This window comes from Juglans microcarpa x Juglans regia, chromosome 1D (genome assembly GCF_004785595.1).
Source record: "Juglans microcarpa x Juglans regia isolate MS1-56 chromosome 1D, Jm3101_v1.0, whole genome shotgun sequence".
Lineage (NCBI taxonomy): Eukaryota > Viridiplantae > Streptophyta > Magnoliopsida > Fagales > Juglandaceae > Juglans > Juglans microcarpa x Juglans regia.
Window position 1 is genome coordinate 6,746,988 of NC_054594.1, and position 72,089 is coordinate 6,819,076.

At 32.9% G+C, this 72,089-nt stretch overlaps 4 protein-coding genes and 2 non-coding genes across 6 annotated transcripts; 2 read left to right on the top strand and 4 right to left on the bottom strand.

Moving 5' to 3' along the window:
* The first annotated feature begins 9,444 nt into the window (after positions 1-9,444).
* Positions 9,445-15,670, top strand: LOC121246521 (shaggy-related protein kinase epsilon-like). Its single transcript, XM_041144700.1, has 13 exons — positions 9,445-10,007; positions 11,484-11,747; positions 12,004-12,096; positions 12,529-12,588; positions 12,717-12,989; positions 13,113-13,187; positions 13,704-13,760; positions 13,855-13,995; positions 14,372-14,422; positions 14,523-14,618; positions 14,710-14,793; positions 15,030-15,132; positions 15,240-15,670. The coding sequence occupies exons 1-13, from the start codon at positions 9,945-9,947 to the stop codon at positions 15,299-15,301; spliced, it is 1,422 nt and encodes a 473-aa protein (XP_041000634.1). The 5' UTR covers positions 9,445-9,944; the 3' UTR covers positions 15,302-15,670.
* Positions 15,671-22,874: 7,204 nt separating this feature from the next.
* LOC121246528 (E3 ubiquitin-protein ligase At4g11680-like) lies at positions 22,875-29,139 on the top strand. The gene is made up of 5 exons (XM_041144707.1): positions 22,875-23,823; positions 25,691-25,810; positions 25,906-26,038; positions 28,201-28,365; positions 28,690-29,139. The coding sequence occupies exons 1-5, from the start codon at positions 23,252-23,254 to the stop codon at positions 28,864-28,866; spliced, it is 1,167 nt and encodes a 388-aa protein (XP_041000641.1). The 5' UTR covers positions 22,875-23,251; the 3' UTR covers positions 28,867-29,139.
* Positions 29,140-29,406: 267 nt separating this feature from the next.
* LOC121243554 lies at positions 29,407-29,494 on the bottom strand. The gene has a single exon (XR_005936178.1). It is a non-coding gene; the product is annotated as a small nucleolar RNA snoR114 (small nucleolar RNA).
* Positions 29,495-29,497: 3 nt separating this feature from the next.
* On the bottom strand, positions 29,498-29,568 carry TRNAG-GCC. The gene has a single exon. It is a non-coding gene; the product is annotated as a tRNA-Gly (tRNA).
* Positions 29,569-33,655: 4,087 nt separating this feature from the next.
* On the bottom strand, positions 33,656-34,375 carry LOC121246539 (BON1-associated protein 2-like). The gene has a single exon (XM_041144717.1). It carries the CDS (start codon positions 34,210-34,212, stop codon positions 33,682-33,684), a length of 531 nt encoding a protein of 176 aa, XP_041000651.1. The 5' UTR covers positions 34,213-34,375; the 3' UTR covers positions 33,656-33,681.
* Positions 34,376-64,342: 29,967 nt separating this feature from the next.
* On the bottom strand, positions 64,343-69,251 carry LOC121242679. Its single transcript, XM_041140605.1, has 8 exons — positions 68,763-69,251; positions 68,240-68,294; positions 67,959-68,016; positions 67,636-67,730; positions 67,444-67,547; positions 67,013-67,141; positions 64,806-66,220; positions 64,343-64,568 (listed from the first exon to the last, which is right to left on the bottom strand). Exons 1-7 carry the CDS (start codon positions 68,834-68,836, stop codon positions 64,942-64,944), a joined length of 1,794 nt encoding a protein of 597 aa, XP_040996539.1. The 5' UTR covers positions 68,837-69,251; the 3' UTR covers positions 64,343-64,568; positions 64,806-64,941.
* Between the last annotated feature and the right edge of the window lie 2,838 nt (positions 69,252-72,089).

Here is a 72,089-nt window from a genome sequence, read left to right on the forward strand (position 1 = left end):
TTCCACTATTTATGGTTTTGTCTGATAGATCTGATATTCTTGTCCTCCCAGAAGGGAGAGATTGTTTTAATAAATTCAATCTTGAAATTAGGTGTACATAATTTAATCAGTGTACAGAAATAATAGACACGAGACTCTTTTTTTTTGTCTCGATGTTTATACTATTTACGATTGTAAATATTATTTTATAAAAAAAAAAATCATGACTCTTCATTCATCAAATTAAACTACTCTAGATCATAATTTAAACGATTAATTAATGTATTCCAAGTTATAAAATCATAGCACACTAGCTAATTTGTTAAACGAGCTGAAGTTAAGCTGATTACCTTCTTTAGATTTTTTGCAGATGTGATGACATAATTTAGTTTTTAATTTGAGCAGAAGACTATGGTCCTGCTCCCAAATAATTAATAAAAGTATAATAAAATCAAGAGAATTTAGATGTTAGCTCTCTCTCTCTCTCAACCTTTATTGAAAACTAATCCAACTGGAGACATTCACAACCAATATACTTATATATCATAAGATATCTCATTTTTCCTCTCAAATTATTTGCTAATTCACTACAAAAAAATTATTTATTTACTGTCAATTATTTCTTATCAAAATGAATATTTCCTGTTAAAATGAATTTATTCTTATCATAAATAATCATTTTCACTATAAATAACTCTTCACAAATTAATATATATATATATATATATATTGGTAGTGATTTCTTTGATAAAAAGATGGCAAATTAATCACATCATGTTTGAGCTAGCTGGTACGTGTAAAACCTCCATATATGGTCCTAACTGGCAACAAGTCCCCCCATGCGGATGCGAAAATTAACTTACCCCAGTCTGGCTGCATGGAGGTGCTTCCAGTACTATATTTATATATTGTTCCAACTTCCAAATTATAGGCCTGCAGATAAGACATCTAACGTCGGCCACCATCATGCATGTTACAGCCCCGGCCCACATGTATAATATTATTATCATAATGCACCGTTTTTGGTCGCAAGCTGATCAAAATATGTCCAAATTTAGAGAGAGACAGTAACGAGAGACCTTTTTTCCAACGTTAATTTCAAGTATTAGTACTGTTAGTTAGGGGTTTTTTTTTTTTTTTTTTCCCTTATTATTTCGAGTTTTTGGAGCAAGTCTGCGCGCATGGGGTTGTTGCTGCATGCAGATCATTTTCTTTCAAGTATTAGTAGTACGTACGTTCATTTTCTTTTGCCGCTAACTACCAGAGCGGCCGGCCAGGGGTAGGGAGAGAGGTTCAGGTTGAAAGTGATATTGGAGCTTGCTAGGTTGGCGGGTGAGAAACATTAGTATGCGGAAAAAGAGTAGGCAGAGATCGATGGATCATTAGAAGTTACAACACTTTAGGGGTCATGAAATAAATGCGTATAAAGGACCCTTTGAATTGCCAAGCGAAGCCTTTTGGCAACAAATTAAATTAAAGCTGGCCTAAACCTATATATTTTCTTACGCAAAAGTGTGGGTAGTACTGATCATGACCTAATTCAGCAGCATGGTACAAAGAACTTATATATATATATATGTGTGTGTGTGAATGATGAATCCCATGCATATATATATATATATATTTAATTGCTTGCATGGGAATTACAAGCTGCATATATATATATATATATATATATATATATATATATACATGTATGTGGGAACTCATGATCATGATGACGTGTTTCTTCGATGCTATTTTCGAGAGATTCCTCTTCCTTTTAGGGGTTATTCATGGAGCCAATTAAGACTGAATAGGAGATATATCTAACCTTCGAAAAAGATCATCATGATCAGCAGTAAATACTTTCACAGAAATGCATGCATGTTCCAATTAAGAGGCGCTGCCAGCAGACGGAACTCATGAATCACGAGGATTTGATATCTCTGCATATATTAAAGCTTTAATGACTCACGTAAATTAGCTTTAATATTCTTTGGGAAGACGATCGAAGCTGGTTTATACAGGCCAGCCACCGGGATCAAGGCTGTATTGACCATTTGTAACTAATGCTAGCAGTTAATTACAGCTAGTATTCTCATTCCATTCATGTATTGACATGTCACTGTAAATGAAAGTGGATTAATGAGAATGTGTATATATATATATATATATATATATATATATATATATATATTGCTGTCGCAGTTAATTTGGATTTTGGCATCCAACAGCCAATTAATTCTTTGGCTTAGGTTTTGTCTGTGATATACCTGTATTGACACCATTTTTTCCTATTAATATTGATGCAGTACTCTTACTTTCATTAAAAGTTTTGTAGTAATTTTTTCTTTCAATTTCATTAAAAAAAAAAAAAAGAAAAAAGAAAACCACCGAAAAGCCCTAAATAATATGCATTCAGAAACCTGATCATAATATATATGCATGCTTCAATCACCATCACCAGATGCTAATGATCCACCGACTTTTGTGAAGTTTGCATAACTTTTTAGGACCAAGACTGCTCCATCTCCCCTTTATAAAAGCATACTTTGGAAAGTAAAATGAGACAACATGTGATTGTGGGCTATAGTTTCTGTACAAATACAGTGGATGGGCGCAGAAAATGTCATGCCTTTCTTCCTCAAATGTAATGCCAAAGTACTTGATCACGTGCATATGATTCATTTGCTCATCCAATCAGCCTCTAAAATCCAATTGATTCATGGGTTTGAAAGCCACCCTTAGAAACCCTTCCTGTCTAGGTTCAAATTCTATCCCATTCTCAAGTACTCGATTCAGATCATCTAAAGTACTCATATATTTTGCAAACTAGACAAAATTCTTTTTTATTTTAGCTAGCTTAACAATTTTTATTGTACATCATAATCAGTTTATCTATTCTTTCTCAATATTATTTAAATATTTTTTCATTTCTTTTTTTTCTTTTTTTCATTTTAAATATTCTTGCTCTAAAATATTGGTTTGCAAAGTTTTTATCATGAGCATTTTTCCTTTTATTAAAATAAAGTATTCTGATAGAATTATAATTTTTCTTGTTTTATAAATAAAAGTGTAAGTGTGAGAAATATAAAAGAAAAAATAAATAAACAAAAAATAAAATAATATGACACGTGGTTAGTCATTTTACAATTTACATACAAATGCAAAATAAGTAAGCTATTATGAGTACTGTTCTAAAGCTATTACATTCAGCCCGTGGTCAAACCTTCAACAATCAGACTCCTTTCTATTGCTGTGTCTCGGGGTTGGCCATTACGCCAATTAGATATTGAAAATGCTTTCTTGTATGGTACTCTCACTGATGATGTATTTATGCAGCAGTCTCAAGATTTTGTGGATTCAGCTCATCCCAACTATGTGTGCAAGGTTAACAAGACAATCTATGATCTTAAGCAAGCACCGAGAGCATGGTCCGATCAACTCAGCTCATGGTTACTTGAGTATGGATTTCTTGCCTCAAAAGTTGATCCTTCACTTTTTATATTGAGTAATGGTGATGTTAAAATTTTTCTGCTTATATATGTCGATGACATAGTGATAACTACCTCTCAACCCTCTATTATTGATACACTGATTCATGACATGAGTACTGTTTTTCCTGTTTGTGATCTTGGTGATATGTTGATTTCCCAAAGAAAGTATATAAAAAATCTTCTCACCTATAGCAACATGCTACATGCCAAACCCATGTCCTCACTGATGGCCTCATTACTCAAACTTTCAAAATATGTCTCACATGCCTTTGATGACCCTACCCTGTATCGAAGTTTGGTTGGAGGACTTCAATACCTCTCCTTAACTCGACCGGATATATCCTTTGCAGTGAATAAACTTTGTCGATTCATGCACTAACCAAAATCTTCTCATTCAAGTGCGCTCAAGAGAGTGCTTAGATATCTCAAAGGTTCTATTAATATCTTGGCAAGCATCTTATATCATGAAGTTCCAAGAAGCAGAAAACAGTGGCAAGGTCATTAACTGAAACTGAATATAAACCCTTGGCATCCTCGACAACTGAACTAATATGGCTTCAAACACTCCTTCGAGAACTTGGACTATTTCTGCATCGAGCACCCACACTTTGGTGTGACAATCATGGTGCATCATATCTTTGTGCCAATCATGTCTATCACTCCAAGACCAAACACATGGATATAGACTATCATTTTGTCTGGGATCGTGTTGCTGCCAATACTCTCCGAATTTCCCTTTGCAATTCTAAGGACCAACTTGCTGATGTACTTACAAAACCATTAGTTGCAGAAAAATTCAATCACTTCAGATCAAGTCTCAATGTGGTTGACACCCCCTTGGACTCGAGAGAGCGTATTAGCATATGTGCTCCTAGTGACAAATCTGTTACACAGTAGACCACCAACACACGTAGCACAACACTACTATATTCTAGAATAGGTACTGCAAAGTATATTGTGGTTGTTATTCTCTATTGTGATTTGTAACCAACAAATATTCCTTGATTCTTCTGTAATGTCTATATATAGACACAATTTTCTATAATGCAAAATAGTTAAGTTTTATGCAAATTCTTCTTCTCAACAAACAGTACGGTAATGATTTATAACGATTCAAGCAATAATAAAGTTACATTTGAGTTTATATTCCAAAATTGAGTAGTTAGTGTTATAGTTGGAGCACATTTCATGAATTATTACAAAGCTCAATGTCACCTTATAATTAGGAGCTAGTGAAGGAGTTAACACAGTGTTATTTATTAACCCAAGTTTGATACTACAAAGCGGACCCTACTTAAAAAAGTCTAAAAAAATTATTTTTTATTAGTTGGACCCATTTTTTTACAAATGGCTTGTATGAGACTTGTCTATTTAAAACTTATACCTAGCATTACTCTGTTTGTAATGATCTAAGAAAAATCCAAATCATATATAAATAAATGTACGAAAAGGGCTAATTAAAACTATAATTACAACTTATCATAATTATTATAAATCCCAAGGGTTGAGATAAACTTACAACCACCTCTCTTCTTTTTCTTCTAATTTCTCAATTATATTAAGAGTCTTACTAGGTACAAGCGGTTTGGTGTATCAAAGGGCACACCAACACTCACGTAACTTTTTTTATTGAAAAAAATTAAAAGAAAAAAATTTTTGAGAGAAGAAGAAGGTCATTTGTCTCACAAAAATCATTTTCGTCTTCAATTTGCACTATTTCATTAAACGAATGCCTTACATTTAACATCGGTGCACAGTTTAGTGCGCGAAATCTCTTGCAAAAGACTTTTCCTTATATTAATAAAGGATGTAGATTTTCCAAAACTAATATTATGACTGTTTCATTTGAAGAAGGTGCACGTACAAACTAGAAGAATATTTTAAGTTATTTTTTATAACATGAAAAAGAACTATATGTTTTCAATAACATTATCTTATTATTTAAGGGGGTGGGAGGGCCCTAAACTCTGAGTTTGGCATGATTATGGGCTTTTGAAGTCCATCTTCTTCCTGATCTGTTGTCATACGTAGCTTTGAAGTCTGAGGTGTACATGGTTTCTCCATGAAGACCTTTGAGCCCATTTAGCATAGCATTGGACTTTGATGCATCACTTTCACCGCCACTAACTCAGAAACGGGCTGAGTTTATATCCCAGAAGGATAGACCACTTTCAGCTCAATTAGCATAACATAAGAATCGAAATATTCATTCTAATACTAGAATGAGTAGTCACTGAATTAGAAAAAATTAAAGAAAATGATCAGTTTTTTTTTTTTAGCATTTGTGTTTGTTTAATTTTTAGTATTATGTTTTTTATTTTTTTTCAAATACACAAAAAAATGGTTTAAAAAATTAAAAAAAAAAAATGCTTTAACACCGTGTGTACAAAGTCTCGATGGTGGCTGCAGCACCGTCCAAAGATTAATCCATGCATTCACGATCTTGCTAAAATTATCTAGTCTTTTGCTTACTTTTTTTTTTTTTGAATCGAGTGTTTATATGGTTAGTATTCACCCTCCATTGATTAATTTATATTAATTTATCTCTCATTTTGTTGTAAATAATAGTTGCACTACTAATTATTATATATATATATATAGATGCTTGGGTTCATATAATTTATAATGACTTTGAATTGCAAAATATGATAAAAATAAATTAGATAAAAAAATATTAAATTAATAATATTTTATTATTATTTTGACTAATAGAAGGATAATCTAATGTAAGAATCTCTCTTGAATGGAATAGGTAAAAGGTAAAATATGTGATTTTAACTTTGTCTTTATCTATGTCAATGAGAATGCTTAATTTTGGGCTAAAATTTGAAATCTCGCAAGATGTACTTTTATATTTTTCTTTTTTAGTAAAACATATGTTGTTATCTATGCGTTATTTCATTATTGAGTAAGACTAAATACAATCACGAGCTATGCAAGCGCCACGTACTCTTTTTAAAAAAGAATAGAGTCTATCATTAAAAAAATAAATTTTTTATGAAAATATCATATTTACTTCCTTTTTTTAAAAAAAATATGCGACGTTTACTAATTCTTCAACTGTAAATATCATTTCTCTTACTAAAAATAAGACTTGTCATGACCGTTTATTAGAGGGTGTAAATCGAGCATTTTTACGATGTCCAATTCCTAGCGTTTCCCTTTGAGAAAGGAAATGATAATTGGAAGGTTTATAATTGATGTGGATGGTGGTCTTGTTTAGTGACCTTCACAAGTCCAAGGTGGTAGCTATTTACGAGATGAAAAAGGAAGTGTGATATGCCAATGCGCAATAATGACATGAATTAAAAATAGTAGAGTATAAAGATTTTTTTTAATTGTTTGCTCAAAATAAATGATCCAATCTTGTAAAATAAATAACTCAACACGTGGATCCTACAATATTTACTTTGGTATGAATAAACTCCGCACGAATCTTTAATATTGTGTGTTTATCTCTCTATATTAGACTATACAATTTATTTAAATAATTGAATAAAACCTTAATTAACTATGATGATGCATTCAATTTATTTCAATTCTAACTATACAAATTGACGTGGTTTTATGGAATCGGTTAGATCTAGTTTATAATAACAGTAAATTTATAATCTGACGTACCATTTTAAATCACATTAGTTTGTATGTTTATTTTTATGTAATCATTTGACAGCTAAAATATTTTTCATGTAGTAGTAATAAGAATGCTAATAACAACTAGTTTTTCTTATTGTTCGTGAAGATATTTGCAAGGGTGATTCTTTGAGGACGATAGAGTTGATCCATTACTTTATCCAATATTTTTTCAATACCAATAATGTAGTATGTGAGATTCTTTTGTTGAAAAATTTTAGCACTAAATTCTGATAATTTTAGAGTTTAGACTCTAGCGAAAAAAAAGATAGATACATAAGTAACTCATGTAATATCTAAAAGACGATTATGAATTTCTCCATATAAGGTAATAAGGGCAATGAAGCATGTTACTAGCTAACTCGTTAGACGTGGAAAGTGGCGAATGACATGTTATTGTGGTGGAACTCTTATCCAAATTGAATTAGGAAGAATTTGGTTATTGATTCTACGATGGAATCCTTATAAATTAGGATGTAAATTAAGAAGATGAGAGGTTCGACAAGAATATTCCATACAACAATACAATTCTCTACTGATTTTATAACACTTTTTTTTCCCTTCTTCTTTAAAAAAAAAAAAAAAAGAAATCTTAAAAATATAATTTAAAATTGAGGCTGCAAATATACTTTTTGTGTTTTTTTTTTCAAGAAGAAATCTCTACATTTCCATGAATTGATTGCAAATAAATTGAATTGCATGCGTAGTAATGGAATTATGGAAGAGTGATGCGGGAAAGTTGTTACCATTTGCATGCATGTGAGATTCGCACCCGATGAATGATAAAAGCAATATTCTTATCTTTCAAAACTTTTAAGAATAAGATCTCGTTTCGATATAAAAACAGTTTTATCTCATCTTATCTTATAATTATAATTTTTTTAAATTTTTATATAAAATATAAAATAAATAATTCAATCTTTTTAAATTATAAAACAAAAATGATATTAAAAAATAATATTATAATAATATTTTATTCAACTTTCAACTTTCATATAAAAGTATTACATCACATCTAATTTTACTATCTAAAGGATGCCTAAGATACAAAAGTTACTTATAATTTAAAATTAATTTCTATTTCATTTTTAAATATATCTTTCAAAAATATACAATAATATATGTTTGAAAAATATTGAATATTTGAAAGATTTTATCTGAAGAAAAATGTTTTTTACTTTTTCCGGAAATTGGGTATTTTTGGTTTATTCTATATTTCAACTTTTTTTTTTTTTTTAACAAAAAAGACTCAATTTCAAACCAAATGTATTTCAATTTTAAAAATTCCAATTTTAAAATTAATCAGATCAATTTTTATTTTTATTTTTTTAGATTCTAGTGAAAAGTAAAAAATATAAAAATTAAAACAATTTAAAAAATAACCAAAACCAAAAAATTATTTAAAACTCAAATAATTTTTCAACTTTTCCCATCAACTCTCAGAGATCTAAACACAAAGCGAGTTTCTAAAGATTCTCACTTTTACATTTTCTTATCTATACTCACAAAACCCAATAACAAACACATATAATATATTTTTAACCAAACATATCCTAAAATTTCTTAAAGCTTTTTCACAAGTTTTTTAGGTTTCTCTAAGATAGACACACAAGACTTTCCAAATACTTCTTTTTTTATCTTAGAAAAATTACATCTTACATCACAAATTGTCATTGTGTTTTCAATTTGTACCATAAATTTTTTGATAGAATTATTCTTTTTGATATCCTAAGCAATATATGAACTCATTTAAGATCAAGTCATATAGTTTTAATGGTGAAAAATTATTTTGTCTATAAGAAATTTTACAAAAGTGATTTTATAAGTTGCAATCATTTTTATCTTATAGTTAACTTTTTGTGGAATCAAGATTTATGAAGTTAGTGTGTAACTTATTTATCGTAAAATGTTTGTGTAAACGCAATGAGGAATGTTATGTATGCCTACGCTACATATTATTGATGTGTTAAATTTTTTTATTCTCGTTAAATTAATTGAGTTATTCTACTCTATACTACATATTTGTTAAGAAAAAAATAAAAAAAATAAAAAATAAAAGTAAATATATTATATAAAAATGATGAATAAAATTATTCAAAGTCAATAGTTCCATAAAAATAATCTTGATAATTTAAATTAAAAATATGATTATTAAATAAATGTAAAACGTGATTTGTTTTTTTTTTACTGCAGGTAAAAATAAAAAATAAAAAGAGGACAGAAATCCAACGCATCCTGGTTGGAAAAGGGTGTGTCGGGAGTTGGTGGTAAATCATGATTGCTTTCTTTGTCCGACACAATTTTTTATAAAAAGACCGATTCACGCTCCCCCATCTCTACCCATCAATCAATCAATAAACAAAGGCTTAATTTTTCGAGTGAAATCACCATTTTTAACCCTTTCAAAACTCAAGAAAGACTGGTCAAACCTCCCTCCCGAATATTCCCCGTCTCTGATGCATTTCCCGAAGATCACTCGGTTATATCACATATGGAAGGACCTGGACTTCAATGATTATATTTGATCCAGGTTTGACCGTGACCGGAGAACATACAAGCTCAGCTTGAGCGAGCGGGATAGATTGATAGATAGAGAGAGCGCAACTGAGGAAAGAAGAGAGAGCGGGGTTTGAGATCTTACTTGGCTTTCCTTTTTTGTTGGTGTTGTTTCTGTCCTTTCAATCCTTTTTCCCTTCTCCTTTTCCCATTTTCATTTCGGTTTTTTAGGGAGGAGAGGAGAGGCGAGAGCTTATTCGATATCTCCCTCTCCCTCTCCCCAGTAGTTCATATAATATTTTGGGATTTTGGGTTGAGGTCGGCTTGGGGGTTAGGAGAAAATTAGGGTTCTTAACCATGAATGTGATGCGCCGCCTAAAAAGTTTTGCTTCGGGTCGCACTTCTATTTCATCAGATCCTGTAAGTTTTTTTCTTTCTGGCATTTCGGAAATATTTTTATGTTTTCTGCTTTATGTTGGTTTTATCTGTGTTTGTTTATTGGGAAAATGGAGGAAAGCTTAAAAAAATAAATGTTTTATTTTAGGAATATTTCAATCGTGTGAAAAATCTCTCTGTTTTTTTTTTTTTTTTTGAGGTGGTATAACTTTGTGATGCTCGGCTGTAGACCTTTGGACGACAGTATTCTAAAATTTTTATCATTCATCTCACTTTTCCCCTCTTTTACTTGATATTATTGTGCTCAGTTTTGTGATGTTGTGTTATTTGAGCTATGGCGGGATCGTTAATGCCTTTGTGTTGGTTCCGTTTACCTTTTTTGGAGGAGATAGTGAGGCAGTTTCTTACATGCATTTTGACTTTATTATAAGGGCCTGCAACGGACAAGGAAAAAAAAAAAGATAGTGAATTTGATGGTATATATATTTGTTTATTGTGTTCTAGCTTGTACTTTTGTAGCTTCCGTTTTCCCCAAAATTTCTTTGTAATTCATTTGGGATGTCGCTTGTATTTGCACGAGGTTCTTTGTACTTCGCTGTTAATGATAATTTATGTAAGATTTTGATGATGTGTTATAGAGGGTGTTGTTGCTTGAGGGTGGAATTTAGTTTTATGATTGTAATTGTAACTCAGCAAATAATAATGTAATATTCCCAGGGTATAGTGCATATGATAGTAATTGATAGTAACCTATATTTTAGCAGCTGCCTTCTGGCAAGAACGTCATTATTGGGTTGGTCATGGGTCAAATCACTTAGGCAGCACTTTGTTTATTTTAAAATTTTTGTTTTGGGCGGAAGGGGTTTTGTATATTTGAGAAGGTTAGCGATGAAGTTATACCAGTGCATGTGCTTGTAGCTGTAGGAGGGACGTGGATTTGCATCTTAGGGAAAAAAAAAAAAAAAAAAAAGGTCATGGAAAATTCAATTTATGAACTAGTAGGACGGATCTTCATGATTGAGGAAAGTACCCAATGAACCCTAAATGGATGGGGCATTTGGCTCATGATTTGTATTATGAAACATACCAGTTCAGCTGCTCATAAATATTGGTCTATAGTTGAAATTAAGGCATTTGAATGATTAGAATTGTACAATGTTTTAGTCAATCCTCGAGGGGTTTTCTGTGGGGCAAGTAGTTCTGATAAAGTGACAAATGCAGCACAAAGGGTAGTTTAATTGCTACTTCATGTGAAACATACATGACTCACTAATTGGCGAACTACGCTTGTCTGCTTATGTTGTATTAATGGCTCTGTTTAGTCTATGTTGCTTCCTGTATTTATTTAATGTCTTTATTGTGAAAGAATCAAACTATGTACAGTGTGGTTCATTGGATTTCAGATTAGGGGTCATCTGGGCTGTTTTTATCATTAGTTTGGGTACATCATTAACTTCTCATGTCTAATTTTTAATAGCTGATGTAAATTGTTTACCTTAGGGTGGCGATTCTGGCACAAAGAGAGCAAAGTTTGATCGAGAGACTGAGCGCTTGGATAATGAGGAGGCAAATAGAGTAGTGAGACATGCCACGGGTCTGGAGCAGCATATGGCTTCTACATCTCTGGAAACTGCTGAAAGCATATCTGATGTATCTGATATATCTTCAATGGCTGGAATAGAGAAATCTGGTTATGATCAGCTTCCTAAAGAAATGCATGAAATGAGAATTAGAGATGAGAAATCCAACACTCATGATGAAAAGGTACATTTAAAAAAATTTAATCTGCTTCTTCCTTCTTCATAAGCAATTTTCTACTTTCGTATGATCTATATCATGCTAGTATTTGCATGTGGAAGAAATTACATATATTATATACCTCTCAATCCCTTGAAATGTTCTTATATGGAATTCAATGCTATTAAATCCCATTGATCCTGCACAATTTATGCAAATTTTGTTGTAAAAACCATAATGAGAACTGTTATATGCTGCTAGTAAAATTTTTTGCATCATACAGGATATGGAAGCTGCTGTTGTGAATGGTAATGGAACAGAAACTGGTCAGATCATTGCAACTACAGTAGCTGGTCAAAATGGACAACCAAAACAGGTGACTTGATTGCTCCTGCTCATTGCTACATAATTTGTGGCTTCCTTCTACTGTTTATCCTCATCAATCTATATCGATATGGGATTCTCTTGGTGTATTTTATGTTTCACATAATTTTCCTGCCCTCATGATTTAGGCAGGGAACCCCCGCCCGGGGTGGGGGGGGGGGGGGGTGATCTGGGTGTTGATTATCTTGCCTTGTTTCGACTTGCGTTTATGCAAAGATGTTTACTTAGGAGCACTAAAGTTCAAGCAAATTTCAATATTGATGATTTATCATCACTCTTAATTCTTGGCATATTCTGGTTAAATTCTCTCCATGATGTTGGCCTTTAGAACGTTAGTCTCGTACTTGATCTATACTTAGAATGTAAATGTATAAGGTTCAGCCATGTACAAAGCTGTAAATAGTTTTTTCTTACCTGGTTTCAGACAATCTCATACATGGCAGAGCGTGTGGTTGGGACTGGTTCATTTGGCGTTGTCTTTCAGGTACTTGTACTTCATCTGCTTGCATTCATACTGATGTTTTAGTTGCTTTTGTCCCTGTTTGCATTTGCATTCATAAAATATGCTAATGTAAACTGTTACATTCTCACATAATTTTATATCTATTGTAGGCTAAGTGCCTGGAAACAGGAGAAGCAGTTGCAATAAAGAAGGTGCTACAGGATAAGAGATTTAAGAATAGAGAACTTCAGATCATGCGCACCCTTGACCATCCTAATGTCGTTCAACTAAAACACTGTTTCTTTTCAACCACGGAAAAAGATGAGTTGTACCTTAACCTTGTCCTGGAGTATATCTCTGAAACTGTCTACCGAGTTTCAAAGCACCATATCCGCATGAACCAAAGCATGCCCATTATCTATGTACAGCTTTATGCATACCAGGTGAACAGTGAAACTTTGCATTATCTGTGGGCTGAGATTCCTTTGATGTATATAGCAGCTAATCAATGTTGTACTTTTGGCGTATTTGCCCTATAAAATTTGTTTTTTTGTCTGTCTTTGTAGATTTGTCGTGCACTAAATTACCTGCACCATGTTGTTGGAGTGTGTCACCGTGACATTAAGCCACAGAATCTACTGGTATGAGGTTTTTGCTCTTGTTCCATTAGTTTGGTATCAGCACAGGGCAATTTACCCCTCTTAGATTCTGTACCTATTTCAGTGTAAATATGAGCCAATCAAATGATTTAGGAAACTGTATTGAGATTATATTGTTGCTTTTCTTTGGAGTCATTGATTAGAGAATGTCTGCTGTCAAAACTACAAACACTAAATGTGTTTTTCGGTAAAGATATGTGGCTTGATTTGAATATGTATTATACATGAGAAGGTATTTTAAATGTACTTGTCAGTTCTTCACTTAGACGGTTTTCACTGAGGATTTTATCACGCACTTTTTCTGTAGAATATCTCTTGGTAATAGTGCTGGAAGTACTGCACTGCTTGTTCTAGGATTACAGTAAATTCTCTTTTGATGTTATACGATAGTCAGGATAAATATTACATGTTTGGTTCTAAGTCTTCATTTTGTTTGAACTCTTGTAACTATATAATGGCAATGCATACTAATGTTCAAGGACGTGATGCTTGCTGCAGGTGAATCCCCGCACTCATCAGTTAAAGATATGTGATTTTGGCAGTGCAAAGATGCTGGTATGCGTTTCCCTCTATCTTCTTTCATATCTTAAAAGTATTTCAGAAATAAAAAGTAAATGGAAAATTACGATTTCTTTTTTTTCACTTTTAGGTGCCAGGTGAACCCAACATATCATATATATGCTCTCGATATTATAGGGCACCAGAACTTATATTTGGGGCCACAGAATACACAACTGCAATTGACATGTGGTCAGTTGGTTGTGTCCTTGCTGAGCTTCTTCTAGGACAGGTGGGTGTATAAGTGCAGAGTTTTTATTTCCTGAACCTGGATGACAAAGTTAAATCATCAAAACATAAGTATATTTTTGCTAATGTAGATTTATGCTTTGCTTCCCTCATGCTTGCAGTACATGCACTGATGAAGTAGGTTCTTTCCACATCTTATAATAGAGTTTATATCTTTCTATTCAACTCCAGAAGTGGTTAGCACAATTATAATGCTAGATCTTTCAAGTGAGCGAAGAGTGCAGTGCCCTCTGTTTAGCTTCCGTTTAATGGAGAAAGCACTGAATCACTTTTTTTGTTATGAATTTCTTAGATATTTTGGTTCTTTTAAATAAGCTATGTGTCCAATTCTAATGTTTATCTGGTTTTCAACTTTTCAGCCACTGTTTCCTGGTGAAAGTGGTGTTGATCAGCTGGTTGAGATCATTAAGGTTAACCATCTACAAACTTATTATTTCTATTCATTTACTACCACGTTGCAGTTTTGCATCCTCTCAATGTTTTTCTTCATTGTTGGCTGTATTACATTAGATTCTGGGCACACCAACCAGAGAAGAGATCAAGTGCATGAATCCGAATTATAATGAGTTTAAGTTCCCTCAGATCAAAGCTCACCCGTGGCACAAGGTTTGCTAGAAATATTATCAGCATTTCTTCCTCGTTGCTAGAAATGTTACTTTTTCTGATGGTGGAAATCTCATCACCCTACAATTTCCAGATTTTTCACAAGCGAATGCCCCCTGAAGCAGTGGATCTTGTGTCAAGGTTGCTCCAGTATTCACCAAGTCTACGTTGCACTGCTGTAAGAAAATTAAAGCTTTATTTCTTCAAATGATACTTCTTTTGCATCTTCTTAATGATGATACTGTAAATACTGTTTGGAGTATAATTTTTTCTTCCTAGAATAATGTGGGTGATTGTTGTTTTGAGTGAAACTTGATGTAGCTACTTGTCTCATTGTCTTAGGTTAACTAATTGTTGAGAGTATGTGAGTTATTGTTTGAGCCTATTATAACTAACTTAAATTCTGCATTTTAGTTGGAGGCTTGTGGGCACCCCTTCTTTGATGACCTAAGGGACCCAAATGCATGCTTGCCTAATGGGAGAGCACTACCTCCTTTGTTCAATTTCACAGCTCAAGGTTAGTTGATCTTTGGTTTGTCTCTCCCCCCCCCCCCCCCCGCGTATATTGCTTTACGGTTCCTCTTAATGCTAATGTGAACTCCTCCCATCCCCTCCCGGTGGCAGAATTGACTGGAGCATCTGCTGAACTACGTCATCGTCTCATACCTGAGCATGCAAGGCAGTAGGTTTCATTAGAAGCTGAAGTCACATTTGTAGGCTCCACAAATGGGTTTTTGGTTGCACAGTTGCCTGACGAGCCATGCTACCCTGCATGAAGGATACGCTGCCTTTTTGTATCTTGATAAATTATTCATTACATAACCAAGGGTGGGAAAGTCTACTGGCTGGCAGGGCCGTTCATCAATGGCTTGATGGATCTGCGGGTGAAATTATCCAGTGGATGGAATAGAACTGCTTGGGTGCTTGAGTGAGGTTGAGATTGCATTTTGTCGATGTGAAGTTGTATACATTGATTTATATATATGTTATCATGTTATATATGGTTTATGGGCAATTTGATATGAGACTAAGGTGAATGGAATATGTTAGGTGAATTAGGATGTGTTTTTGAGTGTATACTGTTCCTACAATCTTTTGATGTTACAGAGAAATCCAATTATTTTTGAAAAAAATGGCCAGTTTTTTCACTCTTTATCTATGCTGTTGTATCTGTCTTCATGCCAACCATTGAAGGAACGTTGACATAAATGTACATCTAAATGTTTGTGAGTTGAGCTCTCAATTTAGTATTTATATGACCTTGTAACGACCGGTCCTAATATTTCTACAGGTTCTAACATTAATAATTTTGTTGGGCAACAAAGTTCATTTAATATTTATGGACCAAATGGACCCACCTCCATCAAAACTAAGGTCCACGCTAGGGTTACGATTTTACTGTTCTCTTCACATTAAAATTTCTTAAACCCGACAACCTAGTTTGGTCAAATTCATCTTTAAAAGTTAATCAATATCATACTTATTTGTATTTACATATTCTATTTAAATCCAATCTTCACATATCCGTTCTCTCTATATAATAATAAAATATTATTAATTTAATAATTTTTTATTTAATTTATTTGTATCACATTTATTATTCTGCCAATTTAATATTAATAATAATTATATTCTAATTATTAAAAAATTCATATTTCCAAATAATGTTGTAACATTTTACTACCAATTTCACTAACATTTTGCCTGATTTTTGAAATTTATTTTAATTTTTAAATCATATACAAATAACGTGGTAACATTTTCAATTAATGTGTGGTTGGAGTGAGAACTTGTCGTCCCGCATGTGTGGTTGGAGTGAGAAATTAATATTTTAATATTTGATAAATTAACTGTAATTCTTCCATCTTTAATTAACCACTGTAGCAGAAATCTAAATTATTTTAGATTTATCCAATTCAATATGATATGTTTTTGACATAAATTATGTAAATTTTGGCTAATATTCTCATTTGGCCAAGCCAATGAAGATGCTTATATATATATATATATATATATATATAGCTCCATGCACTGTACGTGCATCTTATTGTTTTAAGACCTAATTTTAGTTCTGTGTTTACCTTCAGCACGCCACAGCCTCCAAGCTACCTCACCCACGGCAGCCACAATCATGCACCTCCAAGCCACGTGAACCAAGCCACCTTTGTACGTCCAAACAGACCTCGTCCTAGTTTTGGAAACCACACAGCCGTTGCACCATCGTGGGATAGCCCCTGCAACTTCCATCGCCTCTCTCTCTCCCTCTCCCTCTCTCTTGTGCACTGAAGACCCAATCATGGCAGCCCTGCAAATACCCCAAGCCCGACAGTCACAAAGTCTTCCCCATGCATGAAAACACCTAGCCGCTTCTAGGGTTTCTTTATAGTTACAACAACCCTCTCCTTGGCAGCAAACTGCCGGCAACTCCACACTGCTCCAAACTGCAGCACCACTAAACAAGCAACCACCTTACAGCAACCCCATGCCTAGTGGAGGACCACCATCGCAGAAACAAGCAAACAACCAACCCTTATTTTAGGCCATTGAAAACAGAGCACGACCCTCTCCTCCAAGCACGACAATACAGCAACCCTGTAAGCCTTCATCGTTATCTGTCTTTCAATAATCTCTCTCTCCCTGTCTCTCCGTCAAGCCTCTCTCTATCTCTCGGTTTCTCACTTTTTTTTCTCTCTCTGAGACAACATAGACCTAAGAGTGTACGGGCGGGTATTGTAAATTGTTGTGGGTTATGAGATGTTAAATGGGCCAGGAGCTTGCACTTATGTTTTGTGGGTTTATTAGAGAATATTGATTATAAGAATTCGGGCCCAAGAAAGGTTAGATTATTTTAGGGTTTGAGGATTTTAGGTTTAGAAAAATATAGATTATTTTAATATTTTAGGTTTTATTACAAAGTATGTGATTAATTAGAAATTGACGTAACTTACGTACCAATTTTATAGGTAATCAGCTTCCCTTCAGAATTATTTGATTAGTGCTATGAGGTAATTGAACATAAAAAATTAAGATTAGCACACATTAGTTAGTTAGATATATTATTGTTAAAGCAAGTTATTTTGGAAATCAATGTTTATGTACTACACATGTCATGATATCTATAAACATGTCATTTATCATAATTTATTTAATTTTGCCTATTATAATTATGTACGTATTATGTATGTCATGCATCTGACATTGCATAAGATACAGAAACTTTTATGAGATCAAGTGTAAGATAAAGATCATATTAATAAGATGGTCATTCAGGTGCATAGTACTAATGCAGTTAGGGTGGATGTGCAATCCACGAACTCAAGCGTGGTCCACTACAGTACATTACTATTAGATTAGATCAATAGTTCCCTTATAGTCATAGGATGTGGGATTGGTACACAACCTTGTATACAGGATTAAGTGTATTGGCCAATTATATCAATCAGAATCAGATAAGTCAGATAATTCAAATTAGTCATCCATGTCATAAGCATATATAATTCAAGACAAATTATGTTTATTATGTTTACGTTATGATGAATTTTTTACTAATTTTTTGATTCATTTTAATTTTATTTCATATTTTTTAACTATCTCAAACGAGAACCTTTATAAAGATGGAGTTGTAGGACATGATTTGGCTCGGAAAAATAAAACAGAGGTATAGATCATGCACTAAAAACTTAAGTTATGATTTAAAAGGAATTGATGGGAGTTGGGACAAGTTTAGAGGATGTGTGGTTTAACCCAATATGTGCCATACAAAGACCAAAATATAATGAAATGAATGCGAATCACCATGATTGTTGGTTTGCCCAATCATGCATGTGCTGTTGATGAACAAGAAGTACTGGGAGATTTGTCATAACTGATTCCATTTAGAGGCAGACAAATTGTTCACGTTCATTCAGACTTTTTCGATCTTATTTGTCTCGAAATAGAGTCCTCCGTCAACCAACTTGCAGATTGCTTTGCCATGCCAGATGTCATAATGTTCGGGGTGTGCTGTATCTTTTTTTTTTTTTTTTTTTTACTGCATTAATTGTGATGAGGTGTTTGTTGTGAATTGCATCCCTCACTTGGTCGGGGGGAGCCATGGGCATTTATTACCTAGGAGTGAGGACCACGTGATTCCCTTTTTGCAAGCGGCTTATAGCGTCAAGTTCTGATTATTTATTATTTATGTGAGGGAAATGTACACGTGTACAGATCAAAATACAAGTAGCAGAGACAAGCCGTTGTGATTCCCAGGTGACGTACGTTTTAGTCCCTTTACGGGGTTTTTGGCATCTTCTTCCTTGAATATCACGGACTACGGAGTTCTCTGACTATCCCTCCCGTTCACGCTCACCCACTCGCCCAACCTACGAAACTCGTACTCTCGCTAACCAGCTCGGCTAATTTTTAGCTGGAAAAAAACCTGTTTTTTAACCAATTTTTCGTAATTTTCTTTAAAACCATTATATAACTATTAAACACTTCTTTGTTTCAGAAATTACGAAAATCTCATTCATCATGCATATATATAAAAAAAAGCACGGCATAGAAATTTCTTCCTTCTAATTTATTGTTTTGTTGTAGAAGGATACAAATGACAAGTCACATGTTGGTATATACAGAAAATGATAAGTATAATTTTTTTGTGAAAAAATCATAAGAATTGGGTCACGTGATTTCTCAAGGAGTAATGCTAGATATAGTTATAGGGTGTGTAAATTTCGCACATTCATTTTTCTTTTTAGAGGAAAATTTCAAACTTTATTAAAGATCGAGAGGAAACAAGATTACATAGTTGATCTCTCAACTAACTCAATCACATCCTCAACTAGCTCAAGAGAATTGCTAGATAGTGAGCAAAATATTTGTCACTTCTTACAAAGGCCATTTGCCATTGATTTATATCTGATAACATTACTTTAGTATCATGTAAGACCACTCTCACACTATCCCACCGATCAATCTGTTGATTAAGCACTTTAATAATTTGTTGAGCATCACCTTCCAAGATTACAAAGCTTAGTCCCATATCCTTTGCCATTCTAGCAGCTTGAAGATCCCTAGCTAACAGAGGATCCATAAGCTTAGTTTTAGACAGTTTCTTGGTAGCCAAAATGGTACCCTCATGGTCGCAAGCCACCAATCCAATTCCAATTTTATCTTTTGTTGCATTCAGAGCTACATCCCAGTTAATTTTAATGAAACCTCCAGGTGGGAGGAACCACACATGATGTTTATCTTGGGACCCTTGGGCACTTTTCTTAGAGCTAACATGTGCTATCTTGAATTCTTCCAATGAAATAACTGCATGCGTAGCTACCTAAGTGGGATGAATAAAAGAATCCTCCAAAATCAGTTTATTCCTTCTTAATCATATGCCTCGAGCAATCATAGAGAATACCTCCATTAAATTCTGATCAGATAGAGAGTGCTGCTTCTCAAAAAGTTCCTTGAAACTACCTGCCCCATAGGATCTTTTTTGAAATACAATAGACCCTTGGCTTCATACATCCATGGTAAAGGTGCAGCTCCACAAAGCATGAGTAGTAGATTCATCGTCCCTGCAACAGATAGGACATAAAGGAGAATCTACTATAGTTTTCTGCAAAAGAAAACTTTAGTGACATTTGGAATTTGAAAATTTCAACAAGAAGTCCAATCCTTAACCCTCTGTACTCCCAGAGAAGTCTGAACAGGCCATCCTTTGTCCCTATCCAAATAAGTTTATCTCTTGCACCTGAGACACTGATAGGAATCTTCAATACTATGTCAGCAACTTCAGTCCCAAGGACAAAAACAACGAGATCACGATTCCACTGCTTAGTCTCCATATTAATCAAATTAGCAATCCGAGGTTCTTCATGCAATATCTGTACAGGAGATTGGACCTTCTAGCTTGAAAGTCGAGCCAACCACCTGCAATTCCAAATTTTAATGTCTTAACCATTCCCTATTCTCCATCAAGATCCTTTCTCAAGTAAACCCCTAGCAGCACACAAACTCCTCCATATAAAAGAAGGTCTAGATCTCACTTTAGCTTGAAAAAAGTCTATAAGAGGGAAATATTTCAGTTTAAGAACCTGTGCTGCCAAAAAATCAGGAAATTGAATGATTCTCCAGCCTTGCTTAGCTAACAAAGCTAAGTTAAAACTCTCAAAATCCCTAAAACCTAAGCCTTTTGCCCCATTAGCTTTTGCCATCTGTCCCTAAGATACCTAGTGCATATTCTTTTCATTGTGCCCTGGCTCCACCAAAACTAATGCATTAGTCTATTTATTTCACTTAGTAAAGACTTTGGCTATCTGAAAACCCCCATGCAATAGGTAGGAAGAGCTTGAATCACAGCGTTCAATAATATTTCTTTACTTGTCTGGGAGAGAAACTTTGTTTTCCAGTTGCTTATTTTGCTTCTAATTCTGTCCAATATTCCCTTAAAAGTAATATTCCTTGATCTACCTATTAGAACAGGTAAAACCAGGTAGCTTTCATAGCAAGAGGTTGATCAAGTTCATGCAATGCTCAGAATATATTCCTTGGTAGCCTTCCTTGTATTTGTACTGAAAAAGATAGAAGTCTTGGTAGCTAGCCTTCCTTCCTCGCACATTCATTTTGAAAAAAAAGAGTCCATCACTAAAAAATTATTTTTTCATGTAGATTTCAAATTTAATTATTGTTTTTCAAAAGGACTATGTAGAATTTGCATATTTTAAAACTGTAAATATCATGCCTTTTACTTAATTTCGCAATATTATTTTTGGCAAAAAAAATGTTACAATGGTAAATAAGTGCTGGTTATGCGAATGCATAGATGGATGAAAGTTGGCCATAGTTTGAATATACTTCGAATACAACTCTTCTTTATTTTGTTTTATTTATTTAGTTATTTATTTTCTAAGCAACTCCGTTATTTATTTAAATATGAGTTGGCATATAAAATTATTAGAATGCACGACACGTGAAATGTTTCCTTATCTCTATTTGACATATAAAATTATTAGAATGATTTGAAATTGGTTTACTAATTATTTTAGAAGCCAACAACTCCATTGGTTATTTTATCTCGTTTTGATTTCATTTCTTATCCCTAATTTTAGAGTAACCTTTTTCTTTCCATGAATAGCATCTCTCAATAAGATTAATATTTTTGAAATAAGAAACTTTATTTCCATGAATAGACCACAAGTCTACAATGCATGGAAATTTTGCAAATATTATTAATTGAGGCCTTCTATTCAATTGCCTACATCGCACACCACTATACGTGATTTTTTAATTTTTTATTCCTGCTAATCATATAGAATTCTTCTACTCATCATATATTCACAATACATTTGTTAAGGAAAAAAAATAAAAAAATAAAAAATAAAAGCAGATATGTGGTATAAAAATGATGAGTGGAATTTTTCTTATTAATTCTATTTTAGATTTTATTATTGATCATGTCAATTGAGTTTATTTTAGATAATTTCATAGTCAATTACTTAGACAAAAGATTTCTTAAATATAACGCATTTCTAATAAAAATATACGTAATACAATGAAAAATAAAAAATAATTAACATCTGGCAAATAGTTAAAAAGACAAATTATATACCTTAAACAATTTCATGATTATATCATAAAAAAGGTAATATTTTTAAGATAAAAGAAATATTTTTATTTATAAATTGGTCTAAAAAATATTTATATTGTAAAATTTAATTTAGAAGAAATTTAATCCTATCAAATCAAGTGAATTTTTAATCATATCAACTTCACTAATATATTAGTTCCTTAACCATTAAATAAAATAATTAAAAAAAATAAAATAAATAATAAATAGGTGGTAAGAAGTTGTAAACCGATCCTTATCGGATAATGAAAGGCTTACTCTCCTCCTATCATTATTTTACTACTCTATAGTGTATTTAAGATTTATTATTTTATTATTATTTTATTTTAAGTATTTTTTTAACATTCTTAATCATTAAAAAAAAATTAAAAAAATATACAATTTTATTAATAATCATTTTCTTAATCATTAAGCAAAAAAAAAAAAGAATAGTAAATAAACGGTAAGAAGTAGTAAATATATCATTATCATTTTTAATTTTCTTTATTCATATTTTTATTAATATTTTTAAATATTTTTAAAAAATATTAATACATTAACCATCATTTCCTTAATTAAAAAAAGATGCAATAAAAAATTAGAGGTCAAAACGAGGAGGGGCGGCATGCCATTATGCTTATCCTAATGAAAAACTCGTTAACGTACGGAGCGAGTAGCAATTTACTCAAGACTCGCGGGTACGGTTCACACTTTACGCCATCCAAAAAACGCCGAAACTGGGCCGCTCCGTTCGATGCTTGTTCCTTTAATTTTCAATGACTCAATACAATGGATAATCATAATTCGAATCCAAAACAAAATTTCAGAGCGAGCTCCAAATTCAATTCAAATCTGCAACCAACTAAAACCTTGAAAACAGACCCAATTTCCAAAACTGGATTCAATCCGAAACTTAATTCCTATCAAATTTTCTTATTTAATCAGAGTTTATCTTCAATCCGTTCAAATCTGCCCCTGAAATTGCATCGATACACAGAAAAACAAACCAAGCATTAATTCACCTCCTTCCCTCAAGAAATCCTTTTTCAAAATGCATGGCTCCAATCCACCGCCGCCTTCGGAGGCTGCCCTCGACACCTCGCCGCTCCTCGACAACTCTATAGCCGAAAACCTCCTCCGGAGCCGCCGGTTCATCCGGCGGACGCAGCCGCCGCGTCTTCGCAGTGCCTCTCGGTTTCTCCGGCGCGCTAGCGGGCGGCGCATGATGCTCCGAGAACCGTCCGTCCGGGTCCGCGAGAACGCAGCCGAACAGCTCGAGGAGCGGCAGAGTGGCTGGGCGCACTCGAAGCCGGTGATAGTATTGGATCTTCTGTGGAACTTGGCGTTTGTGGGGGTTGGGTTGACGGTCTTGGGGCTGAGCGTGAAGGAGGCGCCGATCGTCCCGTTGAGGCTCTGGATTATTGGGTACGTGGTGCAATGCTTGATACATATGGCGTGTGTAGTCCTGGACTACAGAAAGCGACGCGAGGAACGTACGTTGGGAGCGGAGGGAAGTGCGGGTTGGGAAAGTGGTGGGGATGCGTATTTGAATTCCGATTCCGGGTCTGGGAGTGATGGAGAGGATTATGGAATAGACCAGCGTCAGGTTGAGGAAGAAACCAGGTTAGCCTTGAGACTCGCTAACGCTGTTCTCCTTGTTCTGATTTGAATGCTAACATTAATCTCCGTACATGTACGGCTCCAGCCTTCCTCACCCCACCCACCCGCCCACGTAATTACGAGGTAAACCGTAAGATTTGGGGGGCATGGTCACTGTTTTTCGATGAGTACAACTCAGAACCATAATTGGCGAATTATTGCTATTTTTCCCTTCAGATTCTATTTAACTTGTGCATAATTTATCTTGCGACTTGGTGAGCATTCCGAGTGCAATTCGCCTCAGGAAGTATATATATATATATATATATATATATATATATATATATATATATATATATAGTTCTACAATTTGGTTTTTTTTCTCAAATAACTAGTGCTGTTTGAAGCGGTAGAAACTTTGATAACAACGTTTAATATTTTGTGAAGTGGTGGTAATTTCATTGAGAAGCAACGAATTCCTGGTTTTCTTACACTATGATGGAGTATACTGGTAATGGTTGTGTCTTTGAAACAAGTAGGTTTGGATGCTCGGTTAATGAAATACTTCTTTATAGAGTTTGGTAACTAATGGCTTCCATATGCACGGTTAGAATTCGATAGCAACTTTTTTTACACTGAAAAGAAGGGAAATAATACTGTACCAATGCTGTGATCCTCCACGGTATGGTTGTCATATATAAAAAGGCTAGGACAGGGTACCGTTATTTAAGTTTATACTATAAAGGGTTGAATAAAGTGAACAAAACCCTATCCTATCTTCATGGTGGCTTTGAGCCTGCTTGAATCATTTAGCAATTCTAAGGAGCGGGACAATGGGGGTGAGATGAGTATAGTTGATTCTTTTGATCCATATGATCTATATAGTGCGGGAGTGCAGTTGGATATTGTGTCTGAGGATAATGCTACTCCCCTGGTCTCTCTTCCTCCAATAGTGGATTGGATTCTGCCTAAAGTTAACGACATTCAGCAGTTTATGGGAATCTGACATGGAGGATGTGAAGATCAATTTAAAGAACTAATCACTGCGATTGAGGCAAGCCACACACTTGAAACCAAATCAAGTTTCAAGAAAAGCAGTGAGTTACAACATCTTTCTTGGACAATCAACTACGATGCTAAGGATGGTAGCTTAATTAGAGGGAAGTCTAAAGGGAGAGCATTGTGAAGACGAGAATCAAGCGGTTGGGGTTGGGTGTTGTAGTGTTTTAGTTCTACGGGAAACAAGGGGTTGGGGTCGGGTCTGGTGTATTTTGGATTGTTTTTCCACGGGCTTTTTGGGTAAGGTGTTTTCTTGTATACATTCAGTGTACTTGGTTTCTCCTTTTGATATATATAATTTTTTACTTATAAAAAAAAAATTCTATATAGTGGTTCAATTTTTGACCGACTTTTAGGTTAGTTCTGCCTGCAACGAGGATTTGATGTCTGCACTATCCTTATCTGAAATTTGAACCTGCTTCCCCCTCCCAAAATGCAAAGCTGAACTGAAAAGAAAAAGCCTACTCTGTCACCTCCATGTTACCGCTCAAGTGTACCGCTCGGGATTTTTTTTTTATTTTTTATTTTACTTAGTGATTAAGGAAGTAATTTTAAGTGTATTGGTGTATTTTTTTATTTTTTAAAAATATTTAAATATATTAAAAAAATGTGAAAAGAAAAATGAAGAAAAAATAAAAACTCAAAAAGTGTTGTCCGGTCAAACCGAGCGGGCTACTTTGGGCGGCAGAGTAGCCCGACTCAACTGAAAAACACTCTCTTGAGTATTCTGTTGAAAAGCTCATTATCCTTTGCATTCGCATCATTTAGCTATAGAAATGCTCTGATTATATCTCATAGAAATGTATGGTGATAAGATTGAAAACTGTGGCAGTGTTGTGAAGAATCTTGAGTTTGCAAATACAATGTTTTCATTTATCTGGTGGATCATTGGATTCTACTGGGTGACTGCTGGTGGTCAAACTTTAACACGAGATTCTCCTCAACTTTACTGGTGCGTTTAAACAAATTTCTTTTGATTCAGCTTCTTCTTTGAAGTGATTTTCTGCTTGTCTCTTTTTATTGCTTATGGATGGGCCTATTTTGCAGGCTTTGTATTGCATTTCTAGCTTTTGATGTTGTTTTCGTTCTGATCTGCGTTGCTGTTGCATGTCTTGTTGGTATTGCTGTTTGCTGCTGTCTACCATGCATCATCTCAATCTTATATGTCGTGACAGATCAGGTAGATAATCATGAATGTTTTCATTATATTCACAAACTATGTTGTGAGCCATTTTGTGTTATTTTTCAATTGAATTTGCAATATTCAGTTGGTGGTGAGAAACTTTGCTTATGTGATGGGTAGCTATTCTGCTAGAGTCCACATGGTCAATGAGAAATAGTTTATATTTACACTTATAGTTTCTTGTTTCAGTTACAGACTTGGTCAACTTCCTTTTCATACTTAATAGTTTATTGTTTTTTCCCTTTTTTGGGGTGGGAGAATAAGATTGGATACTTTTCGTTCAAAAATTAAGCAATTATCTTCAAACTTGTGAAATCACATCCCTTCCCACTGTCGCTCTATTGTATGGTTCACATTATATTCATTTTAGAAGTGACATTTTTTCTATACTTCTTGAGTTAAACTAACACTTGCCTTGAATATTCAATCTTGTCAATGTTATCCATGCCGTCAACTAGATCACATAATCTGTTGATGTGGCTCATAAGAATTGTCCATAGGGGTGCTACCCACCCCTAGCGGGAGGGCAGGCCAAGGCCCCCAGCTCCGTCTATAGCTAAATGGTTAGGCAATTTTGACCCGAGCCCATTTATGATGTAGCTATATCATTTAACTCTGATTATATCATTTACGGATACTTTCCATTTTTTTTTTTTGATAAGTATCATTTACGGATACTTTTCATTTTTAAGTAATTATCTTCAAACTTATGAAATCACATCCCTTCCCACTGTCACTCTATTGTATGGTTCACATCATATTCATTTTAGAAGTGACATTTTTTTTATACTTCTTTAGTTAAACTAACACTTGTCTTGAATATTCAATCGTGTCAATGTTATCCATGCTGTCAACTAGAGCACATAATCTGTTAACGTGGCTCATGGGAATTGTCCACTACCCGCCCCTAGCGGGAGGGCAGCCAAGGCCTCCAGCCCCGGGCCCGTCTGTAGCTAAATGATTAGGCAGTTTTGATGTAGCTATATCATTTAGCTCTGATTATATCATTTACCCATTTATGAGATATATCATTTAGCTCTTATTATATCCCATTTAATCAGATATATCATTTAGCTATAAAAATGGGTTTGAGTTAAAGTGAGTTTGGGTTTGATATAAATGGGCCAGGCGGGCCAGATGTGGGGGCCCACCCAGCCCCCTAATAGTCCATGTCATTGATGGCGGTTGTTAGTGGATTCATGCGGCATTGGGACTGATTGTGCAAATTAATCTAAAAAAGATATTTAAATTTAGGGTTTGCTTGGCATGGAACAGATGAAGGAGAAGAGTTGATTGGGAAACAGAGGAGCAAATGTGGCTGAGGTGCCACATCAGATAAGAAGTATGCTCTTCACTGGGAGTAGCGAAACTTTATGGCTTCTGTTAGCCATGTCAGCAATTCCGATGCTCCAGTGATAGAAAGGGTAACAGTGGCATTAGAATTGGTTTAATTGAATGTCCTGAGACGAAATTAGTGGATTAGTGGTTTAACCTCTTTTTTTTATCCTCTCTTCCCTGCATAAAGAGTCTAAAGAAATCACTTTAACTAATTTAAAGTTCAAGTGATTTATGACTTTATGATAAGTAAAAGTATTTTGGTCAAGTATCACCAAACCTAAATATAGAATCTGGTATGTTGCAAGTGAACTTTATTTTCTCTTTTCTTTTAATTTTTTTTTTTTTTTTAGAATTTTGGGCTCAATCCGTTTATATTTAATTGTAAGATTCACTCTTCTTGCTGCATTCCAATGTAGTGGAAGATTTATGCAAAGAAATAAAAATGGAGCATAATACGGAATTAAAGTCTAGATGATGGATGGGGACTCAATTAGGGGACATTTTTGTTTGATTTTAGACTTTTGCAAAGTGAGATTTTTATGTTGTTTTTTATTGGCAACCAGTATCCAGGGATAAAGTCCCGACTAATCCGGGGGTGCACAAGTTCTCGGCAATGAGTTTTTTTGCGAGTGTAGTATGGGTAGTTCAAGGGAAAATTTCTCCCAGTTCGATGACTCTTAGAAATTATTTGCACCCAAGGGTTTTAACCGTAGACCTGGAGGGATCATACCAACAAGACTAAGGCTCTACCACTTGAGCCAACCCCTAGGGGTTAATGATATTTTATACGTGAGCTCACTTCATCTTTTGTATGTATAAAGGAAGGAGCAACAGAGGAAGAGATCGATCAATTGCCAAAGTTCAAATTTCAGAAGATAGGTGATGTTGAGAAAGTTAATGGTGAAACTCAGGAGTCTTTTAGAGGAATGATGACTGAATGTGACACTGATACGCCAATTGAACGTGTTCTGTCCCAAGAGGATGCTGTAAGTTTATAATTTGTGGTTAAATATATTTATATTTTTTAACATTTACTGGATGTCATTCTTGAAAATAGCTTAGCAGCTTTCACCTGGGAGTAAAAAGCTTTTGTGGCTTCAGCACCATATCTGGACTATTATAATGGGACTTATATGATCCAAGTGCAGAATGAGTCTGAATTGTTGATGTCAAAACCATCATCAACTTTTTCTAAATTGGAAAAGAAAGTTACTCAGTACAATTAGGTGTTTTTAAATTGTTTGATCACACACGAGAAATTCTTTCTTGAATTTTCACCTTTTCTTGTTAATTTTTGTTGTAAATCATAGGAATGTTGCATTTGCCTTTCTGCCTACGACAATGGAGCTGAACTGCGTGAGCTTCCTTGTAATCACCATTTCCACTGTAGCTGCATAGACAAGTGGTTACACATCAATGCCACATGCCCTCTGTGCAAATTCAACATATTGAAGTATGTCAACCAAAGTGGCATTGAAGAAGCATAGGAAAAAAAAAAAAAGAGCTTCATCATGTTCATGAACCAAGTGCTTATCAAAGCATTTTCTCTAGGATTTCATGCACGCTTGGCATGCTATCAGCAACCATGAATTCAGATTGCTCCGAGTGACTTTATGGTTTGGCTCTGTTAGCTAATGTAGATTCAGAGTATTTATTGTTTTGTAATCCTCATCTATAATGTATATGGGTTTATGCTATGTTTCTACCATAATTGTAAAAATACCAGTTCTTTTGATTTTACGCATTAATTTTTTGGAAGATTTCTTGCTGTTAATTGTCATGGCTATTTCCTGTGCTGAATCCACTGAAACTTGAATCGTGGTAAACTGCCTGTAAAATTTGAGTGTTCGTGTATGATGAGGATTGCCCAGTGTCAAATGGAATGATATTTCATAGAGGAAAAAAAAAAAAAAAAAAAAAAAAACAGAGGAGATTTTGGGTTCTTTTTTGGAAATATTGGAGAATAAAAAAAAAAAAAAAAAAAAGGAGCTGCATCATAAAAAAAAAAAAAAAAAAAAAAAAAAAAAGAGCTCAGATGTGCTACCTTTCGTCTTGTAATCAGACGTCGGTGATGGACCCAACCATCACATGCAAGCACGTATTTCATCATCGCTCATATGCACCAGCCGGGAATCGAACCCGGGTCTGTACCGTGGCAGGGTACTATTCTACCACTAGACCACTGGTGCTTGTTGTATTACTTACCGTTTCTCTATATATATATACATTCACTAAATAATTGCTCGTGTATTTTTTTTTTTTTTGAACATTGGAGGGGTGACGCTGCCTGAAGGTCCTTCAGGATCGGTATGGGAGATGCTTTATCGAAGAGTGTGCTTTCATATTAGCTTTCATAGTATGCCCTTTAGACACATTCAATTGACCGTTCGTCAATTTTTTTTTATTTAATAATTAAAGAAGTGATTTTAAACATATTAGTGTATTTTAAATATGTTAAAAAAATATGAAAAGAAAAAAAAAAAAAAACTTTTTTACGCTGGGCATATGGTCAAGATGAGGCGGTATAGTAACCGTACCCTTTTGAAAGACTACCGTGCATTCAAGAGGATTAAACTCATTAACAAAAGAGTAAAGCTATAGAACAGCCCACTGTGGCACATCAGCCGTAGCACACTTGAGCTAGCTTCTCTTTTTTTTTTTTTTTTTTTTTCCCTCTATACACTTATTTTTTTTTCTTCCTCCACACAACTGTGCACATTAGCCAATCCACACTCAAGATGTGTTGCGGCTGTAGATTTATTCTTAATAAAAACTCTCTAGTCAGAAAAATGCATGGTGTGGTGGCAACGTCGATTCTCCTTCCCATACGGAAAGTGATAGAGATTCTACAGAGGTCGGGGCTCATTAGGATTTTTATTAGTTGAAATTTCCAATTATCTTGATAGGAATTTTATATCTTTATTTTCGTCTCCACAAATAATTTTTTTTTTCTTTTTTACAGGGGATTGTGATGTCTTTCTATAGGATTGTGGGTCTCTTTATTAGTTCCTATTTGTGGTGCACAATTTCATGGAATGTAGGTAGTGGTTATGATCGATTCGATAAAAAAGAAGGAATAATATATATTTTTCGTTGGGGATTTCTTGGAAAAAATCGTCGCATCTTACTCCAATTCCTTATGAAAGACATCCAGTCCATTAGAATAGAAGTTAAAGAGAGTATTTATGCTCTTCGTGTCCTTTATATGGAAATTAGAGGCCATGGGGCTATTCCCCTAACTCATACTAATAAGAATTTGACTCCACGAGAAATTAAGCAAAAAGCTGTGAATTGGCATATTTCTTGTGTGTACCAATTGAAGTATTTTGAGAACTGAAAAGAGTGATTTTTTTTTTTCAAAAAAATTTATATTCTGATAGAAAGAGAATTCTTTTCTTTCAAAATTCAAATAATATTCATGGGCGCCTTTGTGCAATTATTTATCGAAAGGAGGCACTTTTTTCGAATTTGAGCAAATAATATATTTGGAAACAATATCTTCATTCGCATTTGAAGTGCGAATTGGAGTGGACTCTTTCTTATTCCATTTTTGTATTATTCTAAATTCAAGCACTAACCACTGAATCATACTAACCACTGAATCATACAAAAAAAAAAAATAGAGAATAGATTCATGGGCTCGATGACTTGTAATAGAACTTATACTTGATATGAATATTAGTTAGTATCATATGGAGTCGACAAATGAGGTGAGTTCATTAAAAATTCAAAGACGAAAAAATGGAAAAAAAGAAAACATTCATTCCCCTTCTATATCTTGCATCTATAGTATTTTTGCCCTAGTGGATCGCTCTCTCATTTACTAAAAGTCTGGAATCTTGGGTTACTAATTGGTGGGATACTATGGAATCCAAAATTTTCTTGAATATCATTCAAGAAAAGAGTATTCTAAAAAATATTTATAGAATTAGAAGAACTCTTCCTCTTGGACGAAATGATAAAGGAATACTCGGAAACACATCTAGAAAAGCTTCATATTGAAATCTACAAAGAAATGATCCAATTGATCAAGATACACAATGGGGATTGTATTTATACGATTTTGAATTTCTTGACAAATATAATATGTTTCGTTATTTTAAGTGGTTATTCTATTTTGGGTAATGAAAAATTTGTTATTCTTAACTTAAGTGACACAATAAAAGCTTTTTCAATTCTACACGGTAATTTTGGTGAAGATACACGAGACAGTTGGAAACCCAATATCAGCCCCATGTGTCATTTGCCCATACTGCTCTCGAAAGAATACCTATGATTAAAAAGATAAAACCTATACAATAATACGATAACTCCAATGATCCAATTGTTGTATCAATTGAGACCTATAATAATTCCTAGAAGAAATTAAGGAAGTGTTCCATAAAATATTGTTTCTTTCATTCATGTATTGGATCTCATCAAAACAAAATGGCTCATTATTGCTTTTCTCAAAAAGACTTGAATTGAAGTGACCCATTGGTATGGGGCACGAACGCTCTCACAATGGTTAGCACTTTCATCCCTACTTGCTGTTTTTCAGGTGAAGTAGGTCTTCTTGTAAGGGTTCGGGGGGATGTGTCCCATGAATCAGATGGTTCGGGGGAAGGATCCCCCTGAAACAAGTTAATTAAAATATGCCTACAAGAGCATATTTTATGGAAAGTAGGGCAAAAATTACGAGATCGCCCCTTTCATTATGGGGTGACGAAGAGATCGTACCATTCAAGCTATTTTTTTCATGCTTTTCCCATATGTCTAGAGAAAGCTTTCTCTGCAATCAATAGGATTTTCCTAATACGTTGGGGAGGCGTGCAAAGGGGAGATATGCTTTGTTGAGGAACTTGTGGATGCTGTCAAAGGGAGTGGCGATGCCATATGTAAAAGGGAAGAGACTCGTAGAATGACAAGGGCAAATAGAACTTTTGCACATTTTTCGTTAATCCATGAACAGGATCTATATAGACACTTAGACCCATGGATGATGGATCCATACATCTTGATTAGAAAAGAATCAATAGAAAAAGAAAGTGATTGATATATTTATCGAAACAAACGAAAGATGAAACAAAAATCATGTATCACTACTCTTTCAACCAAATAATAAAGTGATATTTATAAAAGAGTTGTACGCACACTTCGAACTTGTATAAATCATTACTTTTCTTTTCAATCTCTAAAAATTAAAGAAAAAAAAAAGACAAGGTGGCATAAATTGCTGGGATTAGTACTACTCTTTTAAAGATTGATGATTTTTATTGGGGCGTAATTGAAATCACCCCTTAACAGCCAATAATCAAATCCGGAAACAATTCTAACAAGAAATGAATACATTTTCAACAACCCCAGATCACTTTCTCCGTATCAAGAAAGAACCAGCTAGACCTTGATGATCTGTTGGTTGAGATAAAGCCAGCACAAAGAATTTTATGAAGACCATTCACATGTTCTGTCTTTGATACTCCATAACAGTCATCTTTGGGAAGATGCCCCTATAAAACAAATTAAATCCTGAGGTTTAAAAAATTAAATAGAGAAAGACATGTTAACTTAGCTGTCGGCCTTTAGGGAGAGAGATCTGCACATATTATTTTTTTAAGATTCAACAAATAAATATTAAGTGCTGTTTGGATAGTGAGTTGAAATTAAAATTAAAAGTTGAATAAAATATTATTAGAATATTATTTTTTAATATTATTATTATTTTGAGATTTGAAAAAATTAAATTTTTTATTATATTTTGTGTGAAAATTTGAAAAAATTATAATAATGAGATAAAATAAAACACTCCCATATCCAAACGATTCTATTCTCACATCTCTTTCCCAAAAATCCTTGATGTTTTCTCATTTATAATCCTTTGATTCTTATTAAATCTCTTTATGCCCAACACATTTCTCTTTTAAATATACCCGACTTGTCAGTTACTAGAATGCTTTATATAAAGCGTTGCAGGGCAGCTAGTCGATCTGTGAATCCATTGTCTTATCCATATATGCGCTGCATCTCAAAATTTATGATCATGCCATAATGAAGTATATATATTTCCAAAGATCCCCATATCTGCTGCTAAATCTACTTTGCTTGTCGACTACCAGCAGAGCATTGCTCTGCTTCAACTATGAGTGTGTTGAAGCAAAGAGAGATTTATCACATATAGTTTGCTCATGAAAAAGAAAAATTATCGTTAATCCCAAATAGCATATGCTATATTGTTGATGGAAGTGATTCTCTATTTTATTAAATGAATAGATTGTAATTTAATCAAGTACACCCGGAGAAAAAATAATAATATGGTAATTTTTTCAGCCTTGATAGTGCTGTTTCATGATAGGAACACCAACAGGAACGCCAGGGACAACCCCTCCATAGCACGATGTCTTCCCGAAAGGTACTCCAATGGTGGTGGCACTCGAGCACGATGAGGCTGCATATTCTGGGACTTTTGCCTTTACAGAGACATTGATAATCCCATTCCTCTCCCCATTACTGTCTCTCAATCTGTAACTCAAAAAATGCAGATAACTCTGCGGCACAAAACCTCCGACGAAATCTGACACCGGAATCCTTGCCATCCCCAATGTTTTGTCCCCGACGGAGGTTTTACATTGTACCTCTACTGTTATAAACAGCGCATGCACTGGGATGTCCACGTTGTGCTTTTCATTCCAGTAAGGATAGCTCCCGCCGTCCTTGTCCGTCTCTGTTCTGCAGAGGGGCTGCGAATCCGTTCGGATCACAGCGAAAACATTCTTCTTGACGGGTTTCCGGTTGTTTCGTATATCTTCACCAGAAATCACGGTGATCTCAAGGGTGCGGGATGCCGTGCTAAACATGTCGATCGAAGAAAGAAATATATATGTAAATAGGTAGCAGGCGATCGAATGCGTACGTGCGTTTTGCGTATCAGTGAATTAGTGATATCGAACGTACGATTTACTGGGTTTCTGAATTCCAAATGTTTGGGAGTAATATCGATAAGAGGGGGGACGAGATGCTTTTATAGGCGTTTAAATGGAGGAAACGGGCGAACTAGGTCGGGAGAAGGAAGACAGAAGCATGGACGTGGTTTCTGTGTTTGTTCATTTTGAACTAACGCGGAAGGTGGAATTGCCGTCTGTTTGCGTATTGAACGCATGACAGTCTTTTTATTTATTTACTTTTAAGCGTGTGTTGGGTCTTGGAATTATTCAATTCTGGCGTGTGGAAGTGATTCAATTGATTTTTCAATTCCCAATTAGCTCTAGTTTTCCCAATTTTCTATTAGAAAACCAACACTAGGCCATATGTAGTCTTTGACTGCTTGCCGCATGATTTCAAATCCATATTATAGGATCACTGCTTCCACTTATTTATTTATTTTTTTAAATATTATTTAATAATTAATGAAATGATTATTAATAAAATTATATATTTTTTAATATTTTCTTAATGATTAAAGATATTAAAAAATTATTTATATTTATAATAAAATAATAATAAAATAAAAATTTCCAATATACCATAAAATAATATAAAAATAATAAGCTCATTATCCTTCAGTATCCGCGTCAACTAATCAAAAGTTTAAACTGCCAGGCATAGTGGTGACACATGTCAATCATGTCATTGGTTTTATGACAACAAGTTAATGGATGTACCTCATTGCGATTCTCTTAAAATTAGATATATAAAATTTTTTATTTCCTTTCATCTTATTATTATAAATTTTTTAAATTATCACATAAAATATAATAAAAAATTAATTTTTTTAAATTTTAAACTAAAAATATTATTAAAAATATATATTCTAACAATATTTTATTTAATTTATAACAAAATATCTGATTTCATCTCATTTAAACTGTGTAACTAAACATAACCTTAAGTATTAATTTTGCAAGAGAAGTACTGATATTGCATTTAACCATTTTCATAGATGAATTCTATATATTAGTTATTACTCATTTTCATATTTTACACTTATAATTTTTTTTATATGATATAAAAATATTTTTTTTAAGATGTGAGGTGTAAGATGAGATAGTAAATAATGACTGATGAAAAAATTTTTCTTCCATATATATTGGGAATTGAGTAGTTTTTACTCTACACGTAACCAACCAAACCTCCATCTAATTTCCATCAAACTTCCACCTAAATTCCATATGATTTGGTTCATTTTCTAGTTCACGTTTTTTACATTTCTTCGTAAGATAACCATTAAATGTAAATTATGACAATGTGTCGACTAAACTTATCAGGATGACATAGTGAAACACCATGAGCTCCCAAAAGCAACAGCGCCGCTCTGGTGCCATTCCTGTTTTCCACTTTGGTGGGCGCCCGCGTATTTATTTGATTTTGATGAGAATGACAAAATGATATTTACGTGTAAATATCACATATTTATTTTAAAAAAAAATAAATAAATATAATATTTTTATAAAAAAATTAATTTTTTAATAATAAATTTCAATCTTTTTAAAAATAAATACACGACACTTATACAATCTATGACTCTATTTAGCATTACTTAATTATTATATCAAATATATAAATGTAGATTTTAATATTGTACGAAAAGTTTATACAATGAATAACAAAAATTTTATTTTATTTTTAATTTTTTGTTATAATCTCTCAAAATTCTACTATGCTATTCATTATCTTTTAGTTATTATCCTCTTATCATTTTATATGGTGGGAGGAGGATGATTAAAAATTAATGAAATACTATTTTTCATTAGAGCATTTGTTGACTAATCAGCAAAACAGATCATATACATGTGAGCTCTGGCGAAGTCTTTGTCTATGGAGATATTGGTAGACAAATTTGACAATGTCAATGGTCGGATAATTCCCTCGAGTTAATAATTCTACTGCACAATAAACTGTGGGGTCTCACCGATCCTAACAAAAGCCACATTATGCAAGTGTGTTATACATACTTTAAAAAGAAAAAAAAAAAAAAAAAATCCATGAGATGAGTGCATGCGTATGAATATGGTGAAATACCAATAACATTAGAAAAAACATGGTAGAGAACAATAACACATATATCCCTTTAATTGGTGTTTGCCTTTCGAGATATAGTTTTATGATGTGCATATCTATCACTTTTTTAAAAAAAAAAAAAAAAAATTGAGTCCACCATTAAAAAAAAAAAAAATTCATATAAATTTTAGATTTATCAACTTTTTTTTATATACGGAAATTACATATTCTAGAACTGAAAAATATTATTTCTATATGATTTGTATAACAAGATCAAATGAAAAACGTACAATGTAAAATATAATCTTGATGTTGGCAACGGTGGTTGGATACTGGCCGAGTAGTTAAGAGGAGTTTTAGCTTGAACCAGCAGTGCATTGGGATTTTCTTGACCCATGTCACAATTTACATCATCATTTTGTTGTCACCTAATTATGCAGGTGACGTCAGATAGAATTAAAATTGTTATGACTGCTAGTTAGCGGCCAATAGAAACTACTTAATTGAGATTAAAAAAAAAAACTTTAATAGAGAAAAAAAAAAACTCTTAAGAAAAATATGTTTATTGATCAAATTCAGAAAATTTAATAAATAAAATAAAAAAAAAATTCAAAATTGCATTCTTCGATGAATATTGATAATATTACATCCAAGATTTTCATATGTTGTAATTAAGAAAAGAAGTTGAACTATGGAATTGGAAACTATCTATATAGGAATCATAGAATATAGGTAATATATGTAAACCATAAACTAAGTTTTATACTTTACTAAATAATGTATAGTAGTAATATCATATATTTAAAATTTTTTTAAGTGGCGTAATTACATACCGCGTAACCAGCTATCAAGCAAACATGAGATTTTTTGTAAAATATGTTGCCCTTATAATTACAAATTCTAAACGAGAAATAATACAATGTGAATACTATATTCTAATTTATTTCTTGAAATAAAACAAGAAAAGAAAAAAATATAGTTACCATCAAACCTTAAGTGAGACCATATTATAATTTAATGATAAATAAGAAAAAGCAACGAACCTTTTACGACTTTTACGAGCATTTGGGCAAGGTCAGTTTTGAATAATAAAAACAAAAATTAAATTAATTATATAATATGGACAAGGTTATAATTCTATTTTGTAAGAGCCTTGGCCAAGGTCCCCCTCCCCGTCTTGGCCCCCCACTCATTAAAAAATAAGGATGAAGACAAGCATTATTTAAGTATTTGGATTGCATGTTGATGTTTTATTGATTAAAATTATCAAGTATTTCTATTTTATAATAACATATTGCATGTCTATTTTATAATAACATTTTATAATAATGTAACGATCGAATCTAATAATTTTAAAATTGAAATATTAATAATTCTTATTAATTATAAATTATATTTAATTAGTCATATTAAATAAGTCTAAATGAGGCGACCACCCCAAAGCTGGGAGATTAACTTTATATGATACCCCATATATTAGTTGTTGAAAACGGCTCCTCTTCGTCTACGTACTCGAACACGAGCAGCAGCTCCACCTACCACATATAGTAGTTCCTTTGTGGATTGGATCCATATTAACATTTCACGCTGATAATTACATAGAACGTGAGGATAGGTGTGAACCGATTAGGGTGCTCACAAGGGTGCGCATAGGAGTATCATGAACTACCCACCGCTACCATATGTGGCAATCTCTGTCCTATTAATCGGATGAGCGATAAATTATTGGAATTGATTAAAAATTTTAATTAGAGTCAATAACTAGGTTAAATCTTATTTATTATTTATTGAACGAGTTAGACTCGTTTTAAAATTTAAAGATTAGCCATTAGAAATTTATTTCAATTTAAAATCATCATTGATTGAAGTCCCTTACACAGTTTTAGTCACTGTCAATCCTTCATTGAATGAACTACTAGATCATATTTTTAAATTTAAACTTTTTACTTGAATGATCGCTGCCGAGTCCAACTTGAACTCGTTGGCACCCCAAATCTCTCTATAAATATCTTCTCTTTTATGTGTTATTTAGAAAAATCATAAACCTCTGTAAGTGTAGCGGCCGAACTCAAGATATCCAGTTCAACACTGTGAGTGTCCCACGTTTACAACACCAATAACTGACTCCCTCACTCCTCTTACAGCATCCCTCACGTTTTCTCTCTCATTCTCTTTCACGTTTGTTTTCTCTCAAGATCTCGATTAATCTATTTATCTCTCTAGCCAGCGCCAAGCCCATGAAAGGAAATTAGTAGCGTCTCAAAAATATTGGATTAACGCTATAAGGTAAATAGCTTGATCATAAGTTCGAATTAACATAAGCTAGCTAGTTATATATATATTATTATTAAATTCAGTTCTTTGAAAGCCAGTGTTTATATACCACGCATGTCATGATATTTGCAAGCATGCCATTCATCATGTTTTATTCTGCATAGTATAGTTATATATGTATTATGTATCTCATGCATCTTGCACATAAGTTTTCATAAGATCAAGTGTAAGATAAGAACAATTTGATAAGATGATCATTTAGATGCATAGTACCAATACAATTTATGGGTGACCATGTGAAAGCTAGTTATATATATTATTATTAAAGTCAATTTTTTGAAAGCCAGTTTTTATGTATCACACATGTGATGATATTTGCAAGCATGTCATTCATCATGTTTTATTCTGCATATTATAATTATGTATATATTATGCATCTCATGCATCTTACGTTGTATAAGACACGTAAACTTTCATAAAATCAAGTGTAAGATAAGAACTGTTTGATATAATGGTCATTTAGATGCAAGGTACCAATGCGATTTATAGGTGGATGTATAAGCCACAGAGTTAAGTGTAGTCTACCATAATATGCTAGAATACTATTAGCGGTTCCCATTGTAGCTGCGAAATGTATAGCCGATGCACAACCTTGCACAGAGAGTTAAATGTGTGAGTTTGTATGATAAGTCAGATAAGTCAAGCATGTCATAGCATACATATGATCACTCATGATTTTAAGCTTTCAGTATAAAATATTTTATGAAAAACCTTATATTAATTATATTTAAGTTATGATGAATTTCTTACTGAGTTATAAATTCAATTTAGTTGTTTTATATTTTTAAACATTCCCAAGTCATAATATTTATAAAGGTAGAGCTGTATAACAAGATTTAGTCCAAAGAGGCCATTTAGTCCAAGGAGGCGTGCCAATGGCTTAGATTATATACAAAAATTTTAAGTTTTGAATTTTATGGCACAGACTTTGAAAAGTTTTAATAAATACATTCGCATACTTTTATTTATGATTTCAGTATTTATAAGGAATTTTTGTAGTTGCCTCTTTCTTTAAAAAAAAAAAAAAAATTAAGTCAAAATCTCCTGCTCTCCAAATCTTTTAAAAATTTTTAAATAACTATATTATTAGCAGTTGAGAGCCGGAGGTTACAAATAACAACGTGGAAAATCTGTATACAACGTGTTGACTTTGTCTAGGAAATACAAACACAATATATGAATAATTCTAGAGCTACCGCTGGATTCTGCCGGAGCTCTAACATATATTTTCATGTATTTTTTTTTTAATTTTTTTATATAGATTTTTTTAATAATTTTAAATATTTAAAAAATAAAAAAAATTACAATATTATTAAAAAATACTTTCTTAATCATAAAATAAAATAAAAAATATTTTTTTATGAATTTTTTTTAACTTCGTGATTAAAGAATTATATTTTAATAATTTTTTTTTACTTTCTAATTAAGAAAAATGTTTTTAATATTTTTTAAATTTATTTTATTTTTTAAAAATATTTAAAAGCGTTACAAAAATCTATATAAAAAATAACTTAAAAAATACATAAAAACACATGGTTAAGCTCGAACGGAGCGGGAGCGGGAGCGTTGTCCCAAAAGATACACGTGAGCTGTGCAAAAGTGGTAGAAACGGGTGGCAGAGAAGTTTTGACAATGTCAACTATACATAAGATTGGATAGTGTCCTGGAGCACGTGCATGCCACGACTGAGTCAGACCACCTTGACTTCGTCAACACCAATTAACGTAAATTGATTATGAAATACTCGGTTCCCTTACTTCCTTCCACGAAAATATCATCCAATTTCTTCGGCCTTTCCTTTTCTCTATTCAGGAATTAAATGCGTAGTCCCCTATAATAATAGTCCAATGGTTCTGTTCCTATACCAAGAACAAATGAAATATAATTTATAATTTACTAAATATAATTATCTATTAAATACGATTTATATTAAAATTATCTGAATTTAATTTAATATTTACAATTTTAAGCACATAATTATACGCACGTGTTAGCTATTGAAATGGTTAAGATTTTCAAACTCAAATTCGGAATTTTTGAACCAAAAAAAATTGATAAATTGGGATGGATACTCAATACGTATTATTGTACATAATACTTTACGTACATATAGTAATATTACTACTCTTTTTCTTTTTAATTAGAGTAATGCTATATTTATATTAGATTTTTTCATCTCTAGTTTTATACATTGATAGGACGTATTTCAAGTAAATCCAAGTAAATTTATAATAAAAAATAAAGTTATCTATATAAAAGATTCTACCACTTATGAATCTTAAAAATAAAAAAAGAGTTATAGGTATTAAAAGATTTTATAAAAATAAATTAATAAATTAATTAAATTTGATGTGCTATTTTAGATTATAAAATTATTTTTATTATAAAATAGATATAACGTATCAAATAAAATTATGTCAATTTATTAATTTATTTTTATAAAATTTATTTATAACTAAAACATTTTTTTAAGACAATGAACAACTTTGAGAGTTTTTATTATTATTATTATTATTATTATTTACAAATATTTATATTGATTAGATTAGAAATTTTATTGGGAGTTGCATCATGCTTTTGAGTCATGTGATTACGCAAGCAAACTAGAGGGTGGATCCGTATTTATCACACATAAATATTTTTTAAGGTATGCAAGAAATCAGAATATTTCCAACAAGCAACGACAAAAACACATGGTTAATTTACACAATTCGCTTACGTGGCAATATTATAAAATATTTCCAATTCATTACTTCAGCAAGGTAGGCAATTCCAATCATGCAGTCACGTAGCTCTCCAAAAATTCCAATTGTATTTGGACATGCTAATTTAGATTTTGGAGTTTTCTTGAGGACCCGTTTAGATATAAAAATATTATCAATCTATTTCATCTTATTATTATAATTTTTTAAAATTCAGATATAATATATGATAAATAATTTAATTTTTTCAAATCTCAAAATAATAATAATTTTAAAAAATAATATTCTAATAATATTTTACTCAACTCATTTAAAATTATTTCATTCCATCTCATCACGCTCTCCAAATCAGCCCTTAAGTGAAAAAAAAAGAAACGAAAGTAACTCAGTAACCTAACTTCCATTAATTTCCATCAAACTTCATATTCTCATGTTAAAATATAACCCGACCTTGTTTATACAAACATCTTTTGCGTCTAAGATTTAATAGATCCAAATCTCTTTTATAATATGCGGATTTATTAGCATATTATGTGATGGTTTTTTTTAATAAATAAATAAATTAATTAATTAATTAATTTTTTTTTTGCGAAATAAATATGCATTTAAAGGCTCTAATTTTTTTCTTTTTTAAGGTACACTTGGGCTCTGCGAAAGAAGAAAGAAGGGCTTGGAAGAGAAATGTTGAGTCGTTGACAGTGTCAACTATATATCTATCCGTAAGGATAATTTCCACGATCCGATTGGTACTTGTGATGGACCCCTCTAGTTGTTACCCTAATTATGTCAGCCTTGTGACATCTTAGTTATCAAGAAAAGTACCATACGTATAAAAAGAATATTCTATAAAAGTAACATGATACATTAAATTTAATTTATAAAAAAAAATAATTTTATAATTTAACATATTAAATCAAATCACGTCAATTTATAAATTTATTCTTATAAGATGCCTTTATAACTAAAATATTTTTCTTTTATAAATGGATGAAACATTAATATTTGTTAGATTATCAAGAGATACAACCCATCATGAGCACTATTTTTTATATAACAATCAATAATTGTATTAAATCTCGTAATATAATCTATATATGTTTCTTTAGTTTTATAGTGACGAGAAATCAAGGGAGAAAAAAATCATTCATACCATAAATTTGTGCCAAACATGACGAAACTTGTAAATCCTACATTTTAAACCTATTGGCTTTCTTATGCTTTGAACAACATGTGCATATTCCATTGATTTTGTTTTTCTTGAGGTGTGCAAAAGCATGGACAAACCCAACAAAACCAAAACAAAATTGACTTGACGATTTGATGTTTTTAATTTTCTTTGTAGAAAAACACAGACCATTAACTTTTCATGTACAACAAATGGCAAGTTTTTCTTGGGACTTAGTAGTGGTAACATCATCGTTCTCTCGTCATCTAATGACGTAACCCTCTCTACAAGTCAAACATTTTTCCACCACTTTAATTTGTTTGCCACCAAGGAAAATGCTGCAGCACTACAAAATCACCTATTATATGTTTTTTTATTGTTTTTATATGAATTTTTTAAAGTATAAAAAAATATATGAAAAAAGAATTATTTAACCTTATCGAACCATCTCTTAAGTGTAGCACGACTTTTCTGATCAATAAGGTAAATGTCCACCTCACCTGCAATGACAATTGTCTGTCCTGTCCTGTCCTGGCAGCTCTATTGTTGTTGTTGATTGGATGCTGATGTCATGAATCGAGATAAGCAAAATCATGTAAAATGCGTTTTTGTCTCCTTGTAGAATATATATTACCAATCACATAATATAAAATTATCGTATTTTGATGTATTCTATGTAATTATAGAGAATTTTATTATATTAAGAAAACGTAAAATATATTTTGAGATAAAATTTTATTGTTAAGAACGTTCAGAATCCTTATTAAATATATATATAGTGTTATATTATAAAAATTCAAATTTTTATTTTTCTATAATATTTGTTCGAGAGGCGTGTCGAGTGCGTGTCGAGTGAATTTTCTATCAAACTTCACTCAAACGAAATGTCTAGCACGCATCGAGTAAATTCTCTATCCAAGTTTCATTTGAATGAGTGTCGAGTAAATTTTTTGTCTAATATTTTTTTTATTGTAAAAATCTTTCAAAAAATCATAACTCGTTCTTATTTGGTCGGATCTTCAATTTGTATCGCCATACTAACAAAATTAAGTTCTACAAATCCAACAATTTGAAGTATAAAATTTACTATTAATGAAGTTAATAATTACTCATTAATGTTAATGTGGAAAATCTGTGTGCTATCTGTTGACTTTGTCCAAAGAAAAAAAAAAAAAAAACCTACACAGATATATAAATAATTCTGACGTGCATGTTGGGCAGGCGTGAACTTTGCCAAAGCGGAAGAAACAGTGTCCACTAGTGTCCAGAAATGAAAAGAGAAAAAGGAAAGCAGAAGAAACAGTGGGAGAGAAGTATTGACAACGTCAAGTATGGATCGGATTGGACACTTTCCGGGAGCATGATGTGCGTGCGACGTCGGAGTCAGACGACCTTTTCTTCGTCATCGTCAACCCAATTCTTTTAATTAGCGTAAATTGATTATGAAATACTCGGTACCCATATTTCCACGAAAATATCATCCAATTTCTTTAGTCTTTCCTTTTCTCTATTCAGCGCTTAAATTTTAATGTGTAGTCCCTCTAATAATAGTCCAATATTTCTTTTCCTAGACCAAGAAAAAATGAAATGATAGGTAGACATACCTTATACAAGTTTTACATAATTATCTATTAAAATATTAATTTATATTAAAATTATCTGAATTTAATTTAATATTCTTGGATATAATTTTAAAAATAATAATATTGTAATAGATAATTTTGTAAAAATTGTATAGCAGTTGTCTACCTCTCAATTCACAATAAGAAATACAACCATTTGCGGCACTCAATATCTTTGCAAAAAGAAGCTTATTTCGCCGCAAATTAGTATTTCCATCTATTTCCGATGGCCGCAAAGCAGCCTTGTAAGAAGCATCATAAAAGCTATCTAGCGGCCATAAATTTTTTGTCACAAATATAGTGGACATTTGCGGCGATACTCGTTGTCACCAAAAGTCACATTTCCTGAAGCAAAAACTCTACAAACCAGGGTTATATATGGTCGCATATACTTTTTATGGCGATTTGTGTCACCCTTATTTGCGGCAAAAAAAAAAAAAAAAAAAAAAAAAAACACACACACACACACTTTACATTATATTACAATACACAAAGCAATTACACAGTTGTCAAATTTCAAACCAGAATTTAAGAGAGAAGAAAAAAAAGAAACCATAATAAAGACATAATCTAAGACATATACTTAGAAACATGAGAAAGCAAATGCAAAAGCTTATTAAACCAAAACCTATGTTAACAAATAAAAATTACAACAAGAAATAAAGAAAACTCCTAAAACTCAAGGAAATGACCAGACCAAATAGATAACCTGGCATTTGCAATGATTGTTGTCGGTAAGTTTCTATCCAAAGAATCCTACATTGACAGTGATAATAGCATTTGAGCTTTTTAACATAAGGACCCTACATTCAAAATGAGAGCTTGATATTCAATATTGTAATACTTGTATAAATTGAACACTAGTTTTCAAAACACTAAATGGTGAATGGTGGTAAAATGTATTTTCCTGGATTGCCATCTTTCTCATTTTCATAGGCAATGTATTTTCCTGGATTGCCATCTCTCTCATTTTCAAAACACTAACATGTACCGGACACAATCAAGAAATGTCTTGCCTAAAAGATCTATTTTTATAGGCGTTTAATGCAATAGAGATACTATACGGAGTTCTAGTGTGTTCAAGTGTTAGCAAACTTCTATAGCAACTAACAGCAGACTCCATAATGAGATCCCTAGTGCTACAACAATTTATGTTTTAAACTAGTGTCACTTCTATTTTGTGAGTTACCTATATAAAAAAGCTTATGCTGGACGAGGTTATTTAAACTCATTACATGATTAGTATTTCTTTTACAATCATAAATAGAAATGGGCAATTGAAAAGCAAGTGTAGGTTTTACATAAAACACGAAATCACAACATCCTTGATTCCACCACAGTGCAGAACTCCACAAAACAATCCCAACTCGCGAGGCTCTCATTCACATTCACAACTACACATTTATCTCATCACTTCAAGACATAGTTCACAAATCACAAATTATATTAACAGTATACATATCAAACCTCACCACAGCAATATATATTTCACAATTCACAATTCCATCTGCAGTCATTAATGGGATACCTCTTCGCATGCAGAGTTTACAGGGCTCAAGCTCTTTTTAAATTTTTAAATATGCAAAACAGTTGACAATAAGATGACAGCAACCAAAAAGTCTAATTGATATAGAAAGCTAGTTGTTCTTCTTAATTACTATAATAGTCTTAGAGAGAGAGAGACTTTAAGATCTAGTAAGGAAGACAGCAACATACAGGCTAAGTGAGGCGGCAGTAGTGCGTCAGTGGGCAAATGGCGTGGGGAGTGGCGGGAGAAAACTCAAAAGAGAGAAATATCATATCAGTTGGGAAAAGAAGAAAGAAGGGGGGAAAGTATGGGGAACGGCAGAAAACATAACGTTTTGGGGGGTTTTTATTTTCGCTCTTGAACTTTTGCAACGGTTTAATGTCGCTGCAAAAGACTAAAGACACATGGTAATCAAATTTTTTTGTTTATGGCCTTTTGCAACAATTTAATGTCACCGTTAAAATAAGAATGCGCTGGAAATTATATTTTTTCGTTTATGACCTTTTGCAGTGATTTAATTTTGCTGCAAAAGACAAAAAAGTGTTGGAATTAATTTTTTTCCGTTATAATTATTTGTTATGATAGCATTCCTCACAAAAAGTAACTTTTAGCGACGAGGTCTTGGTTGTTGAAAATGAAATGATGGCAACATGAAAAAATTAACCTTTTGCGTCCAAAATTATATCGCCGCAAAAAGCCATATATGTTGCAGTGATTCTCATATATTAGACTTGAATATACCTTTTGTTCTCTCGTGTGTGTATGTGTGAAAGGAGACAAGGAGATTTAAGAGGGAAAATGATCACCTTTGGCTAGAATAAAAATATATGAAAAAAGCTTTTAAATAATAAGATTAATGTGTTGAAGGTTCGGAGCAAAAAGAATAAAGGTTTATTTGTCCCTCCCCTATTTCAAGCAAAAAGAAAATCCCCTATTTCAAGCATTGTTTTCTTTTAAAAAAGAAAACTTCTAGATTTTTCTTTTAAAAAAATGTTATCTATACTTACAATTTTATGCACATATTAGACTATTTATATTAGACTATTTCATCTCTGGTTTTATACATTGACTGGATGCATTTCAAGTATATTCATATGTCAACCACTTGTAGATAATTAAAATAAGTCGCATGATCTTATCAATAAGTACGATTGGAGATAAAGATGATAAAATTTATAATAAAGAATAAAATAATCTATATAAAAGATTCTACCACTTACGAATCCTAAAAAAAATTGACTTGGCAGTTTTTTTGTACAAATATTTATATTGAGAAAAATCTATTTGGAGGCCGATTCCCTCACAACACACCGTAACATGGTAAACCAAGTCTGAGAGTCATGTCACAATTCCCTCTTCAAAGGCTAAACATGAGTTTTTCCCCTCCCTCCTCGTTCTGCACTCTTCTCTCTCTTATTTGCAGACTTCTTTTTCTCTTCTAAGGCCAAACAAGAGACTTCCTCCGTTTGTTCTCTCTCTCTCTCTCTCTCTCCCTTCGAAGCATGAGACGGTGTTGGGACAACGACATCAAACGCATCTCAGAGTGTTGTTTAGTATGCTACAGTCTTGTTAGAGAGAGAAAGAGAGGATGTAGGTTGTAGGTTGTAGGCCGTAGAAGAGCTAGAGCGGAATAAGCAATGTGGAGAAGTGTGAGAGGGTTGTGATGTAATTGCATGGCGGTGGATTAGCTGGTTATCAGTGACTAATTTGAAGTATAATAGTAGAAGTAAACAAAAGAAAAATCGACAATCACACACAAAACACCAAGGTTTAAGTGGTTCAACTTAGAATAAGCCTACGTTTACTGGCAAAGTCAATCTCAATAAATCCACTATGTATCAAAGGTGGAGTACAAGAGAGTAATCATGAAATCTCCTCAATCCCAAGTCCCAATACACCCAAAGACTCATTGATCACACAAAGGACGGTTTCTCTATGTTATGGCCGCAATATTATACAGTCCCTCTCCAAAAAAACATGTTTTTATACTTAACAGCGCATGAACTAGGTTTTATGTACATTCACTCGAGCAAGATGTTGAGCAAAGTTCGAGTGAACAATCTATCTGACACTTGCTTGAGCTAGTTGTCGAGTGAGTGTTGAGCGAATAATATGTCTGGCTCTCGCTCGAGTTGATTGTTGAGCGAGTGTCGAGCGAACAATTTGTCTGGGTCTCGCTCGAGCAACATATCGAGTGGATGTTGAATGAAAAATTTGTCTGAGGGTTCGCTTAAGCGGCATGTCCATAGCTCGAGCAAACAGTCTGGAACGACGCTTTTTCAACAAGAACCAGGCTACCATTCAATAAATCTCTATCTAAACTTGAATTCCGTCAAACCTAAACAAAATCCATTATACCAAGAGTCGACCCCTTCCTTCAAATCCCTTAAGGGAATCATAAACTTCAAACACCAATTAAGTCCAAACAAAGGTTGAACTTGTATATAGGAACTGGCTTCGTAATCATATATGTTGGATTCTTAGTGGTTGCATCTTTTGAATTTCTATTACACTTTCTGTAATTCTCTCAAAGAAACTGATACAAAACATCAATGTGCTCGATTCTCTTAGGATACATTTGATTTTTGATCAAATATATTTTGCTCTCTGGCTGTCACAAAACGAAGAGATCCTATCTTGCTATAGTCCCAAGTCACTGATCAAACCTTTCAAACAAATGGCCTCTTTTCACTACTTCTGTTGTTGCCATGTATTCTGTAACAGCCCGCTAGAAATTCAATGGTAGAATTTCTATAGGCTTTAGGAATCTCGTGAAAACACTGTAAGTTTCTATGATCTGACTAATCACGTAGGTTTTAGTATGTCAATATAACTAGAGTTATCACTTAGCGTCGTGTCAGTAGTGCAATTTCATTTATTTGATGTATTTAGAAGTGTCAAATTGAGATATGGTCTGTGCCATTAGGCTCAATAATTTCATTTTCAGTTTTCGAACGAAATACTTGTTCAAAAATACATTTTGCTTATTTCAAGGCACTTCAGGACGAATTTTCGATAAACTAATTGCACAGTTAGGTTTAAGATTTACAGTGCAAAATTTATTTTTCATTTTCCCGGAGTGAATAGTAATCTCAATAATAGTATCCAATGTATTGTTTTCAAAATCACAGTATGAAATGTCTAAATTAGGTTATAAAAATTTTATTTGGATACTTGGCAAGATCTTAGCCACACTTGGTGAATAGTATTAGACACTTGGCAACATGAGGAACCATTAGATGAATTGTGAAGGAATCAAGGCTTAACATCATGCCACCTAAGCAAAACCCTGTTTTCCATCTGATCAACCAAATTATGCCGACCTAAAGAGGGTTTCAACCCTAGCGAAACCCTAAATGGTTGAATCCAATTGAAACTCCAAAAGCTTGAATGAAACCAAAACTCTAAAAAGTTTCCCTAAACCCTACAGTTGGCCCCCAAATCCTACTTGATTTAATTTCTAGTATTATTTTTAATCACTTGATTAAATCACTTTCACATACTATTAATTCCTCAAATTCATATTATGTCATCATTATCCATCCTTTTAAACTTTAGAATTTTGATTGAGTCAAGAAAAATCGGTTTTGGGCTTGATACTATCCCAAACTCTAACCAAACCCTCTCTAAACCCCAACTGAAGCTTACTTGGTTAAGGCCCATGAATTTGGCCACCTTAACAAAACTTCTTCAGAAGTTTTGCTAACCCCACATGATAGGCCATCTACTGCCCTTGGCTACACCCAACAATGCCTTGATTTGAGGGAAAATCTACCTCATCATTCTCCATACCACACTGCAGCAGTAGACAGTCATTGCCCCTCATTGTTCTTCACTTTATGTGACATAGACACCTTCAATCAAGGGTCATTCAAGCTCATACCTACCTCCTCCAGAAGTCTAAAGTTATGTAAGACACACTTCAATTCATTTTATTACTTTTTCACCCAGTTCTTAGATAGAAATCCAAAAGTGCTCTCTCTGGTAGATTTCTAAGTTATTTTACGTGGCAATTTTTGACTATTTGTAAATATTTTCTAGCAAAGACTCCTTCATAAAAATTGTTTTTATTTGAGTGTAGTTTTCGTAGATATCTTATTTGTTTAATTTTGTGATCATGTATTTGGTCAAAAGTTATTTTAACCATAGAAATATCATTGTAGGCGTTAAACTGGAGAGTGCGTTATATTTTGTAGTTTTTTACCAAGATAATGGACATATCTTGGTCCGAAAATTTTATAGAGTGTTTTTAACATATGTTTATGAATTTTCATTGATAATTTGTTGTATGACTGATGAAATATTTCTTAGATCTAGAAACTTAGAAACTAGAAGTGGAAAAAAACAGTTTATGTTTTTAGAAAGTTTGATTATTTCGTGGTTTAATCTTATACCAAAGACATTGATATTTTTATTTGATGATCCTAAGCATTTTATATGCATATTAGGATGTTATTTTGAAGATATTTAGTATTAGTTTCAAAAATATGATTTTTATACAAGAGGATACTCGGTTATGCCAATGGCTTATTTTTTTGTTATATCTATGTTTTGGTTGATTTATAGCCATGTGATTTGGAGTCACCTTGTTGTTTTTGGTTGATTTCCCTTCTCGGTATTGGAGATTCATTTGACACCTTCCCATCCAAGATCTTTGACAAACCTTATTGTTATAGCAAAATCTTCATTTTAATGCGCCATAGACTGAAACTATGCTGACCATCAAACTTCTCTATTTCAAATTTTGTCATTATCATCCCTCAAAATCTTCTATAGAGCCTGGTGCTATGACACTAGTTTGTTGGGATTAACTAGTTATCAGTGACTAATTTGAAATATAATAGTAGAAGCAAACAAAAGAAAAATCGACAATCACACACATAGAACACTAATATTTAAGTGGTCTAGCTTAGAACAAGCATACGTTCATTGGCGGAATCGGTATCAATGAATTTATTATGTATCAAAAGTGAAGTACAAGAGAGTAATCATGAAATCTCCTCAATCCCAAGTCCCAATACACCCAAAGACTCATTGATCACACAAATGGAGGTTTCTCTCTGATCTAGCTACAATACTATATAGTCCCTCTTCAAAAAAACATATTTTATAATTAACTGTGTAGGTACTAGGTTTTATGTATATTTGCTTGAGCGAACAATCTATCTAGCACTCGTTCGAACTGACTATCGAGCGAGTGTCAAGCGAACAATTTGTCTGAATCTCACTCGAGTGGCATATCAAGTGGATATCGAACGAACAATCCATCTGAGGGTTCCGTGGCTCAAGCGAATAGTCTGGAATGACGCCTTTTTTACATGAATGAAACTACTATTCAAGAGGGGATTGTTTCAAAGCGCATTTAGTAAAAAAAAAAAAAAAAATACTCGCTGGTAAGTGGTGTAAGAACTCCGAATAGAAAGACTCATTGTATCGACTTGATTAGAAATTGGAAATTTTCTTGACCATTTAATTTCATTATATCTTTTGAGTCATATTATTACGTAAGCAATCTAGAGGGGGATCCGTATTTATCACACATATTTATTTTGATTTTTTGAGGTAAAAAATCATAATGAAGTTAGCTAATACTCCTTTATTTTGTTTTCTCATTTTGATTGCTTGTGTATTTATTTATTTATTTTTATTTATTAATTAAAAAAGAGATTATTAATATATTGATATTTTTTTTATTGAAATATTTCAAAAATATTTAAAATAATAAAAAGAAAGTATAATTTGCACTTTGAGTACACCAAATGAACAAATGGAAGGAACGTAGTAGCACTACCCAATCAGAATATTTCCAGCAAGCAGCGACCTTTACGCAATTCGCTACGTTGCACAATTACAAAAACAATTATGTTCCTCATTTTTTATTTTCGATTAATTAAGGGCCATCATGTTCAAAACTCCATGCAGATGCACGATCTTCTCATTTTATGCTGAGTTGAATGCTTTCACTTTGAGAGTACAATAAAGGATTCAATCTGGAATTTTCAATTCACATTACAAGAAAATGGGTATTTATACAAAGTTATTTTTCACGAAAATAATTATTTGTATGGAGAATATACATATTTCGACAGAAAATAATCATTTTCATAAAAATAATTGATATTAAATAAGTAATTTTCTTACAAGATCATCACTTTATCAAGGTAGATGATTCCAATGCATGACTTGCTGGTTCCCAGTGTTGCCGTCCATAAACTCCAATTGTCTTTGGACTTGATTGAATTTTGGATTTTTCTTAAGGAAAAAAAAAAAAGGTAATTCAGTAACCAAGTTTCCATTAATTCATGAAACTTCATATTCTCTCGTGTTAAAATATAATTCGACCTTGTTTATACAATAATCTTGTACGTGTCAGATTTTAGGATATCAAACCCTTTTTATAATACGCTGATTTATTCTAGTGTTATATATGTGAAGATAATTTTTCTTTGGGTTTATAATTTTTTTTCTTTGTGAAATAAATATGCATTTAAAGGCTCTAGTTTTTTTTTTTAAGGTATATGTGGGCTCTGTTAAAGAAGGAAGAAAGAAACGTTGCCGGTCTCAACTAGACAACTATATATTTAAAGTATATTTAAAGTATATATATATATTCAAATCTACACAACTTCTCCAACTTCCATACACTATATTTTATGTAGAGAGAGAGAGGGTGAGAGAGTGTGTGGAGGTTGAAGAGATTGTGTAGAATTGCTCATATATCTATCCGTTAGGATAATTTCCATAATCCCGTTGGTGCTTGCGATGAATCCATCCTAAAGTATTTTTACACTTATAAAATAGCACTCTTATAAAAATAAATTTATAATTTAACATGATTTTATATGATATATTAAATTTATTTTATAATAAAAATAATTTTATAATATAACATATCAAATCAAGTCACGTCAACTTATAAATTATGTCTTTATAACTAAAATATTTTTCTTTTATAAATGGATGAAACATTAAGAAATACAACACATCATGAGCAGTACTTTTTATATAACAATCTATATTTGTATTAAATCTCGTAATATAATCTATATATATTTCTTTAGTTTTATGGCGACGGGAAATCTAGGTGATAGAAATAGAAAAAAAAAAAAAAAATCATTCATTCTGACGTAACTCGTAAATCCTACATTTTAAACGTACTGGCTTTGATCTTATGGTATGAACAACGTGGGAATTCCATTGATTTTGTTTTTCTTGAGTTGTGCAAAAGCATGGGCAAGCCCAACAAAAAAAAAAAAAAAAAAAAACAAAATTGACTTGAAGATTTGATTTTTTAATTTTTTAATTTATAAAAAATAGACTTTATTTTATTTCATAAAAAAAATATTTAAATTACAAGTCAAACTAACATCTATAAAGCAAATATTTTTCCACAACTTCAATGACGTGGTGACATCAACGTTTTCTCGTCATCTAATGACGTAACCGTCTCTGCAAGGCGAACATTTTTCCACGGCTTTAATTTGTTTATGACCAATAACATAAACTTCTAATTTCCTATTAAATGTCGACCTCACCTGCAATATGAAAATTGTCGCTCCTGTCCTACAACTCTCTAGTTGTTGTTGATTGGGTACTCCCATTTCGTGGATTGAATTGGATGTCATGGATCGATCGGGACAAGCAAAAGAAAAATATACTATATATGCTGTTTAAATTTATCTTTTCAATTTGATCGTTCATGTATTTTATTTTTATTTTTTAATTCAATAATTAAAAAAGTAATTATTAATGAATCGATATTTCATTTTTTAAATATGTTTAAAGAAGTTTAAAAAATATTTTAAAAAAAGTACAATTTGCATTAAGAAGCACACCAAACTTGGATGACATAATAGCACTATCCTATTCAAAATCAATGACAAATTTTACCATTCAAGTTGCATAGTTTGCTACTATGGATCGAGATAAATTTGTTAGATAGACATGTGACCAATAATATTATAGTTTGCTACTAAGCAAAATCATAGAAAATGTGTTTTCGTCTCTTTGTATAGTACTAGTTTAGGAGCTTACTAGCAATGTACGTATTTTTTGTGAAAAATATTACTGTATTTTTTATATGGTAAATATGAATTTCAAGATGCATATTAATTATAACAATAAGTATCATATATATAAAAATAATCATAAATCTATTTAACAAATTTTACAAATGATTTTAATTATACTTGAAAAAAATGAAGCAAACATAAAATATAAAATTATTGAACACATAACAAATCAAATGTTTAGAACTCATTATATTGAAATCATAATAGGACATGCATTGCTCCACTCCTTATAAGACCAATTAGCATAATAATAATAATAATAATAATAATAATCTTATAAATGAAAAAAATAAAGTAATATTATTTTTAATTGTTTAATAAAACTACATGAATATAACAGTAGTGAATATGATCAATTAATTAAGACTAATTATAAATTAATGCATAAATTGGAACCTAAAAATAATAATTGCATTTTGTAAAATGAAAAATTATTAATCCAATGACTATGATTTATTTTTATGTATTACTATGAAAAGTAATACGAAGATAATTGTTATTTCTTCAAATAATATTATATGCGAACGGGTCCAGTTGGGTATATTGGTGGCAGGCTGGCAGCTAACTCGTAGAGACCGACATGAGTACATTATTTGCTCGTTTAGTATGTTAATGGATTTGAGCTCGGCTCGATTATGTTAGAAAAATAAGAGCAACCAGAGATTGAAAATGGTAAACAATGAGACGATTGTTAATCTTTCTCTTAAATAAATATTATATCTCACTCATGAATTGAGTTTTGTAAAAGAGAATCTGGCAAGTATGTCTTCAAAATACAATAATGTTTATATAGTATGCAGATTCCAAATTCTTAACACTAATCTTAGAACAAACAGATGTAATAGTAGCAATTGTAATGTTTCATTTGAATTTAAATAAAAATAAATAAATTTCATTGACAATTAATAATAAATGTAAAAAAAAAAAAATGAAAGAACGCATAATTTTGTTTGAATTAAAACCCTTCCGTCACTTGCGATGATGCATATATACTAAGTGCTAAAGCGTCTATACGTCGCGTGCGTGTGTGTGGTCAGTGCTTCGCACTGGGTGATACTATTATTGTGTATCTACCTTTATATTCTAATTTATGTATTGTGAAATCTATTCACTTATAAACTACTAAAAATTTGCTTGTCTTTTTAATATGAGACTAACAAAAACTCACATTAGAGAGAAACATCAAAAGAAAGTCAAATTGAAGAAAATATTTGAAATAATCCAACAGATTATAAGTTGAGCCTAGAATTCTAATTGAGCTCAGCTCGGTTAAATGAAAAATAAGATTGAACTCAACTTGAAAACTCGAGCTATAAATAGTAAAAATTCACATTATTTATATTAGATACTACTAATAAGGGTAATAATACGGGATAAGTGATAACTATAGGTATGCATAAATACTATTACACTACTATGTCTATATGTAAGCATAAATTCTTATATGATATTTGGGAAGTTATAGCTAATATTATATACACATATAGCATACATACATAACATATGTATTGATCATAAGTTCTGTATGATATATATATATATATATATATATATATATAGTATATTGTTGGTTGAAATTGCAAGTGCACGAATTGTAACAAGTAATAAAGTGAATAAGTAAGAGTATCATCCCACGAGGATAAAAAAATTACTTATAAGTACTAAAATTTATTAAATTATGATATGTTTGATAATTCGAATAGAAATGAATTGTTGAACTAGAAAACTTAATGTAACTAAATTTAGATAAGCAAATTGAGATCAAGAAAACAAAATTCTAGGGTTTCCAATTCACCATAAGTAATCCTATGCGAATTTCCTAATTGAATTAATTATAATTATTTCCTATTGTTGATAATCAAGTCTCTCTAATTTATTCATTAATTTTTCTCAAGTATTAACAAAATATCCCACCAAGCAATTTTTTCACGTCTTTGTGAAAATTCTAAACCTGTCAAAATTCATTAAGAGCAAAGAAACCCTTATAAAAATTACACAAGTCCATAGATATATCTATCCTATGGATTCCTTATGGTATCTCAAACATAGGTTGAAATAGTTATCACTTCTCAGTCTCAAATTGAATCCCAAATCATGTAAATGGTGATTAATCATTTACAAGCATTAAGTCCAGAATAAACTACTCAACAAAATGAAACAAATACTAAATTAATTCAATTAAAGAAAGATTCACATAATCATAGTTAGGCTACATCATAGCCCTAGAAAATAGAATTTAGTTCATAATAAAACTAAATAAAAATATAATCAAAGAGTTTAACATCCAGCAATTGAAAGAGATTCGGAATAAAGAAAGAAACTCAAAAAGCCGACTCTTCCTTGATGTTGGCTGCTCCCCTCCAAAGCCAAGTCATAGACTCTTAATACTCTTCTTTTTTCGTTGAAGCCATCCTCACAAGGAAAGAAAATCAATCCCCAATCTGCGCTGTCAATTCTGCAAATTTTCAGGCTTAGATTACGGGCCATTTTTTGCTTGGAAAGTGTGAGAATTACAACAACTCTATTTCAGGATTAATTGTAGCCCGTTAAGCTAGCTTTCCAATGCCTTTTGAATCAACTCAATCTGATCTCTAACGCTAGAGATATGGTGAGAATATTCAAAAACTATGCATAGACGCTTCCAATCCGGGATTACGTTAAACCCCTTTGACCTTTCCTGGCATTTAATGTACCAAAATGCCCTTCTTGTATACTAAATGTTCTCGTTCCTTCAAACACAAGAAAATAAAAAAAATCAAAAGAAATAAAGGAAAACTAACAATTTTTACTAGTAAAAGAGTAATAAAAATCATATAAAAATTACACTTATCATATATGTAGTGGACTATATACATATATAATATAATGTATATATATAGTTGTATATATATGTGCATATAAACATATACAAGTCGAACTGGAGAGTTAAGTTGAGTTTTATACAAATTTGTTCACGAACATTAATCGAGTCACGCGAGCTTTATACGAATATGTATCATTTAATAACCGAATTGAGTCGAATTCAAACTTAATTGAGTCGATTTTGAACTGCCTATCCAGTAGCCTTGTTCATTTACAGCCATATAAGTGCATGAGGCTCGAGCTCGTTGAACTTCTTTACAATAATACCCTTCATTTCTTTGTATTTGCTTCTATGGTACAAATACATGGAGTACCCCATCTTGATTAAACACTGTTGGAGGCAACATACTTGGAGGAATCGAGTTTGGGAAACTCGGTATTTAACTCAGTCCATCGAGTTAAACACCCCCCTCAATATGAACATGGATGTTTAGAATGTTCATCTTGCGAAGAATATGATGAAAAGGCAATGACTCGAGAGGCTTGGTGAAGATGTCTACTGATTGTAATCTCGAAGGAATGTAAAAAAGTTTGATGATGTTTTGCTGCAGCTTTTCCCTAACAAGATGACAATCTATTTGTATGTGCTTTGTTTTCTCGTGTTGAACTGGATTAGTGGCAATAGAGAGAGTTGATTTGTTGTCAGTGTAGAGCATTGTTGGTTGAAGATGATCAACACTAAGATCTTGTAGAGCATAGAGTAGCCACTGCACTTCACATATAGTTGCTACAAAAGCCCTGTATTCTGTTTCTGCAGATGATCGACTAATTGTAGCTTGTTTCTTCGATTTCCATGAGATTAATGAATCTCCTAGAAAAATACCAAAGCCTTTAACACTTCTTCAAGTGTCTGTACAACCTGTCTAGTCACTATCTGAAAAAGCTTTAAGCTTCAAGTCTGAAGAGGAAGAGAAGAACAACTCTTGGCCTGGTGTTGCTTTTAAGCACCTAAGCACTCAAACATCAGCTTGATAATGAGAGACAGCTGTTTTGGCAAGAAATTGGCTGAGAACTTGAACAACATAGGCGAGATCAGGCCTTGTGATTGTTAAATATAGTAATCTGCCAACTAGCCTTCTATTGGTTAAAGCATCCTCATAAAGATTTGGATCATTTACAGTGAGCTTGAGATTGGATTCTATTGGAAATGTAGCTGGCTTGGAACCAATGAGACCCGTATCTTGAAGTATGTCTAAAGCATACTTTCTTTGACAGAGTGAAATTCTAGACTTTGATCTAGCTACTTCCAATCCAAGGAAGTACTTAAGTTCTCCTAAGTCCTTAATAGTGAACTTGTCATACAAAAAGGTCTTGAGTTTTTGAATTTCAAACTAATTATCACTAGCTAGTAGAACATCACCTACATAAACTAGTAATACTATGAAGGAAGTAGTAGTTTTCTTGATAAATAGTGAGCAATCAGAATTGCCTTGAATGAAGCCATAATCAAGAAGGGCATGAGAAAGCTTTGCAAACCATTGTCGAGAGGCCTGCTTCAGGCCATAAAGATTCTTTAAAAGTTTGCAAACTGTGTTGGACTGTGTAGTAGTCAATCCAGGGGGCACTTCAATATAAACTCCTTCATGTAATTCACCATGTAAAAATGCATTATTTACATCTAATTGGTGAATGTTCCTACCTCTAATTGCAACAACAACCAATAATAGTCGAATGGAAGTGATTTTTGCCACTGAAGAGAAAGTATCAAAGAAGTCTAAACCTTCTTGTTGAGTGTAGCTTTTAGCTACCAATCTTACTTTGTGCCTTTCTCTAGTTCCATCAGCTTTGTATTTAACTAGAAAAATCCATTTACAACCTATGGTCTGTTTATTTTTAGGTAGAGTAACAAGTTTCCAAGTTTTTTTTTTTAACTCTAAAGCATCAAGTTCATTTTTCATAGCAGCTTGCCATTCAGGTAATTTTGCAGCTTATTTGTATGTTTTGGGTTCTTGAGAGTAGAAATAGAGGCTAAAAAGGCTTTGTGTGGTACTGAAAGTCTACTAGCAGAAAGAAAGGAAGATATAGGATAGAAATTGCCTTTATTAGAGAAGCAACCAGTAGAAGTAGATGGATTGTTTGCATATGGAAACAATGAGGCAATACCACAATAATAATCCTACAAAAATTTTGGTGGTTGTTTAATTCTAGTTGATTTTCTGATATGTGAATTAGGTGAAGCAGTTTGATGATGATTAGTGTTTATATGAGATGAAATTGGTTCATTAGAGGTTACTGAAGGTATGTTTAGATCATAAGAGATAGGAATATTTGTATGAGATAAAATTGGTTCATTGGAGGTTGCTGAGGGTGCATTTAGATCAGGATAGATAGGATCATGTTGAAACTCTGAATGAGGAAACAAAAATGTAGGTACTTCAAAATTAAGTGGAAGAGCTTTGAATGGGAGATTGGCTTCATGAAACACAACATTTCTGGAGATGAAAATTATGTTTGTGTTCAAGTCCATGAGTTTGTAACCTTTGACATCAGAATGATATCCTAAAAATAGACATTTAGTAGCTTTTGGATCAAACTTTTGTTTGTGATTAATAAGTGTAGATGCAAAGCATAAGTAGCCAAAAACTTTCAAATGAGAAAGATTAGGTGGTTTGTCAAATAACATTTCAAAAGGTGTTTTGTTTTGAAGAAAAGGGATTGGAATTCGATTTATAATATGTGCTGCAGTCAACGCACAGTCACTCCAAAAAGTTAGAGGTAAGTTTGTTTGAAACATTAAAGCTCTAGTTGTGTTTAATAAATGTTGATGTTTTCTTTCAACAACTCCATTTCATTGTAGAGTTTCTACACAACTCCCTTGATGCAAAATGCCATTTTCATTAAAAAAATTTGCAAGAATGAATTCTGAACCATTGTCTGTTCTTATGGTTTTGACAGAAGTGTCAATTTGTGTTGTAACCATTTTACAAAAGTTTGGCAGTAAAAATGAAACTTTAGATTTTGTTCTAAGCATGAAAACCCAAGTGCATCTTGTACAATCATCTACTACAGTTAAGAAAAATTTAAAACCATAATATGAAATAGTAGCAAAAGGATCCCATATATCACAATGAATCAATTCAAACTTTTTATTAGAAATATGTTGTGATACAGGAAAGGAAAGCTTTTTCTGCTTTGCTAGTGGACAGATTTCATAGACATTTGTACAATCAAATGTTATTGAATTCTCTATTTGTCTAAGAAAAGGTATTCTAGAATTTGAGACATGACTTAATCTGTAGTGCCAAAGGTTTAACTAGTTTTGAGTAGTGGCTGAAGCAAAACATGGTGGAGAATTAAACTGATATTGATAGCAGGAATGAGCTTTCAAGAAAGCTTGAGATAGATGGTAAAGTCCTTGTTTCTCAAATGCAATCCCAATCATCTTCTTCATTGATTGGTCCTGTAAAAGGTAATAAGAGCCAAAAAAAGATAGACAAAGATTAGAATCTTTGGTTAGTTTAGAAACAGATAAAAGATTGAATGATAAACTAAGGACACACAAAACATTGTTTAAATATAATGTGCTAGAGATATTCATTGTCCCAGTGTATGATGCTGGAACAGTTTGGCCATTAGGAAGATTAATAGAACTTGTAATTGGTGTAGGGGTAGAGGAATATAGAAGAGGTGAATAGATCATATGATCTATTGCACCAGTGTCTAGGATCCAAGAAAAATTAGAATTTAACTTGGTAGAAGCAGAATTACATCGAGTAAAAGTATTACCAGAAAATTGAGAGGTAGTAACTAAATTCATAGTTGTTGTAGATGAATTAGCATTTTGAGTGGGTGAATTTGAGTTGGCAAGTGCTAGAAGGTTATTAAACTCTTCAGCAGTTAAAGAAAACCTTTGGTTCTCATTACTATTTTGAATATAAATCTCTTTAGTTGAAATGGTTGCATGTGTAGAGGGAGGATTTCTTTTTCTCTTAGATCCAGTTCATCTAGGGGGATAGTCATGCATTTGGAAACATTTGTCAATTGTATGACCATTATAGCCACAATGAGTACAATACAGTGAGGATTTCTTCGACTTCTCTTTGGAGAATTTGGACTGAATATGCTGATGAGGTTGAGTAAATTGCTTTGCTAACAAAGCATGTCTTTCAGTACTTGAAGAATTGGTAAGTTGCCTCTAACTTTCTTCTTGAAGCAGTAAAGAAAACACTTTAGCCATGCTAGGCAATGGAACAACAATCAATAATTGACTCCTTATTGAAGCATAGGAATCATTTAAGCCAATAAGAAACTTCAAGACATAATCTGACTGCTGTCGAAGTAGCAAGAAATTGAACAACTCACAAGTGCAAGAAGCCATCTTTCCACAGGTACACACTGAGAATGGTCTATAACTGACATATTTATCCCAAAGAGTCTTAAAGGCACTAAAATACTTTGTAATTGATGATGAACCCTGGTTTATACAACTTAGAGATTTTTCAAGATGAAAAACTTTTGGGCCATCACTTCATAAATATCTAGTTTTTAACTCATTCCAGAGATCCACAGCAGATGCAACATAAAGCAAGCTATTTCTTATGTCTTTCGAAATGGAATTCATGAGCCAAGAAAGTACCAAGGTGTTGGCAAGCAACCAAGCAATATGATTAACACGCTGATTAGTAGAAGGAGCAATGATTGAACCATCAATAAAGGCTACCTTGTTCTTGACAGTCAAGGCTATGGTGATTGATCGACTCCAAGCAATGTAGTTGTCTCCCACAAAAAGTTTTGGGACGAGAAGAGCACTAGGATTGTCACTTGGATGTAGATAAAAAAGACTAGAAGAATCATCTGAGGGATTTATGGGAGGACGAAAAGAATTGGCAGAAGTGTCAGTATTGACAGATTCCATTTCGGAAATCTATCCAAGAAAATGCAAGAAAGGAAAGTGTAAGAAGAACTTAGCAAGAGAGGAATGCAGATTGCAAGAATTTCAAAGTTTTTACATATGAGAAGATGAAGATGAATTTGCAGAAGCAAAATATTTCAATTTGATCCCATGTTGATTTTCTGATGAGTACAAAGTGTAACTCGAGAACAGAAACAAAGGAAGGAGAAAATGAAAACCTTTCATGAATGAGTGGGGCTACTATGCCACCCCACTCTTACTGCTGGACGGTACTTTTTTTTCTTTTTTTTTTTCATATTTTTTTATTACATTTAAATATTTTTAAAAAATAAAAAAATACACCAATATATTTAAAAGCACTTCCTTAATCACTAAGTAAAAAAAAAAAAAAAAAAAATTGCCAAGCGGTCAAATGGAACGATAAGAGTAGAGCGGCATAGTAGTGTTTCTCTTCATGAATTGATCTAATGAATTTACAAGAAGTGAACTAGTGTTTATATACACTTGAAGAAATAACAGAAAAATAACATAAATAACAGAATTATTTGACTTCTCTACTTTTGGCTTTTCCTCCTTTGATTTTAATTCCATTTTGTTTATATGAGAGGCTATACTCCAATAGTAGACTGAAGGACTCGAAAATGACGAAGAGAGGGCAGGCTCCACGTGGCTGGGAGGCGGACGAATCGGATGGCGTCGAAGGCAGCGCGGGCTCGGACACATGTGCTGATGAGAGGTCTTTGAGGCATGGGGATGGTGAGTATGGTGGCGGAAAATTGCGACATTGGGCGAACTCGACAAGGGGTAATAGTAATAATGATTCATATAGATAAAACAATCATGTGATTCAATTTTTCATGTGTCTGTCCGTTTTAAACAAGTTGCATCCATATAAATATTAGAGCTCTTACTCAACCGTGTCGAATTTTGCTTGAGTCTAACCAGTAAAAGTATAAAATTATCAGTTCTGAACATCTGATTTGGATTAAATTCCAATTCTATATGAACTCATCATATTCAATCTTGTTTGCGTTCAAAACCCACCTCTACTCATTTCATCTCATCATTACAATTTTTTCAAATTTTCACAAAATATAATAAACAATTCAACTTTTTCAAATTTCAAAACAACTTTTCCAAATCTCCACATAAAATATAATAAATAATTCAACTTTTATTCTACTATTCACAAACCATCTCAATTCATCTCTGAATCCAAACCACTAAATGAAACTGAATCCTCAATTATTTAATGTTACATTGGATTCATATCAGATTTAAAGAAACTTCAACAATTAAACTTACGGTAATCTGTCGCATGGGGATGACATGCATGCATGTATTAAACTACAAGGAAAATCCTTTTTCAAAGGTTGGTCGTTTTACCAACAAAACAACAATTTTGGTGCCCTTATATATTATTATTATTTATTATTACTTTAATAGGCTATAAATTATCTAATCCTAACATGAACAATGCTGGTTTTCATCTTTAATTTTATCATTCTTAATCACGAGTCAACTCGTGTAATAAATTTTAACTAGCTTTATAAATTAATTATTTAAATAAATAAAAAACTACTTAAAATATTATATATCAGTAGGTTGATTGGGGATGAAAACATTTTAAGATCATGTCTGTCCCAACATTCATACCTAAACTGGCTTGTTGAGTTCCCTGCTTTGCTATTTTATATCGATCAATATTATTACTGGAGCTTGATTACATTTTAGATTAATTGATCTTAGAGGTATGATAGATCTTTTGATGGACAATTGGATGCTTAATCTCGGGATTTCTATTTTTGTTGAAAAATACTAAGTATACTTAAGAAAAAATTATAAAAAAACTTCTTCATATGACAGTTATTTATATGCTGAAAATCATGAAATTTGAAATTCAAAAGAAAACTAACTAAATAAGTCTTGTAAGTAAAAATGTTAGTATATATAACACTAATTTTTATTTATTGTTGCAGCTTACAATATAATAATATACTTCAAGTGCTACTTTATTGGGATTATATATATAGATATATATAAAGATCATTATCCCAACTAAGCTAACTTTTACAGCACCAGTGATTTGTATTTGTATAATTATTAAGGGAACTTAAAATATTACTCTATAGGTTGAAACCTCTCTAGAAAATTATTATTAGGATTTAAAAAAATAAAATAAAATAAACGATTCATAGACTTAGGCTGGGTAGCTAACCTCTCTGACCCTGCCCTCGCCCCGCCCCGCCCCTCCCCTCCCCTTCCCTTCCCCACCCGTATTCATTGAGCGGGTGGGTAGGTTGCCGGTCCAATTGCTGTGGCGCTTATTAGGGTTTCAAATTTTCGGGTTATGAAACCCAATTTCACAAAGTCAGTTCCACCAATTCAACACTCATTCAGAAACCCAATTCCAGGGAAACCAAACACAATTCCAAATGCTAATTCTAAACACGCATACATTAGTATTATGAGCCTCGTCTGAGAGAGCTTGTGTGAGCTTTTGTTTGTGTCTTGTAATCCACATTGAACATTCACATGATTAGGACTGTTAAACAGGGACAGAGCCTGAGTTGATCAGATGGAGATGGCGAGAGGACGAGATAGAGGCACTAGATACAGCAAGAGGTAGAGACAGAGAGAAAAATAGTAGGGAAATAGAGGAGGAGATGAGGGAGAAAGGATTGGACATGACCCCTAGCATGCCTTGGCTGTGAGCCACAAAAAGCTGTGCCATGCCCACCTAAGTTCTATATTTTGGAACTCCATAACCATGGAAAGAAGAGTACCATTCCTGCTCTCAAAACCACCAGCTTAGTTGCTGACTTTCATGATACGTATAAAGAAGACTAGCACTAGTAAAATTGGATTCAGTAGATCTTTTATTGAAAAAAATCAAAATATCGCTTACTAAAGTTTCCAGAACAGTCAGTCATGTAGCTGTACAAATTATCATTGTTGCCCACTATTGAGGAGGTGTTATTTGTTCTTTCATTGAGTTGGCTGCACAAATCCTATCCCATCAGTCCATGCCATTACGAGGTGTATCGAAATTGAACATGTACACAAATTGATAATTCACCTGCAAGAAATGAAGGCACTATATATCTGTGGTAATCTTATCATATTCTGGATATTATATATATATATATATTTTATATTTTATATTTTTTTCTGTTAGACTATTTTCAACTGGTTCATAATTAGTTATATTATATAGGGAGAGCACAAATGAAGGCACCCAAACCACAGATCGGCAAAAGTGCAGGGAAGTGAAGATGCAGCAATGGGAAACAAAAGATTGGCAAAAGTAACTCACCAATTTCATATCAACATGTTTTAGCTCGTCTCCTCATCGACCTTGAATTCTTGAAAGAAACCTTTCTACCAGACTCTTGAACAATCCACCAATCTTAACCACCATCAGCACTAGAATAATCATTGGCAACTGATTTCTATTTAATGTTGGTAGATGCCCACTCAGAATCAAATGCATGTTCCAGGCATTTTTCTATAGATTTTACAGCAGCAGAACTTCCAAGCTTCTGAGACTTCAGAGGAGGCAGGAAAAGTTGCTTCTCATTGGATAGAACACCATTGTTATCATGTCTGTCACATGATAACAAGTGGTGACTATTGTCCGAGTTATCTCTGTTTTCTTCCAGTGAACAAACACCATCCTTCTGATTTAGATTGTCAAATTTCCTGGAAATTTTGAGTCTTCGTTTTCTAATGATAGATGGAGTATTTATAAAACTCCGTGCAGCGCTCCTCAATATAGATTCTGGACTGCTACCATCAACAGTTATTCCTGTATTGTGGCTTGATGGCGAATTAAAAGAAACTGGACTTGAAGCTGTTTGAATATAGCTATCTTTACTTGGAAATGTACTTGTTTTCAAAAGTGTGTTTAAATCCTTTTGGAAGAGTGGTTTATAGCACAATGAACTGTTTGAATCCTCCAAGTTTGCAGGGGCTCGAAAATTTTTACTTTCCTCATAAGTTTCACATGCTGTCCTAGATGAAAGAGGATCCTTATTTTGGCCACAAAGTTTTGAGTTCCTATTTTCATAGTCCGCATAACAAACATTGTGTTGTGGCACATAAGAAGATTCATGCAATCTCCTAGCAGCGGCAGGAAAAGCTAACCCATGAAGAAAATTAGAAGTTAATATGTTACACCCTGAAATATCTGAGCGTGTACTCTGCAAGGGTCGAGAAAGTCCTCCAGAAGGCAATGGATTGACAGATTTATCAGGCTCGTGGACTTGTTCACCTAGACATTGAAACTTTACTTGATGACTAGAGGAAGTACAACATAATTCATTGGTCTTGATAGCTGCATGATAGGGCTCTCTGAATGTGTTGCCATTATTAGCACGGTCCTGGCATTGTTTGCCACTCGGACCACAAGAAGCTGCATCCCCATCATGCAAATTTGTTCTACATCGGGGTTTTGTTAAGTCATTTTCCCCTCCTTTCAAAGACCTGCAATCCTCTTTATTTGAAGGTTGCAAATTACTTTCCCTCATTTCAAGAATCAAATCCAGTGAACAAGTGTCTGCACTTCCCTCAAAGTTCAATTTCTGATCACAGCTTTCTTTAACCTCTTCAGACTTTATGCATTCAGCTTTTGCTTTATGACTGTAAGGACCAGAACCACAAGCTAAATTTATCGATTCTAATTTCTTCCTCACCGAGCAGTTCCAGTGATTTTTTATTGAGTTTTCTGTCCTGTTCATATTAAATGATATATAAGTTATAAGAAGTTCCTCCTCAACTAAAAGAAAAAAACACTCTCCACCAATGTATTCAATTCAGCTAATTTCATAATGTAAATATTCAATTTTAATGGATCCATTAAATTGAAAAGGTTAGACTAATATTAATGTATCCTGAGTAAAATCTCTAAAGACTAGCCCTGCATATAATTGCCTTTATCAAAGCTTATACTAATGCAGCATGCTCCCTGTAAGAATCATAACAGGCCAACAATTAACTCAAATCCATACTTAATAAGGAAATACAGACTATCAAATTTAGCCATCTAGACAACAAGAGCATGCATCTCCAAACAGTACTTGGTGCATGTGAAAAACACATTATGATCTAAAGCTCATACCCCCCCCCCCCCCCCAAAAAAAAAAAAAAAAGAAAAAGAAAAAGAAAAAAAGAAAGAGAGAGGATAGATGACAATAAATCAGATAAGAAATTACATGTATAAAGGTCAAATAACTATGTGAAACAGTAAATAATGATTATAAGAAAAACCTGGTATGTTTTGTCCAGGTGCCTAACCCTGGACCAAAAAAAGTTGTCTTAACCAATACAGCTTTCTTTTTTAATCGGTGTCTGGTTTATCCTGAAACTATCTGCATTATGAGAGAATAAACAGCACCTATTTGATTCAATCAGACACACCAGCTACACCAAATTTCATTTTTTTGGAGAGAAATTTTAATTTCCACTGTCTTATATAAACTTTCAGTTATATGGTTTTCATTTAATACTTTCAGAGTCACATACCTTCCATCCAGAAACTTTGCTATTTCAGCCCACTTGTTCCCATATGTTTGGTGGGCCTTAATGAGAATCAATTCCTCTTCTTTGGTCCATGCTGTTTTTTTTATATCTGGATTTAAATGGTTGTGCCACCTAAACAAAGAAAGAAGAAAATAGCAGTTTGATTTAGATTTATTTATTTTATCTCTTCAATGGAAAGGAAATATAAATGGGGCTTCCTTTAAACAGAAAAAGAAAAATTCATAGGGGAAGCTAAAGCAGTTACTGCATATAGAGACATGCACAAATGTGTCTGCCACACATGCACTCAATTGTGTGTCTGTGTGTAGATAATGTGCATGCACATCACATATATGACAATGAGTAAATGAATAAATAAAATTATGCAGAAGAGAAACTGGATAAATTGTACTTATTGATCAGACTGCACCTACCTTTCTCTACATTGCTTGCCTATACGGCCTGGCAAGAATTTTGCTATCTCAGACCATTTCTTTTTCCCCTGCTTTGCAACCAGCTCAATGATGAGATCATCTTCCTGGAAGTTGCAGATAAGAAAATCAAAATCACATACCAAACTTGAAAACAAGACCTTCTTGAAAGAACCAATGTGAATGTTATTGCACCTCCTTGCTCCAAGGCCCTTTAACAAGATCGGGATTGAGAACCTTCTGCCAGCGATGCAGGCACTGAACATCAGTTCTATCAGGAACGCATTCAGCTGTAAAGGATATCAAATCAACATCACTTTGTGTTATATTCTATTTTTGGGAGGGTGAAAAGGCTTGGAACTCTCTGTCTCTTGTCTCAGAGGTTTTTGACTCGCAAACCATTGGTTCAAGCCAAAAGCTATTGTATTCTTTATTACCAACACCACTAATCAGAGCGAAATCAGACATACTATAAAAAAAGGGATAAAAAATAAGTTAGGTCACAGGTTGATACGCACCAATCTTTTTCCAGTTCTTGCCATTGAACTTTTGAACGGCAACAGCTAATATCTTATCCTGTTCACAACAAGGGATATACAGTCATCGCCCCAAGCTTAGCCAATTAGCAAAGTGAAGTCTCAAGACTGAGGTAGACACATAAAATTCTCCCTCCCACTCTAGGCCCTAGACTTCAGGTAGAAAATCTAGGGGATCCAAAGGGCCATGCATCTAATCCCAACTAAGTTATCCGATAAGCAATAAGAAGCTATAAAGCATACAATACCAACTAGATACTAACCTCCTCCTCTGTCCATCCTCCCTTTGTTGATCGTCTTGTAGGGCCTGTTATCCGCCTAAAAATTCATCCCACTCTAAAATTACAACTCGTGCCACAAGAAGTAGCAAAACAATTCAGATTCAAAAATAAAAAAGGAAAATATAGGATAGTGACATCGAGGGTTCTTTATCGTTTGCAACTCCATAAGAAGTTATTAACAATAGAACAACATAGATATTTCCGGTTGCTCCCTCACTCAATTGAGACTAATAGAGCTATATGGTTTGGAAAAGTTCAAATGCCTCAATATTTGGATAATAGAAACGCAAAACACCCAGAATTGCTCTTTTTCCCATCAGTTTTAGCATCCAAACGGGGTTTAATAGTATCTTGACAAGATATTAAGCAATGCAATTTCCGTATATCACCATCAACCCATTGTGAGAGGGTAGTAAACCAAGACAAGCTTTCATCTTATATATTTAAGAAAGATCATAAGCGATTAATAGAGTGATAAAAAAAAAAAAAGATAAGAAAAACAAACCCTTGAACGGAGACTGGCTTGGGAACCGCATTATCACAGCTGCTAGAAGACAACGGAGGAGTTGTAGAAACCATACCCTCCGACTTCTACATCAAGTAAAAAATTAAATTCCATAAACCCACAAAGGGAGCATTTCCGTTTTCACGTCTGTCGTAATAAAAGCCTTGAAAATCTTAACCCGAACCCAAAGTCACATCCTTTATATAAAACCAATCAATGAATTATTTATTTTTTTTACCAAAAATTGTCAATTTGAGTAATCAACAATAAAAACACACAACGGAGTAAACGAAACAGAGATAGAAATCTAAATCAACTGAACCGTTATGGGCTTGAAGGAACCTCTCTCTCAAAACGCTTTGTTTTTCGTAACGGCTTAAAAAAGGCAGAAGGAAACACAGAGTAATATGCGAGTGTGGAGGATCAAAAAGGGTTGGAGAATAGAGAAGACTTTGAATCGATTTGACGTAAAAGATGAGGTTTTACCGAGAGAATAGGAGAGAGAGTTTGGCGGGAAAGTGATAATGCATAGAATGATAGTATAAGAGATAAGAGTCCAAAAGAGTGTCCTCCGGGATGTTATGATGAATATTTCGTTCTGTTTTGTACTCTAGGCTTTTAAGCCTATTGCATTTTAAGGAGATTATGATATTTTACCATAAAATTTATATTTTTAATTTTTGAAATTTTGTTTTTTGATTTTTCAAGTGAGTTTTCTAGAAATTTTATAATTCTTAGTTGAATATACTTATAAGAGAAATATCATATCAATTGTAGATTTATTTTTATAAAATTTGTTTATAAATATTTTGTATTTATAATTTTACTTACATAATCATCCGTACTATTATGATAACTATTAAAAATGATAAATAGATTGTCAAGAGCCTGATGGCATATGACTTAATTCTCCAAATAAAAAACCTGAATTCTATACTCCTAACGCCTTGTGTTGAAGACATGTCAAGCTTTTATGTGAATGGATGTATATTTGTAAATATGATAATGGTAATGATACTTTTGTAATAAGTGATTAATGACACTTTTGTAATATCTCAATAATGGCAAACTTGTAATTATGTAATTTATGTATAAATGCAAGTGTCTTTCATGTATGTATAAAAAGTTGAAGTGCAATTCACTTTACCATTTTGGAGGCCGTGACTCTGGGAGAGAAACAGAATGGGTTTTTCAAACCCTAGTCTTACCAAGATCAAATTGAAGTTTGAGGAGATGATCAAGTTTGTTTTTATGATGTGATTTCGTTAGAAGATAATACGAGGAAGCCAATTCATATTTTGTGCGGTGATCAATAGTTGCAAGTGATTGTAAACTCAAGTTTTGATGTATTCTTCAATAATAAAAACTCTTAGACTGTTCATGCCACGGATGTAGACCATTAGGGTAGAACCACGTAATTTCTTGTGTTCATTTTGCATTTCTTTTATTATTCTTGCTTTTATTTTTTATCTTGCATGAGTATATACTGTGATTTCGGATTTCTAACGAAACTAAACCGATGAGGTTAATCATATATTTTCTTGGGATTTGGTTGTTTGTTAATCATTATTAATTGCATATTACAACCAGTTACGTTAATTTAATTTTTTTGAGTATTTGTTTGTGAGAGTGCTGAAATTATAACACCTTGTATATAAAAAAAAATGATAAACAAATTAATCATGAGTTACACTTAATCCTTATCTTGTTTCTAAAAAGAAATGTATTTGGTTATCGGTGGACTTATCATCATCCTTGATTGGAATATAATGAAGCATATATAAACCAGAGCATGCATTGACTTATTCTCATATTGATTTCACTTTTCAACATCACCTAACGGAGTCAATTTCAAATATATGTAGGACAAAGAAGGTTGGTAATTGCTTGACAGTAATTTTACTTTCATATTATCTTTTCCTCTAAATTATGTTGACATTTTGCGGAAGAAAGTAAAAGGCAAGAGGTACTACTAGAAGCTCATTTTTTTTTTTTGCAGAGAAAGAGTGCTAAGAACATAACTTGGGCAAAAATATACTCAAAACTAAATTTATATTTTATAGTAATGGTTATGAGATTAATTAGTTGTGCTTCCCACATTGGCATGCTATGAAGTGGATATTACATCACTTAATTGGAAATCAGTGTCTAGATTTGAGGTTTGGTGGGGGTGTGCAACAGGGGAGTAAGTTAGAGGGATTTGTGGATTTTGATTATGCTGCTAATTTGGATACTAAAAAATCTTTGACTGGATATGTATTAACAGCATTTGGAGGGGCTATTAGTTGGAAAGCTAATTTACAATCTGTAGTTGCCTTATTGACAACTAAAGCTGAATATATTGTTATGACAGAAGCAATAAAGGAGGCTATGTGGTTAAATGGTTTTTCACATGAGTTAGGCATATTTAAAGGTCTAAACACATAGACATTTGACTTTATCTTGTGAGAGATGTAATAGTATCTGGAGAGGTTAAAGTATAAAAGGTTTCAACTGAGGAAAACCCTTCTGATATGATGACAAAATCCCTACCAGCTACCAAGTTTAGGCACTGCCTAAATTTGATTAGTATGGAGAGCTATTAGAGCTCAGATTACTTTGCTTAAACAGTCTAGAGGAAGAAGAATATCACTTTACAAGGATAAAAGACTTGTCAATGTGGAGATTTGTCAAAGACATGCCAAGCTTTTACGTGAATGGATCTATACATGTAAATATGGTAATGGTAATGACATTTTTGTAATATGTGATTAATGGCACTTTTGTAATATCCCAGTAATGGCAAACTTGTAATTATGTAGTTTGTATATAAAGGCAAGTGCCTTTCATGAATGTAAAAAAAACTGAACCACAATTCACTTTACCATTTTGGAGGCCGCGACTTTGGAAGAGAAACGGAAGGGGTTTTTCAAATCCTAGTCTTACCAAGATCAAATTGAAGTTTGAGGAGATGATCAAATGTGTTTTTATGGTGTGGTTTCGTTAGATGATAATACGAAGAAGCTAATCCATATTTTGTACGGTGATCAATGGTTGTAAGTGATTGTAAACCAAAGTTTTGATGCATTCTTCAATAATAAAGACTCCTAGACTGTTCCTGCCGTGGATGTAGACCATTAGGGTCGAACTACATAATTTCTTGTTTTGATTTTGCATTTCTTTAATTATTCTTGCTTTTATTTTTTATCTTACATGAGTATATACTGTGATTTCGAGTTTCTAACGAATTTAAATAGAAAACTAAACTGATCACATTAATTATATATTTTCTTGAGATTTGGTTGTCTATTGATCATTATTAATTGCATATTACAACTAGTTATGTTA

Excerpts from the sequence above, each read along its gene's own strand:
- LOC121246521 (XM_041144700.1), top strand. The coding sequence starts at position 9,945 with ATGAATGTGATGCGCCGCCTAAAAAGTTTTGCTTCGGGTCGCACTTCT. Across the intron at positions 12,097-12,528 it reads AAAATGGACAACCAAAACAG|ACAATCTCATACATGGCAGA; the intron begins GTGACTTGATTG and ends ACCTGGTTTCAG. Across the intron at positions 13,761-13,854 it reads TTGGCAGTGCAAAGATGCTG|GTGCCAGGTGAACCCAACAT; the intron begins GTATGCGTTTCC and ends TTTCACTTTTAG.
- LOC121246528 (XM_041144707.1), top strand. The coding sequence starts at position 23,252 with ATGCATGGCTCCAATCCACCGCCGCCTTCGGAGGCTGCCCTCGACACC. Across the intron at positions 23,824-25,690 it reads CAGGTTGAGGAAGAAACCAG|TGTTGTGAAGAATCTTGAGT; the intron begins GTTAGCCTTGAG and ends AAACTGTGGCAG. Across the intron at positions 28,366-28,689 it reads TTCTGTCCCAAGAGGATGCT|GAATGTTGCATTTGCCTTTC; the intron begins GTAAGTTTATAA and ends TGTAAATCATAG.
- LOC121246539 (XM_041144717.1), bottom strand. The coding sequence starts at position 34,212 with ATGTTTAGCACGGCATCCCGCACCCTTGAGATCACCGTGATTTCTGGT.
- LOC121242679 (XM_041140605.1), bottom strand. The coding sequence starts at position 68,836 with ATGGTTTCTACAACTCCTCCGTTGTCTTCTAGCAGCTGTGATAATGCG. Across the intron at positions 68,295-68,762 it reads AAGCCAGTCTCCGTTCAAGG|GCGGATAACAGGCCCTACAA; the intron begins GTTTGTTTTTCT and ends ATGAATTTTTAG. Across the intron at positions 68,017-68,239 it reads GAGGATGGACAGAGGAGGAG|GATAAGATATTAGCTGTTGC; the intron begins GTTAGTATCTAG and ends TGTTGTGAACAG.